Source organism: Gadus chalcogrammus, chromosome 14 (genome assembly GCF_026213295.1).
Source record: "Gadus chalcogrammus isolate NIFS_2021 chromosome 14, NIFS_Gcha_1.0, whole genome shotgun sequence".
In the NCBI taxonomy this organism is placed as follows: Eukaryota; Metazoa; Chordata; class Actinopteri; order Gadiformes; family Gadidae; genus Gadus; species Gadus chalcogrammus.
In genome coordinates, this window is record NC_079425.1 from 22,905,013 (window position 1) to 22,965,960 (window position 60,948).

A 60,948-nucleotide genomic window follows, 5' to 3' on the forward strand; every position below is an offset into this window, starting at 1 on the left:
CTCATGCACCTAGAGACAACAGAAACCCACAGAGAAACACACACGCACACACATTAACAACAGAAGCCCAGTGTCAACAAACACCCCCACACACCCCAACACACACACACACACACACACACACACACACACACACACACACACACACACACACACACACACACACACACACACACACACACACACACACACACACACACAGAAACAGTCACACTCACTTACACACTTTAACCAGGAAAACTAACCAAAATCATCCTAGATCAGCACTGGTCTATTTATCCGGAGCGTTTGTCAATGGAGGCAGCGGAGCCAGGCACAGTGGAGCCGTGACTGGCCAGGTGCTGTAAGGATCAATTATAACACGCCGCTCGCTCACGCTGCTGCTCCCTAATAAGCCGTAGTGATTGGCCCTCGCTGGGAGTAGTCACAGTCTCCAGGAAGCAACGGTACGGCTGATTAATGTCAGTTCTCGTTCCGTTGAATCCCTCCTAAAGTATTTCTTATTGGTTTTGGGAGTCGATGAAAAAGAAAAAAAACCTGAAGAATTAACGCATGATTGTTCCGGAATTCCCATACGTACCCCAATGTCTTCGGCTACAAAACAAAACATAAAACTGTTAAAAGTGTTTTGTGATGAAGACGATTCAGATTGTATTTGGATCCAGCGATCTGATCTAATGCAATCAGAGGTATCTAATCCGTTACACGAGCAGACTAAAGATAGGCCTATGTAAAATCCAACAGAGGGTCCCGTTATTGGACCTTATTACACGGGTCTTCTCAATGCCGTGGAACGCTCCGTTCACTTGCGTGGGCTCTTCACAACTTCCGGCGGTGAATTATATTTGATAATTACAAACATATACAAACTAACATGCACACACAGACACACACAGATGAACATGCACACGCACACACAATTATATTTGATAATTCACCGTTGCTAAGTATAATTGACCGCTGTCAAGGATAACAAAGGATTTTTTTGCCTCTAATGACGACTTTGGTATCTACTCCGCAAGTAGTCCGGTAACTTGTCACCCCAGCATCTTCGGTTGCTAAGCGAAGTCAGCGTCTTGGCAGAATATTACTCCGCTGATCAACACTACGAATGCTGGTAACAAATAACTTGTAAAAAGACACACCATGTGAAGTTATTATTTTGTTTTGGCAAGTAGCCGTGTAATAAGCGGAATAATGTATAGAACGACACCGGTCATACTCGAAAATAAGCCCTGGGCGATAATGACCGGCGTTCTAATCATTATCCCTGACATAAGTAGGCCTACAACGTCATGGGGACGTATAACACCATGGCGCTGAGGCCGGGCGGAAGCCCAGGGTGATAAACACCACCAAAGAAGGACACTTCTGCCAATACAAGTGAGGAGCAATGAGCAGATATTAGTGTCTTTCATCTGGGAGGTTAATCTTTTTGGATAGACTTTATCTGCCTAAAATAAAACATTATTCTGTGATGCTTTGGAGACGTAGTTCTTGCGTCGTCAAGGCAACCCGGCGGGTTGCTGTTTTCCACCGTTGGTTAAAAAAAACGTTGTTCATGTTGGTTCGGTAGCGTGTGGATTCGTAACCGTTAAAAAGGCAGACGTGTCTCGTTATTGAAGAAGAATGCACACCCTTTGGATGTCGCGCAACAATACTGTTCGATAAATTCATAATGCAAAGCACTAACTATACAACATAAGGCATTTTTTTCCCCCCAAGACCAGCATGTTTGTCCGCTAATCTCCTACAGTTGCACGGTATGGAGTCATGCGCCGAGTGTGGGCGGCCGAGAGAAGACCCTGCTGGGCTTGGCCGGGTAGTGTTGTCGGTCACACTCTTTGTCTGCCAGCACACTCGGGGTCTTCCTCCATCAGTACGACTACGTTGGGTAGTTTACATCACAAGTTTTTTTGGTTTTCTTGATAATAACGTATATTAATAAGAAGATAAGAAAGGAGGAAGGGGAAGGAAGGGAAGGGGCTTATGTGATGGAAGCAATCTTAAGTGGTGGGTTTTGAGGATACTCTGCATTGACTGCATTCTTGAAATACATATTCTTGATTATTCGATGGTTGATTTAAATCTAAATATTTAATAATTAATTATATATGTATGATAAAATGTCTGAACTTTCTTCAATTTGTGACTACACGTTAGATTCACAACAATTTTATTTCAAATCAAAACAGCATATTTCACTGTAACTGTAACTTTCTTTGCTTCAATATTGGCTTAGCCACATAACAATATAAATAGAATACTCCCACTACTCGGGAAAACAACCACAACAAACCACCAAAAATAACAAGTATCTAAACTGCTTAAAGCATTCTTATGTCTGTGAAAAATATGTCCGCCACAACTTGCACATCTCCCGCGGCCGGTCAGTGAAATACAACGCAGAGTGCAGGCAAACCATCCACATGTGAGGACAACACACAAACACACAAACACACACACACACACACACACACACACACACACACACACACACACACACACACACACACACACACACACACACACACACACACACATCCAAAAAAACATACACACACATGCACACAGACACACACAGACACACATACAAACACACAAAAACAAACACACACACACAAACCACCTCCTACGTTTTCCCACAGATGACTGCGAGCCCAGCTCCTGAGAGCCCAACACATTGGTTATCCCATGCTGATGAAGAGTGGAGTGAAGGGATGACCTCCTCACCCGACGGCGCCGCCACATGTCTCCTGTCTGCCCGCTGACTGATCTCCGTGGGGCAGTGTGGGGGAGGCTGGGGGGGGGGCGGCCAGGGGGGGAGTCAGGGTGAGGAGGAGTTGAGAAGGATCCAGACAGAACATTGGCCCTCCTAATAGGCCAGCGGAGAAGAAAGCGGTTCCACACGGCAGGGGTCAGCTGATTGGAAAGCCCCTGCTCCTCCCCCCGTTCCAAAGAGGCCAGGATGCTGACAGCAGCCGATCAGCTTGATCTCCAGTAGCTCTCGGCCGGATATGGTTCTTCAGGTTCATTCTGCATGGCGATTGCAGCTGTAGGTACATGTTAACGAGGTGTTGGTTCTTCCGTAAAGTTCCCGTTACAGGGTTTTGTCGTTGAGATTCCACCTCAGATTTCAAACCCTAAGGCCACAAATGCATTCAAAATAAGCCAAACAATTTCCAGCCATATTTTTCTCTGCGTCAGAAACAGAGAGAGCCAAGACTTTGGCTCTCCCCACCGGAGGCCTTCTCTGGGCGTAACGCCAAGCTGCGTGTCAGACTCTGGCTCGAGAAGCGGTCGGTGGGACCGATGCTTCTGAATGCGCTTTGATAAAAATGGAAGACTTGACCGGTGAGGCATGTGATGCAAATTTAATTCCTCTTAGAGGGGAATATGATTGAAGTCAAAGAGGAGCGAGCCGGGGCTGAACACAGAGCCTCCGCTTCAGGCAGCAGACCTCTGGCTCCTGGGCATGTGCAGAGCGCTACCCCCCCCCCCACCCTAGATCCCCCCCCCCCCCCCCCCCACGGAGCACGCACAGATGGGGCTGGCTCATTTAGAAAGCCCCTCGGTGGGCCGCGGGCCACGTTCACGTCACCCAGCGTACGCGTCTTAAACCTCACCCGAGGCTGCAGGCTTTCAGTTGGTAAACGAATAAACCCCCCTTGTTTTTCTAACCAATGATACGCACATGTTTTTTTAATCAATGCAGAACCTCAAAAAGGGCTGACATCCATTGATTTGTGTAGAACCCACTGTGAATTATCCATGAGGAGACGTCTTATTTTGAAAGATGCAACACTGAGGATGAGAGCTGGCCGATCTTGGCACAAACATTCATCATGATTATTTGGGTCAAGGCTGATATTACGGGAAAATAAGGATTTAATGTTTTTTCTGGCACAGAAGGGGTCAATATCTTGGAAACAAGTAAATGCTTTTTTTAAGTTTGCTAATGTTAGCTCCACAGCGAGCACTGTGCGTTGTAGATTTGGCGTTCTGGTGTGAGTGAAAACGAGGCGGGTGCTTCAAATGGCTCTAGCTCAAGAACATCAACCCACATATCTAAACTGAGTTGCACTGTAATCCTTTCGTTTTATTTTCTGTTATTCATGATCGTGGGAAGCCCAGATCGTAATCACAATCAAAATATGTTTAATCGACCAGCTCTCCTGAGAAAAGTTGCCGAAATTGGTCCTGTACTGACAAACAGATTGAACTGATTTACCAGACAATGGCAGCAGCGAGACTCTAAACTGTTGATGAACGTTACTAAAGCATATTTTCCTCCTCCGAATGGTTGCATTTAATAAAGCCTAACAGAAACACAATCCCAAAAGCCAGCTGCACACTTCACTTTCCTCCGCTATGGTTTCCTGCGATTTAAACTTTGCTTCCAAACACAAGGAAAGTTGATTAGCAGTCATTGAGGGTGATGGTGGGAGGGTGTCATGACATCCAGTTCGTAAGCGAGGAGTGGAGGTTTTTGATTGTGGAGGGAATGCAGAAGATACTAAGCCTAGCACGGCGTGGAAAACATCAGCCTCTCAAAGTCTAACACTTTAGTTGTTTTTGCAATTTCACCGACACTACGCTTTTCTAATACCAAGACTAGTTTTGTTCAAGGATATAAGGTTAACATAAACACAGAAACCTTATAATAAAATACATAATTGTCCCAACAAAGCAACACCCTGTGCTCAAAAAATACATTTTGTTTGCCAAACTAAATCTCCTTACCCATATTGTAAAAGCAAATACAAATATACTTCTACAATTTTATAAATCCAGTTTTGTACATGTGACACTAGACCAAGGGTACAGATTTTTATAAAAGGAGTGCTAGTTTGACAGTGGCATGGCTTCTCTCCGATGCCGTGACTGTCAGCCTGTCACATGAAGCGAGCCTCTCGCAGGCCTGATTAGTTTGACAGTTTGCTTCTTAGCAAGCGGCCCTTTCCTGCAACTCACGCTGTCCTGCTTTGCTGCCGGGAAGACCTCTAGAACATTCCTTCATATGGCTGATGCCCGTGTAGCATTATTGGACAGGCTACATACAGCCTGGGGGTGTTTGGGAGCACATTTGGTCAGCTTGGAACCCTTATTGCTTATTTGCAATTACCCGTGCGCAGCCAATCTTCAGTTGAGAAAACACACTCACTTTTTTTGCTTAAAAATAGACGGAATTGTGATGTGTGCGTGGACGTGTTTCCATAAGGACACATATGTGTAGTGTATGTCGGGTTATGTGATTTGTGGAAAACTGTTTGTTATTTTGTGGGTTTTGTTGTGTGTTATGGGGGGGAATCCAATAGGAACTGACAATGATTGGGGAAATTATAAAAGAGAAGAAAGGAGCGAGAAGAATAGAAAGCCAATTTCAGGACAAATATTGCAGTTCTTATTGGAGTCCCAACATTATTTTTGTCTTCCTTTCAGCTTCTATTATGAGGTTCCTTTTTCAGCACCAAACACATTTCCCACACTACAAATTGCACAGCCTATGTAAGAAGACTTCTTTGAATCAAACCACTATGATGCCATCATTTGCAATCGACCCCCTTTCCATCCCGTTGCCGAATCCCATGGTTAACTTAATGGCAATAAACAAAAAAAACATAAGATACATAGAACTCAACTCATTGGCGGAGGAGAAAAAGTTTTTGTAGTTTGCCTCCTCTCTCTCCCTGTGTGAATGTCTGCTTCGTGACCCGCAGCGCTTGGTCCATGTTTGTGTGTGAAAGTCTGGCTGAAACCAGCCGTCTCCAGAGGGACGGGGGTGATAGCGTCACTCCTTCCGGGCCCCCGGCCCTCTGATCGGCTCCGGGTAGCGGGGGACAGAGGAGCTGGAGAAGAGACACACAGCAATGTATGTCGCTCGGTGGCTGGTTAGGCCTTCAAGCTTTTAACCAGCATTTGTGTTTATCCCGGGCCAAGCGCCTTCACGGCTCCTCGCCACGCCGCCGGAATAAACCGCCACACCACCGGTATAAACCGTCTGCAGCCCCCCCCCCCACCCCCCTTGCCCCTCCACCCATCACGGCCCCCAGGGGGAATGGCTGGCTGCAGCAACGTCGAGAGTCGGTTATGTTTACGTCCAAAGCCGTGTTCTGAAGCTCCACTCTTTCAGGCGACAGTGTGTGTGAACCGGTCCGAAGTGGCACTCTATCAAAGAGCAAACCTCGCTTTTTCCTCGTGCCTATTAGACATATTTGGCGAATCTAAAAATTTCAGGAATGAATTTGCCCTGGGTTTTTTATTAAATTAACCCTGCATTTGTGACGCCAACATCCATTTAATTTCTCTAAGTGAATGTCTGAAACCGCTATGTAAGCGATGATGAATTTGAGGTCTGGTAAAAACTAAAAAAAAAAAAGTCAGGTTTCCACTTCCAACTGCAGCTGCCTGGGTATTAATGTATTCAACGTGCTCCTTTGTCTCTGCTTGCCTCCATTAAGTGTCTCTGTGAGGCTTGCACTTAAACCGCACTTTGCAATGTATGTTTTGATAGAGCCGTTTTTATTCGTGTATGTATAGTAAACTGTGTTAATAATTCTTCTTAGTTTCGTAGGATTGTACTAGCTTTTAAAAAAATTACTTATCTTACCATAACGAGGAAAAAAAAAAAAGTGAAAGCCTACTTTGTTGAAAGTAGGAAAAATTGGTCCGTGTTCTGTAGTAATGGACATTTCTGCAACATTTTAGTCACAGTCACCTGTGTGAACTTACCTTTTAATTTGTGGTTTTACGTCATTATCACTGTTTTTACCAACCATAACCGTTTTACTTTTTGTCCACTAGCTGAATCTCTTGCATACGATGCATGCCACCTTTTTCCTTTAATAATGCAAACGGTTGCACTTTATGAATGAATCGATGTAAAACATAGAAATAATGATTTGTGTTTGAATCTTCAATGTTTATTGGTGAACCAGCTTCCGAAGGCATTAAACTGCAAACAATTTTAAGGGTTCCATTTTAAAAAATAAAGACTGATGTCAGGCATGTGTGCAACTAAAATCTATTTAGCGTCTGATACATAATGCACAACATACAACTAAGGGGAGGACATGTCTTTGCAAGATTGAACATGAAAACACAACATCCAATTTCCCATCAAGTCAATATTCAGAGCACTTGTTTTTTCCCTGACACAATTGAAATGAGAGGCTGAGTAGGATGTGTGTACATGTCTGCGCGTGTGTGTGATTATGTGTTGGTGTGTGTTCGCGTGAGTGGTGCTGAAGAGAATATCGGTGCATGATTGCTCATTGTGTGTTCTTCGACGTTGTTGTTGTACTTGTTATTCTTGTGCAGCCATATGTTTTCAGTCTATGTGTCATGTAATGGCAATTGTGTGTATGTGTGTGTTTTTGTGTCCGTCTGTTTGCCAGAGTCTGCGTGTGAGTGCGTGCGTGTGTCTGTGTGTGTGCGTGTGTCTGTCTGCGTGCGTTCGTGTCTGTGTGCGTGTGTGCTGGCCGTTACCTTGCATGGTGATTGTGCTCAAAGTGTTGGCTGTGTGCGTGCGTGCTTGGGTGTGCCTGTGTGCGTGTGTGCTGGCCGTTACCTTGCATGGTGATTGTGTTCAAAGTGTTGGCTGTGTGTGCGGCAGCAGCCGTCTTGGCTGTCACTTCTCATCATTTATCTGCTGCCCGCGCGCTGGAGCAGAGGGCAGCGTCTGAGCAGTGAGAGAGCCAACGGGAGGCCTACTGCTGGCAGACAGACGCATGTCGGCCTACTGTGACAGCCTCTACCGTTGGGCTTGCCTTTAAACACACACACACACACACACACACACACACACACACACACACACACACACACACACACACACACACACACACACACACACACACACACACACACACACACACACACACACACACACCATACTGTGTGAACACATGTAGGCATTGCCTCAACCACTGTCTACCTAGCAATAGGCCAGGGGATCTCAAAGGTTTGACAGCTGAGGGCCAATTTAGGAACCTACAATTTGACTGAGGGCCGCCAAAGGAAAAATAAATAGGCGGGAAACGCTGTCAGCATCCGAGTGGTGAAAAAAAACATTGCACCGTGGACCTCTGGCAGTGAGGTCAAGTGAGGTCTAAATCACGAAACTGAGGTTCAGTTTCGCGATTGATTAAATTACTATTGATATAATAATTTAAAAAAACACAAAAATAAAAGTGAGAACAAATGCAATAGACAGTGATGGTGCCTATCTAGCAACCCGATTAGTCATAGCCCCCCTACTGTTGGGCTTGCCTTTAACACACACACACACACACACACACACACACACACACACACACACACACACACACACACACACACACACACACACACACACACACACACACACACACACACACACACACACACACACACACTTCAGTATTAACACATGTACGCATAGGGTCTCAACCACTGTCACTACCTAGCTTTAGACAGTGATGGTGCCTATCTAGCAACCCGGTTCTATAGTTAAACTCATAACGAGGGGAGAAGGGAAAAGCAGAGGCAAGGTCAAGCACCCCCTATGCATGTGACTATGCAGCTGCAAACACAAAGCATGCAACACACACACACACACACACACACACACACACACACACACACACCACACACACACACACACACCACACACACACACACACACACACACACACACACACACACACACACACACTGAAACGACTCCCGCTTAAGTCCATGTTTCCCATTTCTACTAATGGTAACGTTTACATTTACTTAATTTAAATGATGTTGCGATATCAGACAAACCATTATTGATGGTCAACTTTCGATACATGTATGGAACACATACATCCCTCATGTAGACCGTTTAACACAATAATGGTGCCAACATAATAAACAAGCATAACAGCATCGCCTCCTAGAAACTTTTGAACCTTTCAGACCACTCTTCTTCAGCATATTAATGAGCACGCTTCGAACGCTGGGGTTGTGTGTGTGGGAAGACTCAGCCAAACATTTTGTTAACAGGCTAAAAAAGCTTTACAAACAATTTGAGCTTTTAAATTCATCGCCTGCGTCTACTTTTTAATATAATGGTCGGCTGCTCTTAAAATCCAATGATTCCCAATCGGCTGTAAGCACTAATGCGCAGCAGAATCTCGATGAGAGATGCAGAGGGGAATTTCAAACTTTGAGGAAGGATTTGCCAGAAGGTTGCAAACTGAAGAAGTTAATAAATAAATATGACATGTCTGTGTATCATCTGTGGGTCACAATAAATAAATAAGGTTGTGTGTGTGTGTGTGTGTGTGTGTGTGTGTGTGTGTGTGTGTGTGTGTGTGTGTGTGTGTGTGTGTGTGTGTGTGTGGTGTGTGTGTGTGTGTGTGTGTGTGTGTGTGTGTGTGTGTGGCGCAGTGCCTGTGTTTCTGTATCCGTTAGTAAACCCTAATCTGTTCTCTGCTTTGGCTGGACTTACTGAACACAGTTTTCTTTCGGCTTTATGCTAGTCAGGTGCAAGGGGAGGAGCCTTGGAGCAAGACAGGACTTCTCATTGAATCTTTCCTCAGAGCAGAGGGAAGCCAATCGGCCCAAATAAATGACAGGCTTTACAGGATCACACTTGTTCTTATGCAGTCCAACATTCGATCAAATAACTTAAAAAATAACACAAAACGAATAACCAAGGCACTGCAATCTACACTCATACAAACATGGAGCAACCCTTTAAAACGTCAAGAACACGCCTCATATAACGTTAAACCTGCCGCCTTCCTTTCGCCTACAGCTGATCCCAACACATCTCCTTCATCCACGGGCTCCAGCTCCTAATAACACATCTGACAGAGGCATTACTGTCTGATTTCATGCATGCAGACGTTGAACATGCCGAATACCTGCGCCCTCACAGCAGCCGGGTGGCTCGCGGCGATGGTAATCTGTTTGTCTTGTTTATCTCTGTTCACTCTGCTGAGCGGTAAGCAGCCCAGAGAGACAGGAGAGGGGAGGCAAGGAGTTAGAGAGAGACAGGAAGGGCAAGAGAGAGACGGAGATAGATCAAGAGAGGAGACAGCGATGAATGATTGTGTTTTGTACCATCATATCATCTTAACATAGCTTCAGGATAAATGGGGAATGTGTCTGGTCGTGTCTGTCTGTCTGTCTGTCTGTCTGTCTGTCTGTCTGTCTGTCTGTCTGTCTGTCTGTCTGTCTGTCTGTCCTTGTCTCTGTGGGTAAGCTTGTACATGTGGATGTGTCTCCGTCTTCATGTGAGTCAAGCCTCTATCAATATTTCGGGTCCCCCCCCTCCCCACCAAAAAGGAGTCCTTTTGCTCGGGCTGCACGAACACACACACAAAACAGACCCATAGGACCAGTCTCTCGATGATAATCTCCCCCCAGAAGTAGCAGAGCTCTTTTGGGAGGTTGGGGGGGGGGGGGGGGGGGGGGGGGGGGGGGGCAGCAGAGGACAGATTTGAGGCGGCCAGCCAAGCTGACAACGCGCTGAGTGGGCTTTGATGAGTTAATGGTGTCCGGGTCACAGCTAACACACTCTGTCTGTGTGTTGACAGGTAAGCATGGGGCCAGGGGAGCTCACCAGATACCTCTTTATAGCTCTCCTCGCTCGGCCCCCTCTCTCTCTCTTTGTCCCAGCCTTTCTCGTCCTTCTGTGTCGTAGACGTTCTACTACTGTGAATTCCGCAAACAATATACCGGTTAGCATCGCATCGCTGGTGTCATAGCGATCCCATTCCCATTCACCCCAGCCATTCCCAATGCCGATCCCATTCCCATTCACTGGATGGAATGGGATCGCTATGACGCCGACGATGCTGTCGTGCGGTGAGTGTGTCGTTCCTGGATGTGCGAGCGTCAGGACTCATGCGATCATGGAGGATGCGGTTGCCGGCAGCCTATGGCAACACCACAACGCTGGCAGGAACATCAGCGCTGAGCTGAATAATTCAGCCTGTGTATCACAGCTCATATGCATATTCATCTGATCACTGGCACGTTGAATGAGGGAAGGCCCTCACCCAGTCTTTCCCCGTCCCAACGGCGTAAAGACAGGCATCCAATGACCCCCACGCGAGGAATTAAAAAGGCATCACAAGGCGGGCCCCTACGGTTGGTCCCTGAGCCGCCATGACGATAACAGGAAGTGGACCTGATTGGTGCACCAGTGTGTTGTTGGGGACAGGGGGGCGGGACATGGTCTCAGAGTAGCTCAGTGCTCCTTTGAGCGTTTCCTCCATGGAGAAATGCTCATAGAATCATGAACAAAATTGTGCAACATGTATATGTTGCAATATGTATTATTCACGAATATGTCATGACATTCCAATGGCTCTAGCGCCCTATGATGGACATGATAGTCTGCAGTCGGGTGTTGCACGTGCATCAGCTGAAGAGGACCAACCGGTAACCAGGCTTAGTATGATCATGTCGATGAAAGAATAATGCATTCAAATCTGCAAGACAGGGGGTTCACCGGGGGTGGACCACTAAGGCTCAGTCCTGATGGCAGCGACCCGGGTTCGAATCCTGCCCGTGGTCATTTGCTGCATGTCCTCCCCCCTTCCATACCTTTCTCTCTATCTCACTCTATAATTAAGCATAAAAATCCAAACACAAATCTTCAAAATCTGCAAAAACAAGACAGGGAGATAAAACTGTTCCACAAGCCGGTGGTTGGAAAGGAAGCACCTTTGAGTTAAAGAAGGGAGATCACAGGTGTAACTGTGGAGGCAACCTCTCTTCCCCCCCGTACCGTCCAGACCACAAATATATTCAACCGGCGGCCAGTTGGCTTGTTAGCATTCGGCCGGGGGCCGGGAGGTTGGCCGGAGAACCACCGTCAGCTATCTCCCGCTAACCCCTCCGCGCTTCTCTTACACCCGTTTATGGCTCTTGGCAAACTGCACACCAGAAGATTCTTTAGCTTCCGAGAGAAAGGCAGGGTTAAGAGTGGACAGCTGCTTAGCATTTCACAAGGAGACCGAGAGGACACTCTGAGGGAAGAGAACAGGCGTGAGGCGCTGGAGTGGAAATATATTAGGAGATGGAAGCATGCAAATGCTGATAAAAAGCAGGCCGGCTATTAAACAGGACCAAAAGTGAGGTTAGAACAAGAGATAAGACGGATCATATTCAAACTTGTTATCCGATGACTATCTGCTTGTGCGGACAAGCTCGGTGCGGTGGATGGAGAAAAACAAAGAAACATACTCGCCCATTGATCAAGTCATCCTTCCATTCGTTCATCCGTTTGTCTAGCCATTCACTCATTCATCCATGCATCCTCCATCAAGCTATCCATAATGCATCCATCCATCATTCCTTCATCTACCATGGATCCATTCATTAAAATGTATTTCATCACTTTCATCCATCCATCACTATAATCCGTCCATCCATGCATCATCCATTCACTCAATCTTCATCCATCCATCACTATCATCCATCTGTCTATATATTCCATTGGATACGGCGGTGGCTATGCTGTCCAAGTGTACCAGTGCTATGCAGTTAACAATGAGAAAATTTGCAACATTGCAGCAGTCCATCTGCAAGGCAAATGAACAACTTAATTAGGTTTGAACAAGTTGTTTTTGTTATGACATCCAGTGTGAGCTCTTGCATATTGGACTTCTTGTATCCCTGGAAACAAAAGCTGATTTGAGAAGTGATGAAGAGTTAATATAAACCTTGGAGTCATGCTATGGATAAAGTCATGCCATTGAGGTGGTAGAAATTATAATGGTGATAATCCTTTGTGAAAAATAATTGCTGCCAGGCCCACTTCATCTAACCTCCAAGAATAGCTTTACTTAATTTTATTAGTGCTAATAATACAAAATTCATATGAGTAATATATATAGAGATAGAGAGATATAGATATTGATATTTCTCTATCTGTTTATATATATATATACACACACACAACTTTTGTCTGCCAAAATGTTTATGAGAAGTATTTACAATACATATAGTTAAGTCAATATAGGATTAGCATAATCGTGTTGACTATCTGATACAACGCTAAATGAAACAAAGCACCAATACAGACAAACACACACACAGACAAACACATACATGTGACTTCGGCTCCACCACATACAAGCCTGTGGAACACAAATACCAGAAGTTCAGTGACCAGTCAAGGGGGATCCGATGCTGTTGTAAACAGGCTGTGCTTCTGAACTCTGCACCCACATCATCACAGACCTTCTCTGGGAAAAGGCCACAACTGGACCACTGGAAGTAGGTCACGACTGTAATTGATGGGCGTCCAGTATTCACACTAGTGAATACCGAATGACGGATTCTGTGACAAAGAACATTACACACAAAGAACACAGTAAATACACCCATTCTACGAAAGGCCCAAAGCCTCATCTTTCCACATAACTGGATTAAGGATCTCATGGGAATACAGGCAGCTGGTTGTCCTCTGAGTAGATTTGGACTACATTGGTGGCTTTTCTCATATCCATATTCATTTATTTTAGTGCAATCTAGGTAGAATTACACTTTCTAAGCAGTACCGCATGAAAGTGCATACATCAACGCAATCATCATAATACCATTCTCCACTGCCTGGTTCATAGTTTCATCCTCTTATGTTTGGACGTGTTCAAAGGAATCCCTGGGTGCCTAAGCGAAGAGGAATATTCGTGACTCACTGTCCTCCATTTTAGTGCTGACTATGTGAGTTGGAGAAGGAGAAATGACATGTCATAACTACACCACAGTGCCACATGATGGTCAGAAGTGGAACAGCTTAATGAAGGAAGCGCTCATTAAAACAGAGATAAATACCCCCAGGGTGTGAGATTACAAGCCTGGACCAAAGTAGCACCCAGGCTGCTTATTAGGTCAGCATTATTCAGTTGTTTGTTCATCACCATTATCCTTTTTTTGTGTGCCAAATTGGAAATTGCCTGAAAACCCCCAAATCCCCCCAAAATCTGTTATCCCTTTATGTGAAGAGAGTGCATGTCTGCCAGTTTTGTACCTGGAAATGGATGTCTGAATTTCAAATGAATTGTCTTCTGTGTTAGGTGAAAGCCATTGCAGAGGGTTATTGATGGAACATTTTTGCAGTATTACAAAAGGAATAGTGGAACTTCGCAAAGGCCGGTCAAAATGTCACGTGTGAAAACAGGGTTGCTAGGAGAACCATGTGACATGTTCCGTCTTATGGATTTTCTGAATTTGTTTCCCTCTAACCCTCAGTGGTACAGCATGTACTTGTAGAATTCAATAACGGTTGAATGTGGTTGAATATACTGGTTCAGCCGGTGATTACAAATGATGATTAATAATATTATTTTCATTATATGGCAATGAAATAATGAAAAACAAATTCACTGTAATAATATATTGTGCCACTATTAAGCCCACACCTTGGTGTTTCATTACCGGCTCTTTATGAAAACACTATTATTCAGTCGAATTAATCATAATGACAGAGCTGGTTTTCTATGGAATGATTGAAGACGTCGCCACCAACGCTGAGTATCTCTTCATGGATTGCTCGACAAACAATCCAGACAAGATACAAAAAAGTCACCGCTACCCATCGGGGGATACTGCCAGTACAAATATTATAAACATGCCGGCCTTCTCCTTAAAGACCATGCGCTCTGAAACACAGAAAATAAAAACTCAAATCCTATAATCCATACGCGGGATCTGTTGCTGTGATATTTATTGCGCGGTGCTATTGTTATTACAGCCAGCGGATGTGTTTTGAGTTGTCGTTGAAATCATTCGATCAATCATATTGGGAATCAGGCGGGCTGTGGGGTATTGACATCCCCTGAACCTAAGGAGCGCAGTGCATTACCGAGTTATTATTCAGCGGCGGCCTCGCATACGTCCTGGTCCGAGGGGGGCTGGAGGTGGGCTAGGCTGTGGTGTGGCGCAGATTGGCTGCCATGTGTGTAGATACCCAGGGTGGAGTACCAATATTGATCCGGCCGCCCGCCTCCCTCTGTGTTATTAGAAAAATTAACCTTCGGCACATCTGGTCCCGGGGCCAGGGGACGACCGCCAAAAGAGCGGCAATAAAAACAGAGAGCAGTGATCCCTCCAGTATCAAATAAGTAGAGAGTCATAACTCAGCGCCAGGTAACAATGGCAGTCAAACAAACTCCCTCAAGGTTCCCACCTGTCTACAGCCAAATTACCTGCCTTGTTTCTTTCAGGAATGGTGTGTGTGTGTGTGTCTGTATGTGTACGCACATGTGTTTGTGTGCGTGTTTATGTATACACCTGTGTTTGTGTGAGAGAGAGAGAGAGAGAGAGAGAGAGAGAGAGAGAGAGAGAGAGAGAGAGAGAGAGAGAGAGAGAGAGAGAGAGAGAGAGAGAGAAAGAGAGAGAGGGAGAGAGATTGAGGGGAAGACAGTGAGAGAGAGACCATGCATATTATTGTAGTGTGGCTAACAGAGGACATTTTGCTGCAAAACCTTCCTCAGGGTGTGTGTGTGTGTACACACATATGTTTGTGTGAATGCGGGAGTTTATGTATAGACTTGTGATTGCGCTATATAGAGAGAAAGAGATACAGGTGGAGACAGAGACAGAGACAGAGACACAGACAGACAGACAGACAGACAGACAGACAGACAGACAGACAGACAGACAGACAGACAGACAGACAGACGACAGAAGGTGGAGACCAAGAGCCAGAGAGAGAGATAGAGGTGAAGACAGAGACAGAGAGAGGGAGAGAGATACAGGGAGGTAGAGAGAGAGAGAGAGAGAGAGACGATGCATACGAGTATAATATGGCTGGCAGAAGAAAATGTTCTATAAAACTTCTCTATAAACGACGTGATACAATAAATCCGAGGCAGGGCTCTTCGGTCCCTCCAACAGGTCTCTGGACCGGGTCCAGGACCAACCTGAGGCATTAACCAGGAATACAGACCCTCAGCTATCACTGAACTGAGCCATTCCCAACGCTAAGCCATGTAGTGCTTCTATTGGGAACAGTGTTATTAAAAAACACCAGTGTACAAAACAGGATCATTTGTGGTGTGGTGGGGGGGGGGGGGGGGTGGTGTGTTCATGTGAAGAAGTTTGCGGATGGTTGCGGAAGCAAAACAGGCTTTTGTAGTGCGGGAAGATTGAGCATTGCAGGGAAATCAGGCATGATGACCCCTGTGTATCACAAGTAGGAGGAGACGAAAAAAGAGACATGTGATGGGAAATGAAAGGGAATAGAAGCCACTGCCTAACCCGTTGGCCAACACAGTGGTAGGGTGACAGAGAAATCAGGGCAATCTTTGATAAACATGTGTATGAAAGGCATCGCGGGGCGTGCAGGAAACATGGGGATGCATTACGTTCTCCACGACACGACTCCGATTCCCGACTGAATCACAGAGACACGAGTAAAGACAGGAACCCGTTTGACGGCGCAAATCCCCCCAATAAGGTGCGTGCACTTGGGCCGCGCGAAGACGCCCGCTCCCCGATCCTCCTCTTGGGGGAAAGCGTTGCTGCCAAGTTGCTTGTAAAGTTGTGATATTTTCGACTTTGAACCAGCATGACGTAAGGCGCCACCAATAGACGAGCAGTACGGCCCGAACTAGACAGAGCTTTTAAGCAGGATTATTAAAGGAAAAGAGGTTGATGTTTTAAAACCCCACGAGGCCCTGGGGTACTCCGAGCCGGGCCTGGTGAGGCACAGGGCGTCCCGTCACGTCTCCAGCGAACGCACCTTCAGCCTTACAGCATCGGCACCAGGCCAGCGATGCTTAGAACGTTTAGATCTGCATGCCATGCGCCCTGAATCCTTCTGCATCCCTTCTCCCATCACATCCCTCTCTGTGCATTATGAGTGCCGCCGCCCCCCCCCCCCCCACCCCCGCACTGTATCAAGACAAAGTCATTTGCCAAAATCCCCTCCGAAAAAAACCTGCATTCCCAAACGCATGGAAGTGTCATTATGAATTTCCTTTTCAGCACCGGGGCCTACAGTATCTGACTCAGAATACTGATTTGAAATGAGAGTAATTGCCTCTGGCGGGGCTATTCAGGGCTGTGTCTCGCGTAGCAAGAACATCCTCCTCCTCCTCGCGATGAAGGAGACGGGAGGAGGAAAAGTCGCACCGAGAGCCCTCCTCCTCCTCTCCTCCCAGTTAGATGAGGTCACCCCCAGCCTGCTTTGTATATTAATGATGCAACAGCGTGGGTTTATTGGACACCATGCCCCTCTACCCCCAGTGAAGAGATAGAGTCACAGAGATAGAGGTAGAGAGAGAGAGAGAAAGGGACAGGGAGGGAGAGAGATGCAGAGACAGAGAGAGACAGACAGACAGGAAGACAGAGAGAGATACAACAGGGAGACAGTGAGATACAGAGAGAGAGACACAGACAGGAAGACAGAGAGAGACAGAGAGAGACACACACAGACAGTGATGACATATAGACACAGAGAGAGAGAGAGAGAGAGAGAGAGAGAGAGAGAGAGACACAAAGACAGAGACAGAGAGAGCGAGAGACTGCCAATGGTTTGCTACGTCCCGATATAAAAGATAACAACCTGAGATAGAACGAGTGTGAATAGAGCGCGATAGGAGGAGTGAGAGCAGATAGGGAGCGCGTCTTTGTGGTGTGATGGAGTGAGTGTGTGTTCACATGCGTGTCCGTCTGTGTGAGATGAATGTGTCTGTCTGTGTGATGGAGTGAGGTTGTGTGATGGAGTGAGTGTGTGTTCACATGCGTGTCCGTGTGTGTGAGTGAATGTGTCTGTGTGTGTGATGGAGTGAATGTGTGTTCACATGCGTGTCCGAGTGTGTTTGTGGGCGTGTGTATGTGAATGTGAGTGTGTGTTTGTGCCTGTGTGTATGTTTGTGAATGTGTGTGTGTGTGTGAGTTAATGTGTGTGAGTAAATGTGTGTTTGTGAGAGAAGGTGAATGTGTGTGCATATGTCTATAAGTGTCACATGCATGCAGAATGTGTGTGTGTGTGTGTGTGTGTGTGTGTGTGTGTGTGTGTGTGTGTGTGTGTGTGTGTGTGTGTGTGTGTGTGTGTGTGTGTGTGTGTTGGTGTGTGTGTGTGCGTCCGTGTGCGTGTGTGCGTGTGCCGGTGTGTGTGTTTGTGTGCGTGTCGGTGCGTGTGTGTGTGTGTGTGTGTGTGTGTGTGTGTGTGTGTGTGTGTGTGTGTGTGTGTGTTGCCAGGCAGACAGGAGAGAAGGAGAGGTGTTTGACTGTGGAGGCGCTGAGGCGGCGGAGACTGGGGGGAGAAGGAGAGAGGAGCAGAGTCTGGTCTACAGCGTGGATCAGCACAGGCGCTGTGCCTTTAAAGCTCCTGGCCCCGCCTCCCACGGAGCCAAGTGGAGCAGCAGAGTGGTGCTGGCAGGATCCGAGCCCCACGATCAACTCTGGCATCAGCCTCCCTTCAGCAGCGGAGCGCAGAGCGGCGAGCGAGGAGGACACCGCCAGGGACGAGGGAAGAGGGAAGAGGACGAGAGAGAGGGAGAGGGACACACACACGCACGGGGCCAGGTGGAGGCAGCGTCTCACACACACACACACACACACACACACGCACGCACGCACGCACGCACGCACGCACACGCACGCCGAGCAGAACGCACCGGAGAGGGAGACGAGGAGAAGAGGCGAGAGGGGAAGGAGGGGGGAAGAACGGTTTGATTAGGGAAAAAATATAAGCATCAGAGCGAAGGACGGAGCGGCGGCGTTCGGCGGAGTCACATGAGCGGTGCGTCTCGGCCGTCTCCTCCTCCTCCTCCCGTCTGCTCCTGCTTGCCGCTCCCCGCCATGCGGCCCACGCCGGCGGCCGTGACGTGGGCTACCGCGCTCGCAACGACGGCGCCCTCCGCTGAGCCACGGTAGCGACCGACAGCGCTCCCATTCCATCCCCGGGCTCGCCAGCTCGCCATCCTCCGTCGGCTTCCAGTCCCTCTCCTCCCTCTCCCTCCCTCCCTCCCTCGCTCGTTCGCTCTTGCTCACTCACTTTCTCTTTCTGCCTCTCCCCCTCTGTTCCTCTCTCTCTCTCCTCCCTCTCCCTCCTCTCTCTCTCTCTCTCTTCTCTCGCTTCATCCCGGCACGGCTCGGAGTGACATCAGGGCCATTTATTGTTCTGTCCTCCCTGTCTCCTCCACAGCTTCATGCTCCACTTCCACACCTCCACTGATGAGACGGTGCGATGAAATAAAGCGCCGTTGGAGGAGCAGTAAGCTGTCACGACAGTAAGTAGGGGCGGGAGTCTGCGTGTGTGCGTCTGTGATTATTATGTGTGAGAGCAAGTGTGACAGAGAGAACAGCAAGACACTGGAACGGTGGAATGTCAGTGTGTGTGTGTGTGTGCGTGTGTGTGCGTGTGTACGTGTGTGTGTGTGTGTGTGTGTGTAACAGATAAATTGAGAGTGCTGAAAATGTAGCAGGTTTTGTGCAGCCTTGATGAGCTATGGACGTAACTACTGCACATTTCACTAAGAAAAGGTAAGTGAAAGTGTGTTAATGTGTTTATGGTTGTGTGCGTGTATTTGTCCGTCTTTATGTGTGTGTGTGTGTGTGTGTCTTGGTATGTGTGCGTGATTGTGTGTGAGCTTTTCTTTATGTGTGTGTGTGTGTCTTTGTATGTGTGCGTGATTGTGTGTGAGCTTTTCTTTATACGTGTGTGTGTGTGTGTGTGTGTGTGTGTGTGTGTGTGTGTGTGTGTGTGTGTGTGTGTGTGTGTGTGTGGGAGTCTGTCTCTATCCGCGTGTGTGTGTGTTTCATGCGTGTGTGTGTTCTCTGTATCGGTGTGTACGGCTGTAGTGCTGTAGGGGGAACGCGCTGTCGGATGGGAGCTCTGCTTCTTGTGATCGTCTCTCTGTCCTCCGTCGTTTCAATTCACTCCAGCCAGAGGCATGGTCCATTCCAACGATAGCAATAGTCACAGGAATGGTATAGATAGGATGCAAGGGGAGAGAGAGAGACAGAGTTAGAGTAGGGGAGAGAGAGAGAGAGAGAGAGAGAGAGAGAGAGAGAGAGAGAGAGAGAGAGAGAGAGCAAGAGTGAGAGAGAGAGCAAGAGAGAGAGAGAGAGGTAGTCGAGAGAGAGAGAGAGAGGTAGTCGAGAGAGAGAGAGAGGTAGTCGAGAGAAAGGTAGTCGAGAGAGAGGTAGTCGAGAGAGAGGTAGTCGAGAGAGAGAGAGAGAGAGAGAGGTAGTCGAGAGAGAGAGAGAGAGAGAGGAGAGAGAGAGAGAGAGAGAGAGAGAGAGAGAGAGAGAGAGAGAGAGAGAGAGAGAGAGAGAGAGAGAGAGAGAGAGAGAGAGAGAGAGATGAGAGAGAGAGAGAGAGAGAGAGGTTGAGCCAGAGTGAGTGACGGATTATAAACGAATGCCTTCTCGTCCCATCTGTCCAGGTGCCACATGTGATTGGCCAGCATACACTGTGCAGTAGCGTCGTCCTGGAGGTGGCCGCCAGCTCCGGTTCGCTCGCTGTTTCGTGGTGCCCCTCTGGGAGCCTTTCATGGGATTTATCTTGTCCGGCTGGGCAACGCACGGAGCTCCCCTGCTTCCCCTGAACCGAGTCTACCGAGGAAATATACAGTACACGGATAAGAAGTGAAATAATTAACCAATCACAGTACACGGAGGCAGACTGGGTTCCCTTAGCAACAACTGAAGGAGAGAAGAGAATCCTTTTCTCTTTCTCCTCTCTTTTCTCCTCTCTTTTTCTTTTTTCATCTGGGCACGCCCCTGCGGACCGGCGTGGGCCAGATTCGGGGGGGGGAGGAGGACGCAAAGACAGACGGGAAGGACGGACGCTTCCTGCCCTTGTGTAAGAGTAAAGTCCACCCTGGTGATCTGGTGTTTCATCGCCCCCATGGTTTGTTATAGAGACACACTCTCGCCAAAAGTTACATCGTTCCAAGTGAGAAGTTGGCGGATCCCGTCCTGTTGAGAGCGGATCCTGTCCTGCTGACAGCGGATCCCTATCTGCCAAGAGTGGATCCCATCCCGCTGAGTGCAGATCCAGTCCAACTTGTAGCGGATCCCGTCCAACCGGGAGTGGATCCAGTCAGACTGGGGGCAGATCCAGTCCAACTGGGAGCGGATCCAGTCCAACTGATAGCGGATCCAGTCCTATTGAGAGCAGATCCAGTCCTATTGAGAGCAGATCCAGTCCTGTGAGCAGATCCAGTACTGCTGGGAGCGGATCCCGTCCAACTGGGAGCAGATCCCTTCCTGCTGAGAACGGATCCAGTCCTGCTGAGAGTGGATCCCGTCCTGCTGAGAGAAGATCCAGTCCAACTGGGAGCGGATCCAATCCTGCTGAGAGCGGATTCCCTCCTGTGAGCAGATCCAGTCCTGCTGGGAGCAGATCCAGTCCTAGTGGGGCTACTGAGAGAACCCTAGCAGACGTTTGCCTTTCTCCCAGAGGAGACGCACAGAATATTCAGTCATCATTTTCAAGGAAAATGGAAACATTGGGCAGTTCAATTTGATTTGAGACGTTTCTACAGAATCTGGATTTCTCATTATTTGGCTTTTTCCTCAGGAGAGTGGTACGCTGTAAGGAGGAGTATTCTTTCATTTTCAGCCCCCCCCAACCCCCACAAGAGAGCGTATTCTTCACCAAAGGTGCTCATTAGAGGACAATGTTTTCCCCACTGACAACCAACAATGTAGAATGTGATCATTCTGCGCTTTAAAAAACTGCGTGGAGCTCTATTTTTCTATCTCCTGGCCTGGATATCTCATCTCACGGTATGACGTTCCACTGGACCGAAGCTTGACTCTCTTTGCTTGTGTTTTAGTTTTTTTTTACACTAACCCCCACCGTTATGACTGTGTTTAACCAATCCCACAAAAAAAAAGACGATGACCAGGTCCGGTGAGAGAAAGAGTACTTCCATCTAAAAATAGGCAAGAATCTTCAAAAGCACTTCCTGTGGGGCCGGCCATAACGCACACACTGACGCGAGATGAGTCGGCTCAACGTGACGATGATGTGAGAGCTTCGTCCGTCCTCAAGCCTGTCTGTCCGTCCGTGCGTTCCTCTCTCTGGATTTAATCGTTGAACCTTCTCCCCCCTTCCCATATGCTCCTCTCCTCTTCTTATATGGAAGCATCAAGCAGAGGCTATGGATGTCACAGCGTGAACCCGGGGAGGCAGAGCGGGCTAGGCAAGGTCTTTCGGCTGCCCGGGTGCTTTTTAAGATGTTGAGGCTTCCCAGTGCGCGAGGGGCCCCTGTTCGGATCATTTGCACCGAGGCTCCCTGTGGCCAAAGACATGGACCCCGAGACGGCTCCCCCATGCCCACCTCCTGCTCCTCACCCTGCCGGCCCCTGGCCCCACGTCACGCTGTGAAGGATGTCCCTCAGCAGAGCTCCGGCCCGGGACACCTATGAGAGCCCAAGCCCGCGAGAGCGCATCCGCAGCCACATGAAGATGGTGATCCAACAGCTGGACGGCATTCTCAAAGAGCTCAAGGATGTGGCCAAGGAACTCCGGGAGGTGAGCTTCATTAGCCGGCCAAGATCAGTGGCCTTTTTTGTTCCAGTGGGGGCTGGGGGTTTGGGGAGAGTGAGGGAGGCGAGGGGATTTAAGGTTTGAAGTGCATGCGCCTCCTCAAGAGAGGGCTGTGCTGAATTAAGTGAAAAAATCATCTCTGAGCCCTGGAAATAATCTTGATTAGGGTTGGGAATACATGAGATCCCCCTTTAAGATTCTCCGGGCTGTCATTCACTTGGTATCAAAGGGCTTCCTTATCGGCGAGCATGCGAGTGTTGTCCATGTCTTCGGCGTCCTCTGAAAGGCTCAGTAGATAAAAGACCTTAATGAAGAGGTATTGAACAGCATGTGCAAAAAAAAGAGATGAAGTCAGTCTGGCAGGAGGTGGGCTTCGCCAAGAAACAGGATGTAGCACTGCATTAGTTATATAACCATTTTGTTCACCTCTGCTGTAGTCCTACTGTATTTTTCTCAACTGCCATGGTAACACACGGAAGTGATTGGAGAGAATGTGTGTCTGTACACACTTCAGTGGAAGATCAACAAAGAAATATCATCTCGGTGTGTGTGTGTGTGTGTGTGTGTGTGTGTGTGTGTGTGTGTGTGTGTGTGTGTGTGTGTGTGTGTGTGTGTGTGTGTGTGTGTGTGTGTGTGTGTGTGTGTGTGTGTGTGTGTGTGTGTGCTTGTGTGTGTGTGTAGCTTTACCTGTGTGGTAGGGTTGCAGTTGCAAAAGCATCTGCCCACGAGAGTGTCCGTAACTGCATTTATATAATGGTTGACACAAACAGAGTACATCTGGTTCTGCACTCTGCCTTGTGCGTGAGCGTGTGTGTATGTTTGTGCGTGTGCGTTTCCAGGTTCAAACAGTATACCTCCTGCCTTGTAATAGTACTGAGCTCATCCTGCAGAGATCCACAGCAGAAGCGTAGAAAGACAGACTGATTAACACAACCCCCTCCCTTCTCTTCATGGCCCATCGCGATCACAGAGAATTTGTGGAGTGCTGTGGTTAAGAGTCAACACAGGCCCACACGTGGTTTGCCAGCAGGTGTGTACGACACACGCGTGCACGTTCATAGGTGCGTAGCGCTGCATATGCATGAAGGAAGAACGTACGCATCTGTGTGTGTGCAAGAGAGTGTGTGTGTATGTGGGGAGGGAGGGGGTGTTCAAGGATTAATCCTGTTTCCTTACTTGCTGTGGAAGGAGGGCTTTAAGCTGACTGTGTAGTGCCATAACTCACCCCACCACCACCACCACCACAGCTCCCAACTCCCCCCCCTGCCCACAACACACCCATCCCTCCCATCTTCTACCATCACACAGCCCGCCCCTTCCCCAGTTCCCTGGCTGGCCAGGGCCGCTCCCCTCCCTCCCTCCCTCCCTCCCTCCCTACCTCCCTCCCTCCCTCCATCCCTCCCTCCCTCCCTCCCTCCTCTCTCGCCTCCTCTCTCCATGCTGTACTCGCACGGGTAGGGAGGTCCAAGGGCAGAGCATCCAGCACTCCCCTTCAGTGGCAGGCCGGGGGAAGCTGACCCGCATGCTGCAGTGATTGATGGTTATATGCTGGCTGCAAGTAAAATAATGCTGGCTGGAGCTATTTATAAAACAAAAACACAGCCTGTAACTCTGCCAGCACCAGCGTCTAACACAGTTCCTCTCCCAGACCCTATTAGTGTTCTCCAGCGAGCGGGGCCTCGGCACCGGATCCCCTTTTTATGCTTTCTCCCCGGGAAGCACAAAAGTCCATGCGGTGAAAAGTGGTAGGAATCAAAAGGAGCCGGCGGTGGCAGGCGCTGAGGTGGTGTCGATATCCTGTAATTAGCTGATCTGTGTGATTGCGGACTGTTCCAACTCGAGATGCCGTAGCGGGGGGGGGGGGGGGCGGGGGGAGACTCACTGTTGTAAGCCGTGATGCGTGACAGCCTAATGTTCCATAAAATCTCTTATTCTTGGCCACATTAATGGAACAGTGTAATAGATAACAACTGTCACATAAATACATGACAAATCGGCCGCACAGATGTAAAAACAACGCATGGAAGGAGTCGCAATGGAAGGGGAAGCGGGTTGCGGTTGATCCGGTTGCGTGTGGTGGTGGTGGTTTCTGTAGCGTGTAGCTGGTATTTTCTGGGGAATGGAGCACAGTAATCCATTGGAAGAGATTGGGAGGATTATTACCCATAAAGTCTCTGGGGAACTGGTCTTATTTCGGAGCGCAGCCTGTGGGGTTAAAGCACCACTTTCCAGCCGGGATGAAGGCTTGTGTACCAGCCGATTCACCCTGACACGGGCCAATTTACGCCAAAGTCTTGATGCGGTGGTGGTCACCCCAAAGCACTTTTTGTTTCATTGTTGTTACAAAAGGGGTCATGTTCTTATTTTTCCATCCAACAAAAATTAAGAACAACAAAAAGCACCAGGCAGGGCCAACAGAACTACATTAGAGTCGGCCCGGCTGTAAAGTAACAATGACTTCAATAGTCCTGATGTAAAACGGCTTGCTGACCAACGGAAGTGTCATGATCGCAACAATGCGTTTCCAGCAACAAACGTACACAAAACCCCAAATTCAGATAAAAAACTGGAATAACGCCTTTGACATGGTAATAATCAGCTTACAGAGTCGGCACATTCGGTCCATATTCCCATAGCCCATTTGTCAAACATTGTCAGCCATTTTGAGACTACAGAAATAACATTACACAAATGCTAATTCCAATAAGTGCCAGGAGGAAGATCTCTCTGCGCTCTCTCATCTGTCCACATCAAAAGAATAATACAACAAGATGTCACGTAATTATTAACATTGATTGACAGATGCCATTGAAGCTGTAAAAAAAAAAAAGGTCCAATAGAAGTGATGTCTATTGGTCCTCAATTCCCTGCTTCGGTGTCACAACTTAAAAGTAATGGTTCAGGGTGTTCCATGACCAGCTCAATAGCCAGCTAAATAGCTAGCTAGTCTTTGGCAGGCTACCTTTATGCAGCCATCATATCAAGAGACTAAATTTCTGGAGTGCATTTGATTCTATTTAGTCGGTAATCATAACACGCCAATTTCTTCGCAGTGGTACTTTCACCAAACCGTTGCTTCAAAGCGAGCTCTGTGCAGACAGAGTTGAAGCATATACTGGGCAAAATATCTTTGAAGACACAATGACGAGGGATAAATTCACAGTAGTACAGACGCCAAGAACTGCGCAGCATTATTATATTACACTGTAGGAAAAATACTTAGTATTGCTTCTTTCAAGCGTTAAGCTTAAATATTGAAATCTGTCTCTCATGATCCGCTGATTTTGTTGTTGTAGTTGTGTTAACAAGGCTTTAACCAACTCCTGTTTACAGTTCATGTGTCGCATAGTCCACTCCTGAGCAAACATTTATTCCTGTCTTTAGTGGAGGTCTACCTATGTCGATGGTTTGTTATAAGCTGGGATCATGGATAAATGGATAATTTTTATCTAAGGCCTAGATTTCCAGTCGACATTTTCAGTGCTCTCAGGGGATCTTCAAATAATAACAATGACAATAGCAATCTTGGCATTACAATAATTGAGCTTGGGTGTCGTTTTTTTTTATAAATATTTGTATTTATACTTTAAATACTTAAAAAGAAAATGTATTACTCGATCATTATCTTCATCTTTTGGGGTCTTCTCCTAGCCCATTGATGAGTTAAGAGGGGGATAGACATCATAGGACGTCTATGATGATGTACATTGGGGCTCAATATTTGATTCTGGTACCTTTCGGCTGGATATCAAACATCCTCACCACTATATTTGTCCCCCTGATCTGATTATGTAGAGACTGATTAATTTAGGAAATTAATGATTCAATATTGTTTTAAATTTCCAGATGAGAATGAGGAATATTTGGGTGCACATCTGGTCAGTAAAATATTCAATGTTGATTGAAATAAACGGGCTCATTTGTGTTGTTTGTGATGCCCTCTTGAACACACCACTACATCCATTGGCAGTTAAACAATTTCTAATCATTTCAAAATCCTTAAGCTGGCTGGCTGCTCAACAAAAAGAGAAACACGCTGAATAAGGTCTGCCACGTTACCCACATTTGTGGTACAAGGAAGCACAAGGTTTTCACAAGGCCAGGGTTTCTTATTCAAGCTTTTCAAAACAACATAAAGGTAGCAGTTACTCATTATGGCGAGCTAGTTGCTTGAATCAAACATGACTCAGCGCAAAGCCAACGATTGAAAACACATTGAAAAGAGTACAGATTGTGTACATGGCTGTTGCGATGATTGTGTGATTTTGTACAAGATCTAAACCCCATCATCCACGCATCATGAAACAGCTCCTCCCAATCACAGATAGAATCTTCTCTTCAATGTCAAATCCCAAATTTTGCATTTAAGCACACGCACGGTCTCTCGTGAAGACGGCGTGTTTACGGAGAGATGAATCGGGTGGGATCTGGGGGGTTATGACTCAGATGGTTCGTACGCTGATAGTCGATCTGCTAGGCATCGAAGGCTGGCAGCCGAGGCAGCTGGGAAGGAAGTAATTCATTCTGGTATCATATCAACACTTGCCTCCGCGTTCCGGGAACCACGAACCAGGAGGAGGAGCGTGGACGACGCCACAACAAATACGGCCAAAACACCTGCTACTGATCACCACACCGAGCACTTTGTGAAAGTATTTTAATAAACAACAACTAATAAAACAGCAAACGGGGAACAGATGGGGAAACACAGCACACATCCCCACCCTACCCCCAAACTCTGGTTATCAGGGAGATACAAGAGTGGCCAATTGAAGGCAATAAATGAAGCGGAAAGGACAATGAAATAGAGTGAAAAAAAATAAAAATAATGAAACTAGGGGGGATAGGGAAGCACATCTTTGTGTGTGTGTATGTATGTATGTATGTATGTATGTATGTATGTATGTATGTATGTATGTATGTATGTATGTATGTATGTATATATATACATATATAAATATATACATAGATAGATAGATATATATATACATATATACATATATATATATATATATATATATATACATATATATACATATATATATACATATATATATATATATATATATATACATATATATATATATATATATATATATATATATATATACATATACATATACATATACATATACATATATATATATATAGACACACAGTATATATATATGGAAGTCAAAGGGTACAGGGAGCCGTTATCCTCTCGAGTGTCGAGTCTTTATGAGGACTCATAACGGGAAGCGCGTCGATGGTCGCAGCGCGTCAACGCTCACGGCTCACAGAGGGATGAGCGCACACACGCACACGCACACACACACACACACACACACACACACACACACACACACACACACCCCCCTACACAAACACAGAAAGTCTACCGTCGCCAGCACGGACACAATTAAAGCTTGAAGCACAAAGAGCAATTATCAGTGGCAGGGAACAGTTTGTCCGCGACGCTGGCCTCTATTGCTCAAGTGTGCAACGGGCATGCGGACGCTGTCTGCGCAATCTCTGCCTCATCCTAGTTGTTCTTTAGCACGGGGCACTCCGCTTCCTGGTCACGCTTAACTCCCTCAACCCCCCGCCCCATCATAAGATACAGCGGAAGAGAAGCAGCAGATAAAACCGGGGAATCGTTCAAAGTGCTCCCTTTTTCACGAAGGATTAGAGAGCAAATCCCTCCTTCTTCTTCCATTGACTAGGCTGAATTTTTGGAAAGCCACAATGGGTGTACAAACGCACCGGGTAAGTGAAAGGGGAGAGGGAGAGAGGGTGCCCTTGAGATGCAAAATGGCATATCATACTCAAACTGAATGTGGAGAACGATCTACAAGGTGTTGGACCAGCGGAAGTAGGACCGGCTCTTCTTATCCCTTCGTCTGCCTCTGGAACAAATGGTCCACTTTGGGTGGCATCAGCTTAGCCCACCAATGGATACAGGGAGGAATAATCTTTACTTAAAGTTGCAGCTATTCACAGTCCTCCCAGCAGCTGCGGTTGAGGAAATAGGCTGATTTGGTTTCTATTCACCGCCGAATACCAACTCCGATCCCATTAACCCGGTCTTCAATTCAAGGCATTTGTGCCGAAAGTGATGTCTGGATGTCTGTTATGGAAAACCGCAATGTAAATGATTTGATTAGAAACGCTCTCTCAGTCTCTTAGTGCACTTTGATTTCTGAGGCGTGCTTGACTGTGGCATTGTTGGACTTTTGTGGGCCCCAGATAAGCTATCGAAAAGCCAGTCGTGCGACGACCGAGCAAGTGAGTGCGTCTTCGGATCTGTTCAGAAACCGGTCAGGTCTGGAGTGAGAACGCACGTCTTAACACCGCCAAATACGGTCGTACCCCCGCTTTGTTTTCATGTGAGATGTGGACCATTGAAGTTCAAATCTCAAAAGCGAGTATTTCCCTCAATATTTGAATATGGAAAATACATTATTGAATTGCGTGCATGTTTTAAATGCCCATTGGAGAAGTTTTGTTTTAGGGTACATGTTTTTGCACCGTAACCATGTGAACTGAGAAATTCCCCAAAATAATCGCTGAATGCTAAGTGGCTACGCAGGATGCACCAAATATAGCACAATCCAATTATTAAACGCAATTTAATTTTTTTACTATGAATTAATCGCCATCACAGAAGCTCTGTGGGTGGCTGGGATGCCTTCTGTTTTTTATCGTTTTTTTCAGTCGAGTGCTCCCAATCAGAAATAACAATCACTTACAGAGCTGTGACAGAATGGACCATTTCCCAGAAAGCAACCATTTTCACTTGGCTGTCAGTTATCGAACGTTGCCTGCCCAGTCTGCCACAGCCCACTGGTCGCCCCTAGCGATGCCGCCATCGCCAGCGGACCACTTGGAAACCCATTGAGGTCAGATTAAGGGCGGGGTTTGGCCCAGGCTCAAACCTGTAAACACCTCGGAACAGCTTTACCTTCACGTGACGACGGCTCTTAGGGGTTAGCCTAACACTATGATACTCGTAAGGGCATGATTAGACACGATATCAGACACACCTCACCCAATAGGTGCCACTGCGTTATAATCACAATTATAAAGAACTGACAAGTGCCCCCTTGCTGTGTCTGCCAATGTATTCCTCCTTCGGGCTGACGTTTCGTGTGCCGAAAAGAAATCCCTTAATTAAACTCGCTGATGTACCCCTAACGGTGTTTGCACACACGCAAACAGAAACGAAAGTCCCCAGCTCCTAGGGACAAATGTATTCCTTTGCAAGTTTAACACCACCACGTCAGATATGCACCTGAGTGGTTGCCTTTAACTCAGCAGAATATACACGCTGTCCACTCGAAAAACGGAATTACACATTCATTATTCCTGGCAGTGGAAAGGCTGATATGTTTTATTTTTTCCTCTTGGTGTAATTATGCCACGGCAGTAGTAAAATGGGAACGCACTTGTATTCGTTCTCTGAACCGATATGATAGGAACATTTCTGATCTGCCGTGTTCTCTTCTGGACATTCTGTTCAAAATCTTAAATACATGAAATTATTAATTAGTTGAGGAGAAAATATTTACGGGCAATTTGATTTGGCCGTCTATAATCCTACCAGTGCACTTGGAAGAGCCCTGAGAAGGGAGAGAAGGAGAGGAGGGAGGGGAGGTATTGTAAAGAGGTAAAGACAACCCCCCCCGCCCCCCCCGCCATCACCAACGTCTAACCTTGAGCGTCGAGGCAGGAAGAAAAGCCCACCAGGAAAAGCATTCCCCGGAGTCTCTTTTACCCGGCTCTACGGCTTATTTAGGGAGCGGGCGCGGCGTATCGACTGGCCCATCATGCCTGGAAAACCCACTGGATTATCCGGCCCTCCAAACGTCTGCCTCCCAGCACCATCAGACTCAGAACACGCTTTAATGAGGACGTTTGGAGTGAACCAGGCCGAAGGAGTCGGCACATTGGGTTTCCCTCACTGATTTCCCTTTGTTATTAGCTATTATTGTATGAGCTCATTAACGATCATATTAGCTGGTTGAAAAACAAGACAAAATGTGTGTCGCTATTTTTTTTTTTACACGTTTTACACATACTTTTGGGAGGGTGAAAAGCAGACAAAGAGATTGTCAGGTGAATCCTCAAACGGTGAATTCTTAAGGTTTTTCGAAAGAAAATGATTGGCAAGAGTTATGCCAAATCTTTTTGGGGAAATGGCAAAAAAGAAAGGACACGTTGGTGAAATAGACGTTGAGAGGAAGAGTGGAGCGGTGGAGGGAAGATGGAGTTAATGGTTCCTACCGCTGCATGCCGCACTGACAGACTGGGCGGAACACTCTAGATCAATTGTTGAAATGGGGCTTGTGGGCGTGTTTAGGATTGTTTGGGTCTATCTGTGCGCTGTGAATAAAACCAGTATGTTGAAGCTAATGGTGTGAGAAATGGCATTCATCTAAGCACACGGTACCCCCCAGAATACAGCTACATCACATTACCGTGTGGGAGCATACGGCACACAGCAGTCAACAGTAGCAAACGCTTGGCAAGTAGGTGTTTCAAATGAGTGTGCAAACGGTAAATGCTGCCGTTCAAATGAATGGGCCTATCCCACATCAGGCTTTGATTTGTCCTTACCCATTCATTGCCTTTGTTCTAAAGATTGGTTTTATTTCGAAGGATGAAGTGCTGTCAAATTTCTATTTTCTTACGATGCCATTTTAATCCTTGACATTTCTGAAGGTAACCTTGTGAAATACTCGTGGTTTAACAGTCTTGTGCTCAGGACTTTGTGGTCCATTTTCAATGCCTTTGGCTGGCTTAAGCATTGGGTCTTGACTAGGTATGCAGCATCACCATTGTTTGGTTAATCACCATTTTTGTATATAAGACCATGGTCCGTAATGACATTAAACCAAGCCAGTGTCCCATTGAGTTGGTTGGCCGAAATCATTACATATAACTGTGTCTGGAAAAACATTGTGTTTAGCAATCGTGATGTATTCTGATCCCAGAAGGGCTCTGTAGCTTTTGACGTAGCTTTTGAAATCAATGACATAACTAATGCCAACCAGGGCCATTTGCAATTTAAATGTAAATAAGGACTTTACGTTATGGTAGCCATAGGATACCATGATATAATTTACTACTCCGTGTCTAAACTCGCTCTTGAACAAAACCTGCAATGCCTAAACGGAGCCCAATGAACACTCATCAAGCTAAAAATCTTAAATTCCCAAACTCTCTGTCGTCAGTTAAAGTTCAAAGGCTCTCTGATCAAACCAACAAGGAGAGGTTTTTTTCAGACAGGGAGGAATTTGATTGTGAGGCCGTTTCAAGTGGATGACATTATTCTGCATTTATTATATCATAGCACACTGATAAGACAGCAGTAATGCGATCAGAGTAGCCCGATCAGATTTATAAAGGAAACCATACATTTGAGGAAGCGGCCAACACAGTTCTACAAAGAAAAGAAGTCTTCACGTTTGCTTCTTGGCTTGTATCTTATCCAGACACTCCCCGTCTGTTCGTCTCTCTCGTCGCTCTCTCGGGCGTTCTCCTGAAATGTCAGTTCATAGTCGGTCACCTGGCTTGGCATGGATGGCTGCCACGTCTGTCATTGTCAAGCTCGTGGCCGTGCACTCTGCAGCGCAGGGCAGGCTAAGTTGAGAGAGGCTCGCGTGAGGGGACAGGGTAATTATTCAGACACGCACTTAAGAGCAGACAGCGACCCAAACATGTCAACAAACTGTTGGGATGATTAATATTCTTTGTCACCTGTGCAGTCACCTGTGTGGCTGCCTGTTTGCACCCACACTCGGCAGAGTATAATATGGCGATGACGCCCAGGCAAATAGAGGGCACTGAGTAGAGACTCGAAAGTAGCAGGGCTCCTATTTATGATAATGTTGGAGCGTCTCTCTCAGTGCATTTTGTTGGACTTGTGATTGGCATTTTGTAATGGTAATTGTAATGGATTTTACACGCATGATTCACCAATCCCAAAAGCTGGCAGGTACTCCAGAACTGCAGACAGTACTACCCAGATGATTGGGCGTCATAATTAGCATCCATGATGACCGTGGAGACGTCACAACGTTTGGATGATGCATCGTATGCGCCGATAATATACCACATTTTTTTTCAATTATTGAAAATATTAATAGTAATACATTGTATTTGTATAGCGCTTCACAGAGGAAAACAAACAACAAATAAGTAAACAAAAAGAAAGGCATAGTTGATCTCATGGACACGTGGAATTCTCTGGTTTAACAGACTTATTTCCATCTATCAAAACTCAATACAAACACACAAATATCTAAATTAGTTAATAAGTTATTCTGCAAGGCAAGATCATGAACTTGCTTCGTGGAATAGCATTGTGTGGAAAAAAAAAAATATGAAAAACACTTTTGCGGAATTAAATGCTCACTCTGAACCATGCACGGCACACTCACAGGCAAAGCACACACACACACACACACACACACACACACACACACACACACACACACACACACACACACACACACACACACACACACACACACACACACACACACACACACACACACACACACAGCTGGCCTGAGAGTGAGTGGTGGGGAAGAGAAGGAGAAGGTTGATGACATGATGAGGAGAAAGTCATCCGCACCGCTGTCCTCAGTTCAACCGTGTGACTCACTGTGTGGCGGCTTACAGCGAGCGAGCACAGATTATTCAGTGGAAATGAGATTGTTCATGGAGATACCACAGAAAGAGAGAGAGCAGAAGCCATTGAAGGCTGTTAAAGGTTGAAAGGGGTAAAAGAATGAGTTACCGTGAGTCACTTCTTAGCCATTTCCATCAATTGTGTAGGAAGGCTTTATGACTCCATTACCACTATAGGTTTCGAACATATGGTCCATCTCCCCTATGAGTCAAGGCCACTTTGTATTGAATTTCTATCAAATATAAATATGTAAAATAAATATGACTGCAACATGACATCACTGCCGATCCACAACGGATGAAATACAGATCACAAAATTGTCAGAAGGATCAATTTCGATTCTGACCATGGGTTAACTATAATAGATGGTTTGAGTGATTTTGATGCCAAAATGGTTTGATGCTATACCTGCATTATTATCTCGATACGATACAGATACTTGACTATTCCAAAGCAAAAACCTTCAATATCAGGTTGATGTTTTGAGCAATTTTGTGTTCAGGCTACTTTAGTGCACTTCTGTAACATGCAGGAGAAAAATCCTGGGTTTGAGCTTCATCACCATGAAGTGCACATTCGGGATCAAGGGCCCTATAAAATATCTGGTGTTTTGCAGTGAAATGTGTCTTAAAAGTAATATTCTGACGTTGAGAATATCAAGTGTTTTTTCATCAAACATGTCTACAATTTTTTTTTTTTTAGGAGACTTTTGCAAATAATTAGTTAGTAGTTTGACAGCGAGGACTACTTTGAATTGTGGCAAGCAACAACCGTAATCATATCGCTGATTTGTGAGTGATTTATTTTAGATATCTTCCACCCCGATGTTGGATGATTTAATGAAATTATAGGCAGGCTATATCACTATGGCACGTGCGCTCAGTTTAAAGAGTAACACGCAACCATGCCTCCTGTTCTCCCTTGAAAGCTAGCATAGCAAAATACAATTGGCACGCCCACTTTGCCTATAGGGAGTGGAAACAGAGCGATGAACAGACTTACACACACACACACACACACACACACACACACACACACACACACACACACACACACCTGCTGTCGCACCTCGACAGAACTCACAGGAAATATACGGCTAAAACACAACCTAAAACACTGTCATTGATAAGTACCGGTGCTAATGAAAAGGGGTGAAGGACCATTTTTAACAGCAGGGTATTGCAAAAATGTCAAGCTGCAGGTTACTGCGAAACCTTGCTAGCGGTTTACTGTGCAACACTAGGTTGAACGAGGACAGGAAAGGAGAGGAGGTGTCGGAGCGGAGCAGGCATCGGTGACCTCAATTTTGTCTATCAAGGCCACAGCCAGAATTATAACTCTCAGAATCAGCTGTTCGCTTTGGCATAGAGGGCATGCTTGATGGAGAGGTTTGTCCACCGTAAGGATTTTCTGAGGCAGGCAAGGGTAAACACAGACGGTTCTTCCGCAGCGTGTTTGGATGTGGACACTCTAGTCAGCGCAAAACAATGAGGATAAAGAGGGCCGCCTGGGGGCCCCCCTATTTCTGCAACAGCCTAAATATAAATATTCACATAAGTCCATGTTAGGCAACCTTACAAATATAGGTGAGGCAAGCAATCAGAAAATACATTGCTGGGAAGATGGATTGAGCAGGAGGGAGAGGTTATAATGATAGATAGAAGGCGGGGGGGGGGGGGGGGGGGGGATGACTGAATTGAGAGAAAGGGCTTATCTCATTGGCTGCAGACGGCAGTGTTTTCCCTGCATGCCCTGGCGTGGAGTGTTTTGCTCGTGCGGATGCATGAACCCCAGAGGGCCACCGGTGCAGCCTGTCATTCCATGATTGGGAGTCATAAGAAAATGATAATACCATGCAAAGATGTGTCGATCTATTTAACATCTGTCCCGACTGAACGAGCACTGAGAAGACTAGAATACCGACCAACCACAAATTGAGACACAGGTCCTCGGATAATTTCCCTTTTGTTCGATTTTTATTTTTTTTATCGAATTTCCAACCAAAAAGCTTTTTTTTTCTTAACACTCCTACTATATATGTATCATAAGCAATATCATTTATTACGCACAAAAATAGCCTAGTTAGTCTACATTCAGCCCAAGACGTCCGCTGTGACCTAAATAGATGCTAATTGGGTGGTGAGAGTCTAATTTTACCTTGGCATCAATAGCGATAGTGCACTCCAGTCATAACAGCCCTGTCCGTGAACAGGAGTTGGGATGCTACAGTCCACAGACACAAAACACAAAAGCTGTCATGGAAATCCCTGCTTTAATTATGCCCAGAAACTGATACTAATCTCAAAGGGGTTTTAATGGCTCATACTCTCTTACCTGTTCATAGTAACTGTCCAAACTAGTAAACAAAACAAAAGGGCTTGTAGCTTAAAATTACATTGACATATCTGTAATTAATGCTGATCATTAGGGATTTCAACATTGTAATAAATAAAATCCCATGCTATAACTCACATAGTCCGAAAATGAGAAATGCTGGCCAGCCCGTACGTCTCTCTCTTTGTTGACAAGAATCCTACTATCGACACTCACAAAAGCCCCAGCAACGACATACAACCCAAGTTCACGACATACAGTTGTGCAGCCACAAGACTAGATCAGTTCATCCTCAATCCCAATCTTATACGTTGTGACTTCAAGGCTGCTTTTAACATTCTATTTTGTCATTAATGTGGTTAGTCGAGGTGTCAGTGTCACACTAGCAGTGGAATGAAAAGCGACAGACGTGATGTGTGCGGGTTCGAACACCCGCAGTGCTGTACTCAAGCAGATAGCTTGATCTTTAGCCCTTTGCGTAGCCGTGAATGGCAGTCTCATAGAGAGCGACACCCCCACCCAGCCACCCACTCCCTGTAATTGATGCCGTTGGCAAAGTGGAAGGACATTAATCTAGACTTTTGTTATTTGACACCTGCATTTGAAATGTTATTGGCACTCCTCGGGAGAGGGGATCTGCAGTGGGACGGAGGGTCTGAGCAGATGTAACCCCACCCAGACACCTGGAGCTAGGGCTCCTTGTGAACCCCCCTAGCCTCTAGCTCTCCTCTGATACAAGGGGCAGAACTTTGAACAGATGTGGGAAATAAAATAATTCCAAAAGTGGTCTGGGGCGAAAGTGAACCTTACCTTGTGATGTGAGAGCTGTTCCCGACTGATGACTGACAGATTGATGAGGGGTTGGACCATGTCCTCTTCATCGTGAATAAGGAGAATTGAAGGCCCACCACCAAACGTTGGGACCACCTGGGTTTAAGGAGTAAAAATAAATAATCAATTATTTCAAACCATATGTTGAATTTGAATCTGAACTTCACTGTTAGTGGTAAGGCAATTAGAGAGAGAGACTCGCACTCGAGTGAATACGAACATGGCACCCTGCTTGCCTGATTTCTACAATTTAAGAGTGTAGTTATATGTAAATGTGTAAAGTGATATGTAAGAGTGTAAAGCGATATTTAATAGTGTAAAGTAATATGTTGGATGGTAAAGTGACATGAGAGAGTAAAGAGGTGTGTAAGATTGTACCGTGATATGAGAGTGTATAGTGATATGAGAGTGCATAGCGATATGAGAGTGTGAAGTGATATGTATGAGGATAAAGTGGTATGCATGAGTGTAAAGTGATGTGTGTTAGTGTAAAGTGATATGTGAGAGTGTAAAGTGATACGAGTGTAAATGTATGTGTAAGAGTTCAACATGATATGCAAGTGTTTAGTAGGGATGGGCAAAACGATTCTTTTCCGGGAATCAGTTCTTTCACTATCACGATTCGTTAGTTTGATTAATTTGTTTGATTCGTTTGTTAAGTCAGATGGTCTGTTACACAATTTGCCAGGGAATCGGAAATTATGGAATAAATGTTAATCAACATTCATGTAGCCTATTACTTTCTAATGTTCTGGCAAAATTACCCAGGTTAAGTGTAAATAATAAGCATATATATATAAAGCACATACACATTTCATAAGCACATTTCATACATATCCTTAATACATAATGGGGTAATAATTAATGGCGTCTTCCAAGTAGCACTAATAAGCAGTGAAGCACGTTAGCAAATAGACTAAACGAACTCGTAAGGGTAGGTAAAAACAATACTTTATAAAAGCATGCAATTGTGATGTAGAACAAAATAAAAAATTAAGTGCTTGCATAATATTGAAGCCTACAGCGATCGTTAGTTAGTTATGTGGTGTTGCCTTATCATTTGTTAGCGATTGCTACCTGCTCTCATTGGCTGAATCGATGAGAACGTTTTAGACTCAATCCATATAAGGTTGTGGGGGGTTAGTTTGTATATTTTATTTACGTGACCATATTTTTGTTATATGTTTAAAAAAAAAGAAAAAATAATCAGTTCTCTTGTTTTGGGAATCAGTTCTCGTCGTTCACCTTCGGGATTCGTTCGTTCTGACCGAATCGTTCGCGACCGACCCATCACTAGTGTTTAGTGATAGGTGAAAATGTAAATTTGTATAGAAGACTGCAACATGAGATGATATGTATGAGGGTAAAGTGATATGGATGAGGGCAAAGGTCAAAGTATGAGTGTAAACAGTGATGCATTAGTTTAAACCGAGAGAGCAAAGGCCTGTACAAAATGTACAGGTTCCAAACCATCAAAGGTTTTTTAAGCATGCAGAAATTGATTAATTGCTTGGACATAATGTTTATTGCCGAGCCCTTTTGATTACTGGTATATTTCTTAATAGAATCAAATATTTCCCATGGTTAGTGAAGCAGATAATAAATTGTGGGTTTTGTCTTCTAGATATCTTTACACGGTTTATAACAAGGATTAGGAATTAGAAAGAATTATCAGTAGTGAACATCCATTGAACGCTTCTTTCCAAACACACCATTCTAATAACCAAAATATGTTTTGGGTATTTGTTTTACTTTTGTACACGCCTTTTACGGGGATAACATTTACACAAACGGCAAAGCTTATTCTGCCTGATTCATTAATACATGTGAACACAAATGTTTAAAAAAGGGACAATAATGAAAGGCTTGCCACAGGCGTTAAATCTTTAACGGGGCATTAAGCCATTAAGAAAGAATAGCATTAGAGAAGAGAAAAAAATACATGGCTGACACTCATAACCACATCATCAACCAGAGCTCTCACCACCTCCCACACACACATTCCCCCCCCCCCCCCCCCCCCCCCGTGAGCTCATCGCAGTAGCAGTCACCACGAGTGCTTCACGCTTGGAGGATTACGGCCAAACTGTTTGACTTCTCCTGGGTGACGAACACTCTGGATGCGAACACAGAGGAGGGATCTCAAACCCTGGCGCAGCACTTCCATTTAGAAATAACAAGTCGTCTGATGAACGGCGCGGTACGAAGCTGCCACGGAATAATCCTCACGCAAGCTCCGCCGCTTTAAACCACGGAGACTCTTTTCCCTTTTCTCCGGCGGTGAATTATGCCCCAGAGAACCTGCTGTAAAATCTTCCTGACAGCCCATAGCTGTATATTCACCCGTTTCTTTTTATCCGCTATTGCTTATAGTTTTTAGAGTTAATGATTTGCAATGAGAGAGAGAAAAAGGGCTATTAAACTCTCTTAATTTAACACACACTCCGTCTTCTGTCCTTGTGTAATACTGCTTTTTGTGCGGCTCCTGCACCCCCCATAAGGTTTCCGTTTCAATAGACGTTCATTTCTTCGGGGCAGAGTAGCTAATATTCTGGGAGCGGTACATGGTTTCCGGAGGCACTTGAATTGAATTTGAACGAGGCTGAATCCAGTGAAGGAGCGGCTTTTATGGCTTCAGGATGTTCGACAACTTGGTCACAGTGACAGGGGGAAGTAGAGTGACCCGAGCTGCTGCTTCCAGGTCACCAAGGGTCAAAGGAGTTCCGGCCAAGGCACTGACACCAAACCTCTATCGAGCCTATCAAAAGTCATCTTGTCAAAGTCTGTGCATCGTATTTCTAGGGGTATGGAGTTTTCTGCCAGCCAAAAAGGTATTGGGTTTGATTCCCAAAGGCAGGAGCTAACCTTTTAACATCCTACAGCAAGAGCCTAACCTGTGACCTGTATTGGCATTCACTGGAATCCTCTTTGGACGAAAGCATCCGCTAAATTACTAAATAGGTCATTAATGCAACCTCACATTAGGCACCCATGGTGACCTAAAGCTATTCCCATGAACATGACTAGTTACACATTTGAAATGTGTATTATTACATCTGCATATTGAAGACGGCTCTTCCTTATGTCATGGATGAATTAATAAGGTCAGGTCACAGCTCCGATTGGCTGGTCGTTCCCAAGCAGCCCAGCAGTGGCTGAAGCTGTACCACCGAGTATGTGTTGGCAGCCTCAGCAATACATGTCATTAGAAGGGCCCAATCAGGACTCGGGGTGCAAGCCTTATCGCCCCGAAAACAAAAACAGAAGCTTGAAAGCCCAGCAAGCGGATGCAGCACATGTCCGGTTGGTCGGTCCCCCTTCAAATTCATGGGTGGTGCGGCTGCCACTGCTGAGCCCCGAGCGTGTTGTTCTTACTGGATGCGTCGTCTATATATAGAGCGTCTTCCTACTCAAACAGAATAGCGTCAGGCCAGCACAAAATTGAATGCATACGGTTGCATGCAGTCGCTGGTGGCTCATCACTGCTGCTACGTTAGCAGCTTGAGGCACGCATCAACTCGAGCATTTTATTGTCCGCAGTGTTTCTCCTTTTGATGAGGGACAATACTGGTTATTCATTTCGTCATTTAATAGAATGTTTTATGCTGAATATACCGAGTTTCAGTGCACGATTAACTGTTTGTTTGAATATATGAGAGTACATCCATTGTGGTTGTAAACAGAAGGGCAGGCTGCTAAAACCTTAGGTAGGACGGGGCTGAAAGATATCGATGGATCATGAGGATTTCAATAATGCAAACATTCTCTCTCCGTCTAAACTTGCTCTCTCTCTCGTACTGAATGAGTCAACTTGTATCCCTGTTACACCACGTGAGGGTTCAGTGAGGGGCCGTGATGTAGCATGCCATTTCATATTCTTCCAGGTGAGATGCATCCCCTGATCTTTCGCTGAGGGGAGTAAAGGGCTGAGCATACTGAAATGGAGTGGCGACAAAAAGAAGTGTGAACGTATAACATCAAGCGACATACATTAGCAAAGATCATAGTGGCTCAGCCATCGGATCTCTCTTGGCCTTGATTCTGCCTTTTATTGTTCACTTCTCTCCCTGCAGTTTATCCCTGAATTCCCCTGACTCTTTAAAGCAAAGCCATCCAGTGTAAGGTCAAGGGTCAGAGATGCTGGAGAAGTGGTTCAGCCTGAACTGCGATTGGTGGGGCCATGGACAGAGGCAAGAGAGACAGGGGTTCTGATATCAAGGGGGGGTTCGTGCAGAGAGGGTTTGATATAGGGTCAGGAGAAGAAGCAGCAGAAGCCAGAGGAGAGAGGGGGGCGGTGTCACAACTCATCCCCAGAGATAACTGGGCTGTGGGGGGGGAGAATGCAGACCATGTCCATGTCATAGACCGTAAACAATATGGCTGTAGCGATAGCACAGTCCCTGACGTCACCTATTGGTTTACAATACTTCAACTTTTGAGGCTTTAGATTTTATGCTTATTGAGGGTGGGAATTGAATGTCACATCTTAATTCCTCAATATATTTTATTGAACCTACATTTTCAAAATGCATAATATGGAGATGAACTAGCCACTGGGACCCTATTATTATTTTTTATTTGCTTTGTATTACGTGAAGGAAATATATTTTTGGTAACACTTTATAATAAGATGCCATAATAAATAGCAAACTAGTCATTACCTAACCCTTTGTAAATATTTGTCAATTATTACAAAAATATCTATTTGGCACAAGTTAATCGTTTTTTCATCATTTATTAAATACAGTATAATTTGTTTGCATAACCCTCACCCAACCCTAACACACAACCCTAACCCTTACCCTAACAACCGGCCCTAACCCTAACCATAACACCCGGCCCTAACCCGAACCCTAACCAGCGACACTCTGTGGTCAGTGAAAATAAACTATTATCTTGTGCCAAATAGATATTTTAGTAACAATTAACAAATATTAACGAAGGGTTAGGTAATGACTAGTTTGCTATTTATTATGGCACCTTATTATAAAGTGTTACCATATTTTTCCCTATTGACCTAAAGTGGTCCCAGGCCGTTCAGCATCCATCCATCACCGTGAAACAGCTCCAGGTCATTAGAGGGACCCACAGTTCGTCTCTCCTGCCAGGGCTTGGTGAACAGGCGGTCATGGCTGCCGCTCGGTCCCATGTAGGATGCCAGCTACACCACCTCGCAGATGTCTTCTCTCCATCGGGGGCTAGTGGGATTTTAATTGCATTCGTGTTCTGAGGGAGGACGGCGGCGGAGGTGGACGGGTAGGGGCGGGGGGGGAGGAGGATTGGATTGCATTTACATTTCGGTCATGACTGCCTGGGCTCTCCGGGTTCACAGATCAGAGAGCGGGGAAAACACAACGGGCTGGAGGCTAAACAACCTTGGGGGAGGCACACCCGCGGTCGTTAAGGCATCATGTCTTTAACTCGGAGCCGCCGCCGCCGCGGTGGCGTGGAGCGCATCATCTAAAAACGTGGTATCATCAGAAAACCGCAAATGCATGAATATAAATGATCGAGTCTTTTCTTTTTATTACATTAATAACCTGGTAGCGCACACGCACACACACACACCTGCTGACACACACACTTCACTGAATCTTGACGATTCTGCGGAATGCGCCAACATCTGCATAATACAACAAAACTAATTTGCCGTTTCCCCACTGTTCTTGAGACCCGCGAAGATGAACATGCTCATCGCTCTCCTCGTGAACACAGCATAATCATCCAGGATTTATGCTTCCAGCTTGTATCAAATTAATTGTGCATGGACTGTGAAGGGTCGAGAGAATATCTCATAGAAATGGATTTCACCTTGTCATCACACAATCACATGGACTAAAAATACCCCTCTCATTTTCCCAGGAAAGAGTGCACTGCCACTAGATACATGACTCATTTACAATCTATTGCATGTGATCACTGATTTACGTGTGGCAGTGTTAAATGATATCATCAGCATTATAATTACTAGCAGTAATTACTACTATTCATAAAATGCAGAGTAGTAGACATAGTCGTAGTAGTGGTAGTAAAATAGTAGTAGTGGTATAAAATTAGTAGTAGAAGTAGCAATAGTGGCTTTAGTACTTCTTTTATTAGAAATACTGTTTATGTTATGAATTGCATTGCGTTGTTGGGCTTTTGAGTTTCTTATGGGTTAGCTATCGATTTCTGAGGATAACATGCGTTATATACATCAACGGTTGGGTTAGGGTTAAGTTGGGCTGTTGCATTAATCATGTTGTGAAGGGTGTCAGGACAATGACAGATGGCATTGTTTGGGCGTGAACATGGTACCGATGGTTCAGTCATATCCAATCCAATCGACTATAACCAGGGACAGACTTAACCTATTTGCAAGTAGAAATGTAATTGTTTCAAAAGACTCACCACCATTTAGTTGTATTTAATAAGCATGTTTCTATAATTGATGCGTGTTTTTTTTTCCCAGGGTTACGCTATCTTATATACCTTGGTACATCGAGAATAAAGGCCATGTCCTCAATGAGATTGGACCAGAAAACCATCTCAAAAGCAATACTTTTACACAGTTGATAATATGTCATGTTTTCATACTCTACATAGCAGATTTCCCTAGCAAGGCCTTGACAAAGTAGCTGGGTAGAAGGGGAGGGAGTTTGGAGGGAGGGAAGTTTCTTCGATCAGTACCAATTAGGGGGTTCCGTGCAAAAGATTGTTGGTGCGCTTATTGCAGTTTTCATTGTGGAGGACGACAGGGGATCCAGGGAACAGACTGGTGCACAAGTCACAAACATACCTCCCATTGATTACCCTGGTAGATATTTACATTGTTGTGGAAAGTACAACACTTAAACTTGAGCAAGAAGAGGAAAGCAACGATTTAACTTTTATTTGGAACTTTAAGAAAGAAGTACAAAAGCCGAGCTGGTCTGCAGAATACCTGCTTTTCCAGCTTCAGCATGCAAACTGTTTTTATTGTCTCGCATTTTTTTTTTTTTTGTTGTATATATTGCCTCACTCTTTCATCCTATCAGCTCCGAGCCAGGGTAATGTCAAACAATGCCCATGCATGGCTCCAACATCAACCAAATTCAGTTTTTTCTCCCCACTGTTCATGGGGCCCTATTTTAACGGTCTGAAACGCATGTGAGAAGCGCCAAGCGCTAGTAGCTTTGTGGGCGGTTCTACGGCATCTGTCTCCGATGAGACAGATGCACAAGAATTGAAATACTGACACTGACTTGAAACCAGGTATTTCGTGGTTTGTGGCGGGAGTGGTTTCTGAAACTCCAAAATAGCACCAGGGAACGTTTGCGCCAGAACACGCCTCCTCCTTTCGCCGAACCGCCCCTTGGGGCACAAGAACATTCCCTAATTTACCGACGCGTGGAGCAGGAGGGAAAAGAACGCTCTGCGCCAGTTGCAAACTAGCAACGACACATGCGCCAGTGATTAAGTCAATCGCACGGATGCAAGATAGGGCCCATGGTCTTCGAGCCCAACTTGGTTTTCCACGTGTTGGAGGGAAACTTTTCACGCAGTTTCCCTCATTATTTAACCTTGCCTTCCTAATCCATTCCTTGCCAAGACTTTCTAATCATGAAGTAGTCTTGAGCTCAACAGAAAAAATTCTATTGTTCAAGGAATATGAGTAAATACTGGTGGCACTAAACATCGGATGATCTTTTTAAGAAGCCAAAAAACTCTGTGTTTTTCCACAAAGACGTGGGTATGCCAAGTAAGATCAGGTCAGCTGTGGGATGGAGATATCTCAAAGAGAAACACGCTGGAAGGGGTCATCCAAGCTTCCTGGGTAAGACGGTATTGGCAGGCAATGCCATGACTGTTGTCAGTAGCGCAGAGCTCATGTTTTTCCTAACTCTTTGCATAACCACAGTGGCAAAGCTATGCGCTCGGTCTTTAAAGAGAAACCAGACTGCAAGCCCCTAGCATCCTGCAGCAGGGTCTCTGGTCTTTATCAGGGTTCCCTGCTTCTACAGCGTCACAGCTGGACGTGCGCATCGGCTAAAGTCACATATATATCGAGGTCGGCACACACACACGCGCGTGGATAGCGACTAGAAGTCAAAGACAAAGACGTATGGAGGGAAGCAGGGAAGAGCCGGCTTGGCAGGGGCGCTATAATGAGAATAATGACCATGTCAACATGAAAAGATGGATGGCATGGAGAGAAAGGAGCAGAGGAATAGAGGAAAGGAGCCTCATCCACGAGCGGGCAAAAGGGAGTGGTTGACGGCAAAGCCTGTAAATCCATTTGGTTCTTCAGACATGGAGGAAGAATGGAACTGACAACGGCTTGCGGGGCCTGGCGGTCCATAGAGTGGAGACCAGAAGGATGGAAGGGGAGAGAGAGAGAGAGAGAGAGAGAGAGAGAGAGAGAGAGAGAGAGAGAGAGAGAGAGAGAGAGAGAGAGAGAGAGAGAGAGAGAGAGAGAGAGGAGAGGAGAGAAAATAATGTGTCACCAAGCGGGGAGGGGGGGAAGCCGAGGCAGGAGCTGTCAGAACTCTGCTGCTGTGTGTAGATTAAATCTGTGGCTATTTAAAGAGGGAAAGCACGCCAGGGCCCCCTACCCCGTCAGACACCGCCACCGTCCACACTCCTTCCTGCCCCCTTCGCTGTGACATCACGGCAGTCATCACCTCACTGTGACGGAGGGGGTGACGGAGAGGGGAGTGCGGGGGGAGAGATGAGAGTTTGGGGGGGTGTATGACTAACCGAGCTAAACGGTTCTCGCCGCGCACTCACTGATGTCATGTATATTTTGTACGAGCGTTGCATAAAACCCAAGGTCAGATATATGGGACTTTTGCCTTGTGACTCAGAGCAGGAGGCGGTCATTGAACAGTGGAAGTATAGAGCAGCGAATGATTCACCCATGGAGGATTTCTATTTTGTTAGCTTGTTTTTAAATATCTTCAGCTGCCAGGTCGGACGAACAGGATCACTACTGGCTTCGTTTGGACGGCGTATCCGGGCTGTTTTCGTTCACAGACTGTGCCTTAATCTGGCAGACCCTGACATTGTTATGCGATGGAGGCTTGTGTTTGCTGTGCATCACTCAGGAGATGAGTAATGTACGTGCAACATTGTTTTGGTACACACACACTCATGTTTGCGCACACATTGTTTGTTGACAATGAAATGTTTCAGTGTGTGTATGTGTGTGTGTGTGTGTGTGTGTGTGTGTGTGTGTGTGTGTGTGTGTGCGTGCGTGCGTGCGTGCGTGTGTGTGTGTGCATGAGTGTCCGTTTCGTGATGGACTAGGTCGATGGCTGTCGGCAGAGCCCCGCCATGCAGTCACATGGCGGGTATTGTTGTTCCCCATCCTTTACGTGACCCCCAGGCTGATGACGCAGGCATCATTGCGTCCTGCTCTGCCAGCAGAACTGCAAGGCCTTCACCCCCCTCCCCACCTCCTCATACACCCCCTCTCTCACTTTCTCTGTCACTCCATCTCCTCCTCCCCTTCAGTCCACGGCAGTCGAACTCGCAGCGCGACGGACTCATTTGGACCCACTCAGTTATCTCTCTGTTCAGCCCTAAGAATCCTTCACGGCTTTTGTTGCCATCAATCAAAAACCGGGCTGCCAAGGAGACAGAGACACTGAGGGGTGTCAAAACACTGTCCAAACCAAGAGGCTCAACCGTGTAGGGTTTTGCCTCCACATTTACACATACACATACGATTCTATGTTTATTTAATGTGGACGTTTTTCAAATGTTTTCCTGAAGCCGGTGTGTGGAATGGTGTGTGAAAGAGCAGGGCTTGCATCAGTGGGTGCTCAGAGAATGACAGTTATTGCATCGTCAAGCCTGAGAGAAAAAAAACCAAGCAGCAACTAGGATTGGAGGCGGCGTTTTCACTTGCAGGCTGCGAACAGGGGGGTTAGGCTCCACTGGAAATGCAGGCAAGGACAAATAAACTAGAGGGGCTAATCTAAAAAACACTTCATGAATGTTTTCCAGTAAATGGCCCTATCCAGCTTCCTTACTTAACGTTCTACCCGCTAATTGGATGCTTGGTTTGACCTCACACTAGTTTGATTTCAATGTCAACGTTTGAATAACGAATAGACGTGGGACTTCAAGATCCTCCTTCCTGTAAGCCTTTCTAGTTTTGTCAAAGTCCTTGGAGAGTCCCAGCAGAGATCCACACGACAACAGCCATCTGTTGTCAATGCAAAGATTCATCAAATATCCATTTTGTTATGTAATGTTGAAATTGTACTCTTATCTTCCCCAAGTAACATCCTCTATTGCTCCAGAAAAGACAAATACAAAGAATGCATGGAAGCGAAATGCAGAAAGACTTTCTCGAAGAATTTGGTGTATTGATTCCATGCCCTGACATACAGTATATTCTGTCAAATCCGACTTGACACCAAAAAACTCAAAAATAATCAATGCTTTAAAAAAGATGCATACAAATTTAAGTACCCTCTGAGAATGTTGCATTGTGGCACAGGTGTGCTGGATTGATTGTGTGTTCGCCAGTCCGTCCGCAGGACTGTCAGTCGGTCACTCAGCCGGTCAGTCAGTCTGCTTGACTTGACACTCAGTGGAGGGAAAGTATATAAAGAATGCAAGGATGAACTCTTGTGGACATTACTATCCTCGCCTTTTTATATATATATATATATATATATATATATATACTATAGTGTATAAAAATATCGACTAGGTTGTTCTATCTAGACCCAGTAGCATATGACCGCACAGTACACTCAATAATGGATATTTTGACATCTATCCAACATTTATATGTATAGTATTACGGAGACTACTTGTTTCTTTGTCCTGAGGTTTCATTGTGAACTACAGGACATCATATTCTGTTCACAGAATGCTGATTCTATCACGACTAGTGTGGGCTCATTTAATCTCCTGAATTACTTGTTGACAAAGTTCAGTCCATCCCATAGGTCCTCTTTTTTTTCTAATCCCAGGCCATACATATAAAGTGCAGATTTCAAATTGCAGTGGATAGGTAGTATACACGATGTCCGTAGTGAATTGGATTTGTGTATTGGTGTTATATTTTAGGATAACCTTGAGAAAAGTGATGTGGGGTGCAGATTGACTTCCCAGCCGGATTGATTTACCTGGTGGCTTCAGGGGATACTGTGCTTTCGTGGTCACAAATGTATAGTTTTTTTCATTATATTTGTGTTATGCTTTCATAAAAGGATGATCTTGCCAAATCGTTGCGCAAAATGAATGGTTAGGATTTACATACAAGCTATGCAAGCTCCACTCACCCTTGAAGAAGACATATTTGCACTATGTATGTATGTATTTATGCATAAGGCCTGAGCGATTAACCAAATTTGATTTTCAATTACGATTTTTGACTTCCAACTATTATGAAAACAAGATTACAGATGAAACGATTATTGTGCTGCATTATAAAGGGAACAATATGTATCCTTGACAGAGTTAAAAATGGATGCTCCAGTCCAAACTCACACTATCGGAGAGAGCTGTCTCCGCCCCCTCCTCCCCAGACTTCAAGCTTACGTGGGTTGCCAGGTTGAGCAGAGCACAACATTATATTTGAGACAAACGCTATTATTCTATTTTGACAATGTCAAGCGACGGCGCGTCCCACACTGTAAATTGATCAGCTCATGTTTCAGTTTCAATGTATTCATTGTTTTCAAATTATGCCAGCTCATGTGGCATCAGCCACGACATCCCTCCAGGCTCTAAGCTGTCTCCGTGTTTCAAAAATTAGGTAGAATCTAGTGCAATCTCAGTTGATCCAGTTTGTTTGCCTGCTTCCATGGCTTCAGCACGATGTGCTTGTGTGCCAATTTGTTTCATATCTGGCAACCCGGGCTACTCTGAGAATAGTGAGTCATAACACAGAGGCCAAAAAAAAAAAAAACGTTCTGACCCGGAATGGAAATTTCAAAGGAGAACATACATACCATTGTTGTTTGAGAAGCCAATGTTCCTACATACATCACGCTTCCAAGAAAATACCCCTGTTATAAAGACACGTTTGTTTTCTTATATCACTAAATGCATTAGGTTTGGTTATGTATGTATGTGCTGTACGTGTGTGTGTGTGTGTGTGTGTGAGTGTGAGTGTGTGTGTGTGTGTGTGCGCGTGCGCGCGTGTGTGTGTGTGTGAGTATGCCTGTGTGTGTGAATGTGTATGCCTGTGTGTGTGTGTGAGTGAGTGAGTGAGTGAGTGAGTGAGTGAGTGAGTGAGTGAGTGAGTGAGTGAGTGAGTGAGTGAGTGAGTGAGTGAGTGAGTGAGTGAGTGAGTGAGTGAGTGAGTGAGTGAGTGAGTGAGTGAGTGAGTGAGTGAGTGTGTGTATGCATGTGTGCATGCCTGTGTGTTAGTATTTGAGTATTAATACTGTATGTAACACATGTGGATATGTATGGATGCATATGGATATGATTCTTTGTATACAAAAATGGGGGTTGAAGGTAGACCGGGAACACAGCCCTCCTTTCATCCGTCTCGGGGGCTCGGTTTGTCCAACGGGCTCCTCTCGCTTGGAGGGGCTGGCGGTGAGAGGACCGCGTCTCACCCACATCACACCCTCCCCCATGCCAACTCTGTAGCCTATAATTACCACGAGAAACCTGCGAAAGACAATCATAATTGTTGCGAGGGAAAATAGCAGGGCAGCGTACACTGCTGTACACGCAGTTCCCTAGCTTTCGGTAAACACACAAGGATTCCCCATAGCTCCCAGGAAGGCTTCGAGCGATCAATACGTCTCAGAGCTTATGTATTTCCAATACCTCATGAATGGAGGTGATGCATACTCATTGTTTTCACAACGTCACCATGGGGGGGTAGGGGTTTGCATGATGCTAAACATGTAACCATGGGAAAGAGTTAGGCTGGCCTTTTGAGATTTAGCATTCAAGGCTGCCTTTTGCTTTAATGTGGTGGGGCATCAAAGGTGCGTTTGTTGTAGAAGGGGCTAAACCTTGGTTTTGAAATACAACACAGCGCACATCAGACTCCAAACTCTCCGGCGGACATTCTTTTTTTTTACCTCATTCACAATATTCAAGTAGTGCCCTCATGACGAATGCTTGATCAATAAGAGCCTAGCTTGAATCAGAATGCAGCCCACTGCCCTACAGGGATTAGACGCTTATTGAGTTATTGGTAACTCATGGTCAGAGGCCCAAGGAGTTGACAACCGAAAGAAAAACTATAGAAATATATGTCCAGTCCACCTAGATATATGTGAAGATGTCACCTAGATATATGTTAAGATCTTAAGAGGACCATCTCAATGCACACACGCAGACGGATGCAGGCACACACACACACACACACACACACACACACACACACACACACACACACACACACACACACACACACACACACACACACACACACACACACACACACACACACACACACACACACACACAGCTTTCCGCTGAGAAATACTCTGAATATGACCTGAATGGCCAATGCATGACCCTCTTAACAACATCAGTCACAACTAAAAGGAGAACCGCCCGACCACTTCTTATGCGCTCTGGACAACAACATGCGATAACAAGCACAGCAGAATGCACCGCAACAGAAAGGGCAGGGCTAGCGAGTGAATACGTCACACCAGCAGGTATGCAGGGCTGCCAGATGGTGGCCTCACGGGCGAAACGTCTGCTTGGGAATTTTTTTGCAAATAGGTCTCCGTCAAAAAGTCAGCGGCTTCTAGCGGGCCCGACGTTTTGACTGGCCGTTCTCAAAGCCGCGCTTTAGGAAGCGCCATATCTATATAGGAGTCGCGGGCTGAAGACGTCCCGTTGAAAGAGAGAAGAGAGAGAAGAGAGAGAGAGAGAGAGAGAGAGAGAGAGAGAGGAGAGAGAGAGAGAGAGAGAGAGAGAGAGAGAGAGAGAGAGAGAGAGAGAGAGAGAGAGAGAGGAGAGAGAGAGAGAGAGAGAGAGAGGAGAGAGAGAGAGAGACAAGCTGTGACAGGTGTGTCAGTCCACGGCCGAGCGCTCCACACATGTCACTGATAGAAACGCGGAGAGCCCGCTGGAAGCAATGACAAATATTTTGCAATATAGAAGTAAGGATAACAGCGCAATGCCAATATCAGCAGACTCTATTGTGGCACTGAAAGAGCGGTGCGCGCTGGACTCCTGAGGCCCCTCAACTTTCCGTTTAGGAGCGTGCGTCGCTATATTGGTTATTTTCTCTTCAAAGGCTTGACGCTCCCACTTCTGCTCCCGCCCTCCCCCCTTCCATTTCCCAGCTTCCTTCCATCTTGTCTTTTTGAAACGGCAGCAGAGATTTATCACCCGAGTTCAAATAACCGCCTCGTCTGTAGTGCACCTAGAGGTGACAGTAGGTTACGAAGAAGAGAGACATCTAACACAAATATATATATACTGCGTTATTTGGATGACGCTACTAGTTTGCCGAGCAAGCTAAAGTTTGGTTTGATCTCAGTTCTAGATTAACATTCATCAGTTTAACTGATTACAAATATTGCAGGAGACACTATAGGAGTCCCCCCAAAAATGATTTTGTTGAGAGATGTTCAGAAAGAATTGTATTTTTATTGTAAACGTAGTTGCCCCGAGTTTCAGGTCTTACAGGAGATGGTATGGCTGACTGCTGTGGAGTGCAGCTGAGAGCCTTGTGTGCAGAACATTGATTAAAACACAAGAAGGGGGTTCTTCACGTTGAATCAGATAAAGATAGATTGCAGACACTGGGTCTAACATCATTGACTTTGGCGCGGTCTTTGTAAACGAGAGTTTAAAGCCTTTACCGTACACATTTTGATAGGTTTAATGAGTGAGGGAGGCTACACCATGCATCTTATCGTTGTAAATTAATATATAAAACAAAATCGATATTCATTTAGATGAGGGACACCATTTGTGGTAACATTTTCTTTGCCTTTTTTGATCTAGTATGCGGTGAGTTATTATAAATGTGATATTTTCTCTTCAGCGCAATAGGCCTATATGTTAAACTATCATGATTTTTCAGAATTTGTGTTTTAATGACCTTTTCCATGTAATTCAGTATTTAGATACATCCGTGCCTAAGCCTGATAAATATTTAACTAAGACACTAATTGTTTCAGGACAATGTCAACAGCTGTAGAGCTTGAGAGGGTTGACCTTATCCTTCAAATCCGTCATAAGTGATTGGAAAACAACAAGCGCGTAACGCCGGCTTTCACTCATCGCAAATGACCGTGGATGTTTTGTTGGGTTAAACCCTCCTCTAAAAGCTTGTTAGAAAATAAATAGCCTAGTCTCTAAGCAAGCTAACTGCAGATATACACAAGGGTAATGTATTATAGGATTTGGTGCGAGGAAAAGCACACTCCTACATAAGCAGTAAACCTTCCTGCTATACAAGTTGTTGGTCCCGCATTAGTAGTGCTGCCCCATGCTTTGGCCAAGCGCTTTCAGTCTTGACCCCATGTTCAGCTACAACAAAATAACGGAAAGTATCCTGAAGTACACTTGCAGTGGGGGCCGTAATGATATATTAAGTGTCAGACGCAGGAAATGTGTTTTCGGTTTTGAAGTGTGTCGGTTTCTTTGCCGCTCTATATGTTGTTTTCAGGATTACCGCGTACAGGTTTGGACAAGTGACAAGTGTTGGCAGTAACAACACTCGTCACAACAGCTTTCAGATTATCACACCTCCCGGATCTTGACTGAGACTATTAAAATAGCCTAAAATAGTGTTCACAACAGTGATAACAAGAAGTTGTGTTTTGTTAACCACACAAATCATTGAATGAAGAGACGATAGCATACAAATGCCAGAGGAACACTTATTTGAAATTGATAAATGTCGACAGGGGTCTTTAACTCTCCATTACTTTGTTTGTGCAGATGTGTGACGGTTGCCTGATACATACTGAAATTACAGCAATATTGGAAGGAAATTGTGTATTTAAGACAATACAATTTTGCAGAGCAACTGCTCGCAATACACAACTTGTACTGAGATCAGACACCACAGTACCTTTGTTGTTTATTCAATATTGTTCCTGATTAATACGTTGACTAGGTGATTCTATGCTCACTGCTTTAGCCTTGTCTTAGAGATGGACTGTCATTTATGACTGCCAGAAAGGAAATCGCTGGATTGGACTGAGCCTCCTCTTGCAGAACTTCTTCTACTTCCAAAGAGATTGCAAAGGCTCAAGACCTTTTTCAACACACAGAGACTCAATGGAGGGGAACCTCAGTAAATGGCCCGTGTACAGGGCTAGTAGTTCAGTGGGCCTCACCCCAAGACACTTTACTGTAGCTGCCTGTAAAATGCAACCTCCCTCTCTGGCTTGCTCACCAAGTGTAACGCACAACCTGGTTTTAATTATCATCAAAGCCTTCCAATAAACTCACTAGTTGCCAAACAGCAGGTGGGATGAGCTGGCCAGCGTAATAGCTTAAATTAAGCAACGTAGGGCTATACTGAAGGTGTTTAGTATATATAAGTGGGTCGGTTTTCCTTTGCCTCGAGGGAAAGGGTTGACCTCTTACCATCATTCCCGGGGATAAATGGCGCCCATTAAAGCCCTGAAGTTGGTAATGGCGCTTTTGATTAGGGGGTTGGTCCTGTGCGGTCTGACCCTTGCTCTCTACCATCTCCATAAACATGAGTGACTCCGGAAAGATGAAAAAGCTGGAGGCATGTGTGTGAAGAAGTCTTGGGCTCACAGCCCCGTTTCATGACAGGATAATTACAGCAGCGATGCGTCCTGAGGACCCTTCAAAGACCCCTTACTTCCTCTTGAAGACCACAAGCATCACATCTCACCAATCAGGATGGCCAGGCCAAAATCAGGTCCTCATGGTTTATTGCATGTTTTTCCTCCCTCTCACACGCAAACAAACACATACTGTTGGGCGGCAGCGGCCCAGGAGGTAGAGCTGGTTGACTGGCAACCGGAGAGTTGCAAGTACAATCCCCTGTCGAGGTGCCCCTGTCCAAGACACCTAACCCTTAATAATCCCAATGAGCTGGCTGTTGCCGTGAATGATTGATACTGATGTCGGTCTGGGGATGTATGTATGAATGGGTGAATGAATGTATGCTATGAGTGGTTACAAAGGCACTATATAAAAGTAGTCCATTTACCATTTACACCCACCCACCATTAACCAGCTGGACGATAACTGATTTAATGTAACCAACAACTCAAGCAACCGACATTTTAGTGCTCGAAATAGTGGCACTGTAGAAGTAGACTGCAGTATCAGTGACGGATACTTCCTATGTTGAACTCCTGCAAATAGTACCTTCCTGTGAAGTACTCAAGAGTCCTTAAAGGCCAATGTAGACAGCACAAACGACTGGTATCAAACCGAGATTATTGGTGTGAACCCAACAGGAGTGTGGCTTTGTACGTCTTCACATGCTCCCCAGGCGCACAGTTCCCCAGGTGGTTCTGCTTTCTCCAACTCAGAGACATAAAGGTAAGGGCACTTACCGTTGTGCCCCGGTAAAAAGCCTTCCTGCTCATCGACCCAACGTGCACTAAATAAGTGTTGGTAAATAGAGGGTGGCATTTACACACTCACCCACCCACCATTAACAGCCCCCCTGGCGAAATATGGGGTTTAACTCTTTGCTTTTGGTTTGAGGAGATATGCAAGTCGCACCCGTATGTTGGTGGGTTGCTTTCTAGTCCGCCAGCCCTCGAACTCATGCATCTTAGGGAACACAACAAGGGGTTCCGGTTGTTTGCTGTGTAAAACAATCAAAAACACATTGGGAGGCTGAGGGCTAGCCTTTCCATCTCATCAGTTTGTCGGACAAGTCCGTTAGGAGAATGCACCTTCGATAAAGGGAATGCATAAACATTGTGCAGCTATTTACACCTACATTACGGAGAACGCTATTGATTTGAAAGTAGGAGCCATCTGTAGTTTTTTTGTGAACATATCCTGAAGTGACTTCAGTGAAATGCTTGCCACCGCCGCCGCCGGGAGAGATGAAGTGGTATCAAACTAAATGGGAGCGCACATTTGGATTCAACCCCTGTTAGGGAGTAGAGCTCAATTGGGTGCGAACAGGAGAGGGCTGGGGAGATTGGGAGAAAGCTGCAGGAACTAAAAACATTAAAACAATATTTGCAAACATTTTATCTTACAGCCAGCATGCCAGATTGGATAATTGCAGAAACATTTTCCTAACTTGCATGAAGTGCTTGCAGCAAGTTAAACGCTTGCACAGGAGCAGGCTCACAATTAATTGTAACGTTGAGAAATGCATACAGTTTAATTTATTCCTAAACATTTATTTATATGGGTCCATTGATCCATATGGGAAATAAATTATTTCCTAACGCTGGAGGCTTGGTAATTAGTAGCCTATTTTTTTTTGCTTCCCTCAGTTTACTTATACAGTGATTATAGAAATAATAGCAGGATAGGGAGAGATAGAGAATGGCAATTTTAAGACAATGTACTCATCCATTCTGTTTCTATCAATCCCAAAATATCCCTAAGTTTACAGTTTTAAAAAACTAGATGAGCCCAGAAAGTGAGTCCCCCCTCTCTTTAATGAGTCCTTGTGCATCTGATTATTGATTATTGTGGCAGAGATAATGATCAATAGGTCCAATATTCCTATGGTGCTTGGAAAGCCTCCATTTCTGTGCATCATGCAAAATGAAACCAGGGACCAGTCTGTTCACATCGAAACACATCTGTTCCAACATCGGCGGAGTAATGTTGGACGCAGATGGTGAACTTCTCAGACAAATCATAGAATGCTTCAGACTGTCTCGGTTCTTGTGTTGAATCGATTTTGCAACGTGCATTACATATCACAATTGGAACTCTACTATGATCGTCGATGGTCATTTCTAATGAACGTTGACGCGAGCACCGGTGGCATCCTCAGAGGAATACAAGCAGGCATTCACTTGTGATGAGTTAAGCGTGATTCTAGGTAGAAGGGAATATAAGAGAGAGGGGGGTCTTGTAATGGATGTGGACAGCACCCAGATCACTACTGTGGCAAAGAGGAGACTGTTCAAAGAGTTTTTTCCAGTTTTCTTTTTACATTATCGACCATCACTCAGTGTTAGATTACGTTCAGTCTGTCTTTCCCATCACTGTACAATTCGGTCACTGTCAGGGCCCCCCAAGTGTCCTTCATTCACTCCAGCCCTCAATTACCCAGAGCGATCATAAAAGACAGGTGATGAGGTGCAGCAACGGACCCAGGCAGGCGGCTGCATGGAAGTCTTTCTTGTTAAGGCCCCCCACAACAAGCCTCGGAATCTCTCGATCCTGCTGACCCGCTGCTGTAAATGTTACATGTTTGATAGCTGACGGATAGGGTGGTGGAGACAAAACCATCATGTGTGTCTTTTATCACTGACGCACAACCATAAAGAAGGACAGATTATATGGAGTAGGATCATGGGCACATGGAACGGTTTGCTGGCTTCTGTCAAAGCAGCCTTTTTGTTCAAGAAAAAAAAAAAAAAAGGGTTTAAAAATGTTGCATGGATTGCACCAGATGTTCCCGCTGTATTCTATAGCTTCCTGCCATTGAACACTGCATGTTTGACATCATTAAAAGCTTCTAGGCGGTGAGGCTTTGATTGGTGGGCGTTTGTTTGCACAACTGGGCATCTATTGTGCAAGCAAGGATACGAGGAAAATACATGCTGTTGCAGCAGAAATAAAAAGCAGTCTCTGTTGGAGGCAGGAAATGAAAGGAAGCATAATATGATATTCAAGTTCTAAAGTAGAGAGATGTGTTGATGGTGCGAAAAAGTATAATGTATAGGGAATGCGCACTGGTTTTTGGGTTTTGTATGTTTTGTCTTTTGTCTTGTAGTGGTGCAGTCTTTCTTGGGAAAGGTCCAAGGCTAAATGATCATAATCAATGCACCAACCACTGATAAGCAAGTGATTTGCCGATGATGTCCGGACATAAGTTGTTTGCATTTACTTATATACTCAAATGCAGGACTATAGATTGGTTTCAAAGGTATAAATATTTTGTTTATGCAGAAGCATTCTCAATCCCATAAAAAAAATTAAACAGACCAGGCAGTCTTTGTTTTACCCGGGCCTTGTTGCAGACATTAATTCCAATAAAACCTAGCAGATAAAATGCAGGTTTAGTGCTAATCTCATAATTATTCTGAAAGTTCAATTTGAGCACATTCTTTACTCATTGTCTGTTTCTATATCAAACACGGCGACTCCCCTTGGTAATGTGATCGTGTTCATCCATCCCCTGCAACAATTTTGCTTACACAATCATTCACTTTTAGAGCACAATCGTCACATGTTCTCCTCTGGGAAACCAAAGTCACAGATTATTGTTCAGTGGTGCTGCATTGGACCCATCTGTGACCTCAAAAGACTGGGTACAGATGTTGTTCACGGTGAAACAACGAACAAAAAGATGAAGAAAAGGGTTGCTGGTACGTCCGTCAGGTGTGAAAGGTCTGTCATAGCTTACCGATTACTGTCTATGAGCACAAAAGGGATTTCTAATGACTAGAAAGGATCACTCTTATGATTGACTGTGGAGGTAATTTAACATTCAGATGATGCTGAGCAGGATGGAGGGGGACAGTGCGTTGGGTTTTTGTCCTCAAACCGTATTATTGCTCCAATTAAATAAATAGACAAAGAAAACTGGAAGAGGATCTATTGTTCCAGGTTCATCTAAATGATAGTGGATGTATTAGCCTCAGCTGCGGAAACACGTTTTGATAACACATTTGACAGATTATCCTTTGACAATTGAAAAAACGAAACACATTTTTAAATATACAGAAGCTGTTAATTCACCAAGATATATACCGGTATATTTTTTAATGACACTCATGAGTATGAAGCAAATCACACTGAAAACAGCATTGGAAGCATTAGCCGATTAGAACACTCATTCAGCACTGGTCCCTTTCAATGGTGCCAATGAGCAAAAGCATAGCCTAGATAGTCTGTAGTTATACCGTACCAACACTGGCAGACCCCCAGAGCTCCTTGGCTGAGCGTGCCATGCGAGCACACGTTTCCAGGCACTGATCCATACAGACACACCATGCAGCCACACGTATGGGGGAGGACTGAGGAAAACACATCATATCTCGTATCTCTCTGATTGTAGATGGTTCAAGTTGACGCAAGACTTTTTGGTAGGGCAGTAGACTGAACTAGACCAAGAGAACGAGTTTCGCTGAAAGCAAAATATACCAAAGGAGAATGAATTGTGTGATTGCGTTTTAATCTAGGTAAGGAGTTATCAAGGAGCCACTTCAAGATGTTCAAATTAGTCTGACTGCACCATAGGCCACGCTCGGCTATCAATAAACACAACAAGTGAGCCTCATTTAAATCATATTCCTACTTTTGAAGTCTAGGTTATAGGGCTGATAATCACACTCCTTAAATTGTGATGCAAAAGAAATACCAATCCCACTTCAGACACGAAGCCATAACACGAGTAAGGCTTCATTGTCGTTTAATCGACTTTCAGAGGCTCAAGACCACGTTTCCCAAATCTCTGGGTAGAACCTCACTTCGGTTGGCATTCAGCGGCAATTATGTTCCAATTCCACGTGTGTATGTTCTCGGAAAAACTTTCCCTGTTTCAAACACTTGGCTTAATTGCAAAATGGCTGAAGGAAATGTATCATTTAGCGGGCGACAGGAAGCCTGAGTGTTTTCATTTTACAATGGATTGTTTTTGAGCCCAGAACACGCTGATTAAAGGTTCTAAAATGTCGAGTATTAGGGGTTGAATGTGATGTGTCCTCGGCTAGTAATCCACGGTGTGAGCGAAAGTGCTTTTTATTCACAAGCGGCACCGTGGCTGCTGACGCCTGAAGTATTGAGGTTAATTGAGACAACGAAAAAAAATTAAATCATTTCACAATAAACATTCATGCCGCACCGTACGGGAAAGTGCTCGCCAACTATGCACATGACATTATTTTCAGACAGTATACTGACAAACAAATTATTAGGCAGTTCCGTGTGCGAGCGATTGTGAAGGGAAGACACCCATTTGTTTCTTTAATCTTTTTTTTATATCAAATTGATCTGGACTACAGCATGGAGCAAGACAAATTAGTAGCTCGTAATCTTTCAAGCCCAGTGAACAACAGTTTGGCCATTTGAGTTGTTTACCAACACTTGGTGCTCTGGAATTCAATCAGTGTACTCTCCCTGCCTCAGTCAGACTGAGTGGGTGGCTAATCCTGCACTCGAAACGGAGGTTGTGAAGATAAGTGCAGCCGCGTGTAAAAGTAATGTAATAAACTAAACTTTAGCTCAGTGCCAGCACAGGTCATTGTAGCCATTTCTCACCTATTAAAAACTTGACCAGGCCCAACGATTACACGATTAATTGAGCCAACTAAAAAATGTTCTTAATTATCTTAATTGATTAATCATTTAAGTCATTTATCAAGCACAAATAATACAATTTGCTGCTTAAGGTTGCAGTTCAATTGAAAGATTTGGTATCGTTGTAATAGTTAATAGTAGTAATAGTTAGTTTTTCTTGGCTGCAAACGCATTTAAGACATCCCTTTGGACTCTGGTAACTTGAGATGACATTTGCTATTATTAAGGACATTTGATTGATTATATGATTAACTGAAAAATGGTTTGATTAATCCGCTATTAAAATTTCCGTCAGCTGCAGCCTTCAATTTAAGCGAGGACAATACTACCCCAATCAAGGCATCTGAAATGAAAATGCGACCCACTTGCATTGTACTAGAAGCTAATCATCCTCTCTCTCTCTCCCTCTGCCTCCCTCTCTCCCTCTCTAGGTGGTGGGTCAGATTGACAAGCTCACGTCAGACTTTGACTTTGACCAGGATCCCGATGACTGGACGGTGGCCACGGCCAGCAGTACGTCCAGCAGCGAGCGGGGGCGGGCGAGGCCTTCCGGCCAGACCCCCTCAACCCAGACGTGCTGTCGGACAGCTGGGAGTTCTGCAGCTACCTGGAGGCCACGTCCGCCGCCGCTGCCACGCTCAGGTCGGGAGACCCCGCCCAGACCCAGACGCCCGGCAGCCCGCCACCGCCGCCCCCCGCCACCACCTGCCTCGGCCTACTCGCAGATGAACGGGGGTCTGCCCATCCCCAACGGCCCCCGCATCATCACGCCGGACTCATCGAGCGAGGAGGCCAGTAGCTCCACCCACAGCCACAAGCCGCGAGAACGGGTGCGCTTCAGCGACAAGATCCTGTACCACGCGCTGTGCTGTGATGACGACGAGGACGACGAGGAGCAGGCGGAGGCGGCCGACGACGAAGAGGGACAAGAGCGGCCGGGCGACGCCGGACAGCGACGTTGAGACGAGTCCCCTGGCCAGCTCGTGCGCCACCCCGAGGCGGTCTTACTCTGAGCATTCACTCCACTATCCTCACTTTCTGGACCCTTCGTACGTCCCGTCCCCGGCCAAGGCGTCGACCGGAGCTCACACACTACCCAGGAAGGGTCTTTTGAATCCGGGCTGCCGTAAAAACTGCTACGAAACAGCAGCACACAGACAGTGTCGGACAAGAGCACCCAAACTGTACTGCCCTATATTCCAACCAAACAGAAAAACCAAGGACCACTGAGAAAAAGCATTACCATAGAACACGTGACAAGGACTGTGTACTATTTAATATTAAATACATAGATCATAGATTAATACGCAAATAAATTGATTACTAAATAAATAAATGATATATGGGAAATCACTTGACTACCTAAAGTCATTCCAAGGCTCAGGGAAAACCGACAATATAAAGGCAGTGAAGAGAAAATGTATTGGAGGACCAAAAGGCTTGTGCCTATTATAATGTTGAAAAGATATGTTTGAATGGATTCCCTATGTGTAATTATTTGCAAAATGTATTGAAATAACAAAGCAATCTTCTTCTTTTTCTAGGTCTGACGTTTTAAAGTGTTCAAAAAAAATTGCAAGTGTGAAGAGGTTATTTCTCCTCCTGATACACTAGTATAAATTGAAGAAAAAAAAAACATTAATAATATAATGCTTGTTCCCTTAATGTGGATACAAAACTCTGCACATCCTTGTTCTCTGATCTGTATAAACATTGTCTTTTTCATGTTCCAATTATTTCAAATGTCAAGGGGGACTGCTGCGTTCGCTGGGGGTACGTATCAAGATGCACATCATGTGATCGCTCCTCTCTTTGATGTCGGCCAAACCCAGTCAGAGTGCAGGAGTGCAACACTGTTTACTTGCCCTTGACTTTTATAAATCATTTCAATAATTGATCTCTTCTCGGTCTACTGATCAAAACCTCACACTAATGTCCGGTAAGTAGGAAGACGAATGAATACACATAATAAAATATATATAAAATACAATATAATAATATACACTTTAAGAAGGAATACACTTTAATAATCCGCAATCCCCACACAACCGGTCGAGACCAGTTGACATTTCTCTCGCCTGTTTATTTTTTTCCTATACGTACGCAATGTCTTTGAGCCCCCCGGTATTGAACGGCGAGAAACAGTTGCAAAGAAAGTTTTTTGTTGTCTCTTGCTTTCAGTTTCTCGCGGGGAATTCAGCTCGATAGGGCGGTGTTTATTCACAGGCTAACGCCAATAGCCGCTGTGATCAATACGGCAGAAGAG

The 60,948-nt window shown here is 45.4% G+C and overlaps 1 pseudogene; it reads left to right on the forward strand.

The window, feature by feature from the left end:
- Nucleotides 1-22,324: 22,324 nt before the first annotated feature.
- Nucleotides 22,325-59,974, forward strand: LOC130402983 (inhibitory synaptic factor 1-like; annotated as a pseudogene).
- The last annotated feature ends 974 nt before the right edge of the window (nt 59,975-60,948 follow it).